Genomic DNA, 72,089 nt, shown 5'->3' with positions numbered 1-72,089 from the left:
CCGTTAGTGAATTAACGCAGATCGTGTGGTTGTTTGCTGACAACAGAAAAAAAACATCAAAGGAGAAAAGTTGCATCTAAGAACACGTTTTTTTCTTACTGATGCTCATTAGTGAAACACAAAGACATTAGACAAAAATGAAACTTTAGACCCTCTCTTCCCCCAACAGAAGTCAAAGGGATCTTCCAGGAATAGTGACACTATTTTCTGGAGAATTGATTGGTCAGTACGTCATGATTTCATACCTGCTGATCTCTAATCTGGAACCTAACCGGCACCAGCAGAGTAAAAGACACTTAACAGCTAAATTGAATCAAGCATAAAAACATTTTAGGCATCAAGACAAGTCATATTATCTGTGAATTTCCCTTTTTGTGATTAGTCAGATGCTGCCAACACCTCCCTTTCCTTGTGAAGGTGCATGAGAAACCCTGAATTAACTTTGCTAACCAGCGGTTATCCAGATCACGACTGTTAGTGTAAGTGAATCCAGATGATGGAAAGAAAACCTGGGCATGCTGAAATCACTTCGTAGTATGTGCCCCAGGGTTCAAAGGCCATCCAGTCGCACCATAACAAGAACATGGGAACACTAATGTTGTTTCTCCTTTTACAGTCATAATCTGCATTCATGAATGTTAAAAATGATTTTATTAGAAATGTATTTTGAAACAGAAGAGGTATTTCAGTTAAGATAACACAGAACCACTTCAGTGACAGTGGACGAGATCTTTCCACTGCTGTGCAGTGCAGATGTACAGCTCACAGACTGATGGCAACCTCTCAGAAAACACGAGTTACAGTAGTAGTGATAAACAGCGAGACAAAGATCCTCTGCTGAAGCAGAAAAGGTTTTATATATTTCCTATGTAACCTGCAGGGGTGATTCTCAAGTCTGTTGGAGCCCAGGCAAAAAGGGACAAGGACACCTGACAGCCCAGTGTGCCCAGCAGAGCTGACATGAGGGCTGTTTCAACTGAATCACACACTCTGCTTGCCAGAGGTGAGTGAGTGGAGTCATGTGGGGTTCCTTTAGGGAAGTCAGGTCCAGCGTACCGCCACTGCAGACTCTGCACATTATCGCTGCTGTAGACTCAGATTTGTGCAAACAGTGCATTGTGGGTTGTGTTGTATCCGAATCTGCTGGCAGGCATCTTTTTCTCAATCCTGCCAAACTCCGCCCCTTTCATGTAAGCGTGCAGGGAAGACCCTGTGTTAGAGAACTGATAACAAACTCTGTGTGACAGTTTATCCTGATTACAAACGTTAGGGTACGTGAATCCAGATGATGGAAAGATAGCCCGGGTCTGTTGATGAGTCTCCACTTAAACACTGACGTTGTTTGTGTTTCCTGGAGTCCCGTCAGTCCTGTAAACCAGCATCCCCAACCTTTTTTGTGCCACGGACCTACAATATTCTCAAGGACCGGCCTTTAAGGTGTCGAGGATAAATACAACAAAATAAAACCAGTACCGCTGCCAAAACAAGAAGAGTTATTCAAAACACATGGGAAAAGACCCAGGAAAACAGAGTTAATGATTAAAAAAGATTTTAAAAAATAACGCTAAAACCCCTGAAGAGCATCAGTTTCACACCCGAACCTCAACTCTCGCGGCCTGGTACCAAACGACAGTTGCTGGTCCGTGGCCCGGGGGTTGGGGACCGCTGCTGTGAATAAAAGGAATCTGTTTGAAGGCTGTGCAGAGCAGCGGGACCACACATTGTCACGTAACATTTTTCATCATATTAATATTTATTTGTAAAATAGTAAATTTTAGTTTTAATGTTCAGTATATAAAATTACATTATTGAATACTACGTGCTACGCAATAATAGTAATAATAGTACTTCTAATAGTCGTAATAGCAGTTGTTGTTGTTGTCATCATGCTGTTAATATCGTGACTTTTTACATTCAGTTTTTGATTAAAACATTTTAATTAATTAAAATAAAATATTAAATTTTTTTTAACTCTACCACCAAAAACCGAATACTAAAAAATAATAATAAATGATGATAACATGTATTTATTATGTTGCTCTTTGTTTGATTTCTCTTCTGTTTTTTTTCTCCATACAGGTGATCCAGGTGTTTTGTTTGTTTTTCTTTTTGTTCCTTCCCCCCTTTCTCATCATCTCTTCTCCCCTCTGTTTTTCTTTCTCTCCCTCTCTTTCTTTCATTCTTTCCTTCTCCCTGTCCTTTCCCCCAGTCATGTCTGTCCCGTCTGTAACAACTGATAATAAAATAAATTAAATACACAATTATAATAAAGGTCAATCAAATGGACCAACATGGCATCTTTCTTGGCCTTCAAACAATTCTGGGCCCTGTTTCAGGAAGCCGGTTTAGAAAACTCAGAGTGAAAAACGATACTCAGGGTTGAGTAACCCCGAACTGTCCAACTCGGAATATTCGGTTTCAGAAAGGCTGATAACAAGTAGTTCAATCAACGCGGAGTTGCATTAACCCCAAGTCAAGCGCGCGCACGAGGATACATAAAGCCCTGATCAGTGGAGCACAGATTACGCGAGTCACCATGGAGACGGAGGGAAAGAAGGTGCGGTCGACGTATTTCACAGCGCTTGAGGCCGAAACCCTGATGGCAGCATATGCCGACAGCATGCACATCTTGCAGAAAAAAAGTAACACAGCCGCAGCTGCAAAAGACAGGGAGCATGCATGGCAAAACATAGCCGACAGAGTCAATGCGTGAGTGTCAATTTAAACATTGATCTAGGGATTTCCACCCATTTAACACGTTATCTTAGTATATGTTATTTCATTTTTTATGTCATACAGCGCAGGTGCAACCCAACAGGCCCCAAACGTTCCTGGCAGCAAGTAAAAATGAAATATAAAAACATAGTCCAAACAGGTAAGGTGTAATTATAGTATGAGCCACAGTGCTTGGTCTGTTTGTCCCATGTAAACCAATTGCAGTTAGAGGCTACATTAATTTACCTCCTGTAAGCACTTATTGAAATTACCTGAGCACATTACAAGTACACATTTGTCTACTCTGTATGCTCAAATGTGTGCCGTCACAACCAACAGAAAAAAAGCGGAGGCCCGAAAAACAGGTGGGGGTCCTCCACCACCACCACTCACAGAGGCTGAGCAGTTGGCCCTCAGCCAAAACAGTGGGCGCCCTGTGGCTGAAGGCATCTCTGCGGGGACATCCTCTGAGTCAATAACCCCGCAAGACACAAGTGCCTACATAGGGGGTAAATTCAAAATAATACATGATGTGCATACATCCATTCTTCACAGTCACCTTGACCAAAATGAACTATGTCGTAGTGAAGTTATTGTCCTACTGTCAGAGATTTACAGTTATCAAACAGTTAGGTGAATAAACAACACTGAGACACTTGGAGACTGTTAACGTGCTGCACGGGTGAGGGCTCAGGGAGAGACCCACTCACACCGAGCTGCAGGTAGTTCGTCTTTATTTATAGCATAGCAGTGTCCTTTAATTTTGCATACATGTGTGTGTGTGTGTGTGTGTTAATCTCTCACAGGGTGAGCTTCCTGTTTCTAGAGACAGAGCGAGTAGTACATTTTGTTCTTTCCCCATTAAGTGTAACATATGAACATATACTCTAATGCAACATAAAACTCATAAAAGCATTTCCACCTTAACACCTACTGATTTTGCCTTCCCTCAGTGTCCGTTGTCTCTGAGAGCATACTGACAATGAGGTGTATGGTGATTGGTATGTCTGGTAGTTGCCAGTTGTGCCCACATAAGTCATGAGTGACCTGTATGAACCCCATATTCTGCCAGTTGATGGTGATGGTGTACTGCATCTGGTGCAGCCCCCTGTTGAGCCAGACCAACATGCAGTTGTGAGTACTCGTAATACTCCACAGACTACATGTGTCAACAGTAGAACAGCAATGTTGTTAAATGTCTCCACCACAGGCATATGATGACGAAACAGTGACAGCTGTTACAGAGGAGGACGCAACAGAGCCACACTATGAGGTATACAGTGTACAGTGGAAAATATAACAACTGACTACAATGTGGTACTATGATAACACCATGGACTTACTATGTCCCTGGCAGAGTGATGCTGGAAATGAAGAGGAAGAGGGTCTAGCCACTCCTACAACAAACCTTTCCACAGTAGGATTTTCAGCACTGATTTACAACCAACCTAAGTAGGCATGTACTATGGATGCCAATGCTATGTCCTGTGTTGCAATAGCTCCCTGTGAAGCAGCTGTACAAGACATATCTGGTCAGGAAAATACAGAAGTGCGACATGGAAATGGTACACCTCAAGCTGCAGATCCAAAAGTCCAAGTTGGAGATTGTACTGCTGGAACAACAGTTAAGGGTGGGTGGAGTGATCAGAGATGGACGAATCATGTCAGTGTTTGTACAACATACTAATATACGCATTTATATGACATACAGGGTGACCAATAAAGCCAGTTGACCACAGAATCTGTGTATTTGTCTTGTAACATGTTGGGTTGACGGGTCACAGGAAATGGTTGTGGCATATGGTGTCTCTGACTGCTCTTCCATCCTGTACGTTCGTGGGTGGGTCAGGATGTTCATCGTGTGGATCACTGCTGATGTCTGGTTCAGCTGGACAGTGTTCACCTCTAATCGTGGCAATGTTGTGAAGAATCACACATGCCACAATAATGTCACATGCCCTTTCTGGGGCGACCCTGAGTCTTTGAAGGCACTGGAACCGGGCCTTGAGCATTCCGATGGTCATTTCAACTCTGGCCCGTGTCCTGCAATGGGCCAGATTATAACGCTGCTGTGGGCCCGGTTCAGGGTCAGGGTAAGGGGTGAGCAAATAGGGTAGACATGGGTACCCCCTATCACCAAGCAGGTGGCCAGTGAACTCTCCTAGGACAGAAGAATACATGTCAGTGCAAACGTCCCTGTGGCAATTGGTCTCTGTATATTTCACAGTAACTTTGACCCACCATGTCCAAATTTGGTGCTCAGTGTACATTCCCGGAAGATTCGTGAGTCATGGACAGAGCCTGGCCACTTGGCTTCCACATTTGTGATGATGTTGGCAGCATCACATATGATCTACACAGTGCAGAGAACACAAATTAGCATCCATTACTATGATGCCATCACTTGTTAGTGTGAAATGCTACAGGGAACTATGTACCTGCACATTAATGCTGTGGAAAGACTTCCTGTTCACATAGTCTCCTTCATTTACTGAAGGAGCAATGATTGGAATGTGAGTGCCATCTGTACAGCCAATCACGCCTGGGAACCCTGGAAATTAATGTACCATTTAAGTAGTAGTCCAAGTATCACCACATCATGAATTAAGTTTTGGTCATCCTGATACCTGCAATTTTGTGGCATCCCTCTTTGATAAATCTTGTGGGTCTGTGACCGGGGAACACCACAAACGAGTACAGGAGACGTTTCAGTGCAACTGTAACATTCCTGACTGCCCGACAGACGGTAGCCTTGGAAACGTGCTCAGCGTCACCAATATTATACAGAAAGCTCCCGTTTGCAAAAAAACGGAGTGCAGTACAAAGAATATGTAATGAACTGAGAGCATGTCCGCGATGTGTCACATGCGTAATATATGGCCTGAGGATGTTATCCAAATAACTTATAGATTGTGCTGAGAAACGGTAACGTTCGCACAGAAAATCATCAGGTAATGATAAAATGTCCAAACGCGCTCTAATCACTCTCTCCCGGCGGAGAGCTCTGCGGAGAATTTGGGCTTCAACATCTACTGGCTCTTCGAGGTAGGGGCACGCCATGTCTGACACTTCCTACAGTCAGGTTTCTGACAAAGAGGCGGGGAAAGTCAGGGTTAGTTGAAGTAAACCTGCTGGGGAGCAGGTTAGCTTCACGGAGTGTGTCGTCATAGTAACTCACTCAGGATTAATCTGAACTCGCTTTGTGAAACCGAAAACCCAGAGTTTTCGTTAACTCAGGGTATACTTACTCAGTTTTTCCACTAAACCGGCTTCCTGAAATAGGGCCCTGATGACTAAAGATCCAAATGGGACAGGCAAAAAAATAAATAAATGATGATAACCATGTGCAGCTTCTCTCGTCTTCCATTTTTCCCTGATATGTTTCAGACACGTGTTAAAGTGTGTTGGCTGCATATTAAGTTCAAAATGCTGATGAATGCTGATGAGCTCTGATCCAGTTGACTGATATACTCTTCTCTACATCCTGCACTGAAATATGAGGATTGTTTGTTTATTAAAATAAAAAATCATCATGGAGTCATTGACAGAAGAGCATCAACGTTCAGCCTGTTAAATTAGATTTAGATATTTTTATTTCAGAAATGATTCCTAACAAAAATGGAGAATATAAAAACACAATCAAAGCAGTAAAGTCCATATTATGAAGTGTTTGCTGCATCAGACAATCATGTTTCCAGTCTGCTGCATCACAACAATTGAAATGCAAATATAAATGATTCACAACAATGAAAACAATATAGTGCAGATAAACATGGTGCTGTAATGAATCTGCTCTTAAACACAATAACAAAATACATTTTCCAAGAGAGATGATAATGATTCACATCAGCGTGAAGAACGAATACATTTACAACTGGTTTCTAACATTTCTTATAGATCGAACTGATCACTGATAGAAACAGAAGAATATTCAAAATGATACTCTGAGAGATACATGAATGAGATATGGATAAACATCAAATTACATAAAACAAAAAAGCACAAAATCACTATAACTGAAATAAAATATGAGCAGAAATATAGAAGAATTAAGTAAAAAGATAGAAAAAGGCAAAATGTTTAAAATATATAATCACATAAGAGACTGAACCGTCCAGTCAGGTCACAGATTCATATCTACAATAATATTTTTCTTTGTTTTTATTTTGATTTAATCACTTCTATGTATTATTATTATTATTATTATTATTATTATTATTATTATTATTATTATTATTATTATTATTATTATTATAAGCATATTAAGTGTGTGTCTGAGCTGAAAGCTGCTCTCCTCTCCTGGTTTTCTGTATCACACAGACCACAACAACACAAAGCATCACCTGCAGACCGCTGAGCAGTATCCACCTGACTCTGTAGAAGGTCGAGTAAACCCCAAAGGGCTCTCTGTAGATCAGAACAAATTTTTCTGCTGACACACACTCATCCTGTGACTTAAAACCTGTACACACATACTCTCCTGCATCTTCCAGTGAGACATTAGAGATTATCAGGCTGTCATCGGAACAAGTGATTCTATTGTCACTGCATAACTCGTCGTACACAATTTTGCCTTCTGTTTGGATCGACTTAATGAACATAAAGCCCGAAGTACTATTTTCCCAATCATCAGAGCATCTCATAGTGACTTCATCTCCCTCTGAGAAAACCTTTACTGCAGGTGGACCAAATTTAGGGCACACGAAAAGCCAGTACGCATGTGTTACTTTTTCACCTGAACAGCTGTAGATACCTGAATCATTTAACATTAGTGATGGAAGTACCAGCGAGAAGTTTTGACCAACTTCTTGATCAATATTGTAGGCAAATGCCTCCCTCCACCAAACTGGGGGCTGGTCATGAATGGGGTCCATGAAGGGACACTCCAGCACAGCTGTGTCTCCCTCTGAAGCATAACGTAGCTTTGTTTGTTTGGTCAAACGTACAGAGTAAGTGCTCACACACTGCTGTTGGTTCATCACCAGGCAGATGTAAGACGTTGGTTGTGTGTTGACATGAAGAAGTGGTGCGTTTGTCACCTCCAGGAAACTTTCTTGGACTTTATTCACGTTCATAATTGTGTCTTTATATAATAGTCCCCCTAAGTAAGATCTGATCCAACGCACCGTCAGATTCTCACCTGCTCCTTTACATTGTACGTCTACAGTAGAATCAGAAGCTATGATAGTTTCTCCCCACCTTACTGTCTTACACACAGTCAGGCTGATGTTTCTCTCATATGTCACGCTGCCCTGAGTCCAGCACACATCTTGGTACAGTCCAGAGTCTGAGTGGGTCAGGTTGTTGAGAGTAAATGAAGGAGAACCATGAAATGTCTCAGGAAATGAGAGTCGTCCTGTCAGGTCTTCATGTACTGTGAAGTTTCTGTTCCGGGGGTCAGAGATGTTCCACAGGACCAGAGTATCTTCACCAACACGTCTGGAGGTGATGCAGGAGCTGTTTTGATCTGGGAGCTTGAACTGTAAAGAGCCTCCTTCTTTTCTTATGGCGATAAATTCTTCTGCATGAATGTTGCTGATGAGAGTGAACAGCAGGGAGAAGCAGAGCTGTGCGACTGCAGCCATCCTGCTCAGAGGTCTCCTGGTGAGTGTCGTGCTTTCACTCTTCACAGGTCAAAGTGTGGACATGGGTTTTTTTATACTTCGTTGCATGGGTCCAGGGGTATCAAACATGTGGTCTGGAGCACAGAACCGGCCAGTCACAGTGTCCAATCTGAACCATTACAAGTGAGATAATGTCAGCTTTACCACACAGCCATGAATATTTCTAAAAATGTAAAAGTCCTTTCTAAACTATTTAAAACTTTTTGAATAGTTTTTTAGTTTCAAAAACAACTAAAAAAATGTTGTTTCCTATGTGATCCTTCATAAAACATCACATATTTTCCAACATAATTCAGGGTTTGGTTTGGTCTAAGTAAGCAGAGAAGACCAGGCATCCAGTTTCCATGCAGATGTTTACATGAAGCTCATCATCTGATGATGAAACTTACTTTGTACCCAAGCAGCCCAACCAGAAATTGAAAGTGTACATGCATCAAGGGACGGAGCGCATCCCGTCAATAGGTCCAAAGTGCAATCGAGGCTAATCCCATGATCTTCTTATTTTCTTGTAGACCGAAGTTGAAAATCTGGCAGTATTTATTTTTGTGATTTTTTTTCCACTCTCAGCCGTCCTTCTCCTGTATTTGGGCCTGTTTGTTAATTTATTTCAATCATGTAAACAATATACAGGTACATTTAGCAAAGAAAATTAGAGAAAAAAATACTATACAAAATAAAGTTAATACATTTCAATATTGCTTCTGTTCTGATTCATTTACATGTCGAAAGGGAGAGGGAAGAAGTACACACTTATTTATTTAAGTTATCCGTCAATATTTAGTCAGCTTCCTTACTGATAAGGAAGGACGATCGTGGCTCAAGAGTTGGGAGTTCGCCTTGTAATCGGAAGGTTGCCGGTTCGAGCCCCGGCTTGGACAGTCTCGGTCGTTGTGTCCTTGGGCGAGACACTTCACCCGTTGCCTACTGGTGGTGGTCAGAGGGCCCGGTGGCGCCAGTGTCCGGCAGCCTCGCCTCTGTCAGTGCGCCCCAGGGTGGCTGTGGCTACAATGTAGCTGCCATCACCAGTGTGTGAATGGGTGGATGACTGGATATGTAAAGCGCTTTGGGGTACTTAGGGACTAGTAAAGCGCTATATAAATACAGGCCATTTACCATATAATCTGTAATAAAAATAGTGAACAGATTTCTGATGTAATATATAATATTACACCATGAAATTTTCTAAATAGCGACATTCACTTAATTTCAACATTTTCCCTTTTCTTTATAGCTCAAGAAGATCATATCTTTATAACTCTTGTTGAACTGTTTTATGTTTGGATATTGCTTCAATTTCATATTCAAACTGTTCCACAGCTTCACTCCATGCACTGAAACACAAACGCTTTTTCCTGTTGCACGTACCTTCCCTGTTTTGAGTTACAAAACCCCTTAAATTATAACTTACTCCTTTAAAAAAAACATACTCTGAATATAATCTGGCAGTTCCTTATTTTTTGCTTTGAATATAATTTGTGCTGTTTGGAATTTCACTAGATCAGCAAATTTCAATATTTCAGACTGCAAAAATAGTGAGTTTGTATGTTTCCTATAACCTGCATTGTGGATGATTCGAACTGCTTTTTTGTTGAAGAGTAAAAAGTGAAAGTAATGTGGTTTAATAGTTGTTGCCCCAGACCTCTGCACAAAAGCTTAAGTATGGTGAAACCAGTGAACAGTAGAGAATATGAAGTGATGTCCCGTGTGATACCTGCTTTGCCTTGTTTAGTATTGCAATGCTTCGTGATACTTTGGAATGAATATATCTCACGTGAGCACTCCAGTTTTTCATCTATTATTACCCCCAGAAATTTATTTTCACTGACTCTTTCAATATCAACACCATCCATCCATCCATCTTCATCCGCTTTATCCGAGGCCGGGTCGCGGGGGCAGCAGCCTAAGCAGAAAGGCCCAGACCTCCCTCTCCCCAGCCACCTCCTCCAGCTTATCCGGGGGAACACCAAAGCGTTCCCAGGCCAGCCGAGAGATATAATCTCTCCAGTGTGTCCTGGGTCTGCCTGCTGGGCATTCCCAGTTATGTAAAAATAGAAAACAATGATCCACGCTGCAGTTTCACACCTTGCATTTCCATCCACTGGGACAAATTGGACCCTTTGCCATCCTACTTATGGGGCATTTTAATATTATTTAAATAAACTGCCAAACGTTTTTTGAATTTGCCCTAAAATAAAGTCATTAAAAAAATTTGAATGTCCACTTTAAAAAAAAAGTGGACATTAAACACCACATGTATAAAGATTAATTTGCACCATGAAGCCCTGCTGTCACAAACTTGCATAGATGTAACATTGTCTCTGAAGTTAGATTTAAGAAAGAAGCGCTTGAAGTTTTTACAACAGAACGTGACGTCATCAGGTTGGTGGGTTGGCTGCGGCTCATAGACTTACATTATATTAGAAAACCAGTGAACCTCAGTGGAAAACAAGATTAAAACTAACAAGTCTAAGGGGGTCACTTTGGTGCTCCCCCTGGCTACAGCAAAGAGTTTCATGTTAAGAAACCAAAGATGTACTGTCCACTTTCACTCTGTGTCTCCTAAACAGTCAGTGTTTCCTCGTTGTTTGGCTAGCTGTGAAACGGGAAAATCCACCTGTTGGCTGTAATGTTCATGCAGGTGGCAGCAGGGAAAGTGGATATTTGTTATTCAACATGCGTCTGAGCTTATATTGACACCATAGGAGGTAAACTCTGTCGTGGAAGTAGGTTTCCATCTAAGTTAATGCCAGCTGTGACAGTTCTAACAGTTGTCCTGCTTGTTGTAGATCAGAAATAAATATAAACAGCTTATATTAAGTTGTGCCCAGTAGCTCAGCAGATACTCTAAAGCTCACGATGTAATGAGGAAAAGAAAACAGGCTGATATCCAGATTGACGTTTTGGAAACTGATTTTGCTTCTGCAGCATCCTGTGTGCAATCCTGTTAGAATATGTCTGATCAGGGCGATGGTTGGATCCTGTTAAATACCCCAATTCTTTGATCTTTGGGCTGAAAGAAGAACAACACTTGGTGTTTAATGCTCAATCAACAATCTCTTTAGACCATACAACCCTTTAGGCATAAACGTCTGTATGGGAGATTTGCACAGGAGGTGGAGTTTTCCATTTACCCAGCTCCCCAAGTGTCCACCGCTGTGGTTGAGCCATACAACTCCATCCTGACCACCCACACCACCCTAGAGCACTCTGACTGTGCCTTCATGGTAGATAACGAGATGACATCTGCCGTAGGAACCTCGATATTGAGCGTCCTACCTACACCAACCTGAACAGGTTGATCAGCCAGATTGTGTCCTCCATCACTGCTTCGCTCCGCTTTGATGGCGCCCTCAATGTTGATCTGACAGAGTTCCAGACCAACTTGGTGCCCTACCCTCGTATCCATTTCCCCCTGGCCACCTACGCCCCCGTCATCTCTGCAGAGAAAGCTTATCACGAGCAGTTAACTGTATCAGAAATCACAAACGCTTGCTTCGAGCCAGCCAATCAGATGGTGAAATGTGACCCTCGCCACGGCAAGTACATGGCCTGCTGCCTTTTGTACCGTGGCGATGTGGTGCCCAAAGATGTCAACGCTGCCATTGCTGCCATTAAAACCAAGCGCACCATCCAGTTCGTGGACTGGTGCCCCACCGGTTTCAAGGTCGGCATCAACTACCAGCCACCCACTGTGGTTCCTGGTGGAGACCTGGCCAAGGTCCAGAGGGCTGTGTGTATGCTGAGCAACACCACCGCCATCGCTGAGGCCTGGGCACGACTTGACCACAAGTTTGACTTGATGTACGCCAAGCGTGCATTTGTTCACTGGTATGTGGGTGAGGGAATGGAGGAGGGTGAGTTTTCTGAGGCTAGAGAGGACATGGCAGCTCTAGAGAAGGATTATGAAGAGGTTGGAGTTGACTCTGTTGATGGGGAGGGAGATGAGGAAGGTGAGGAGTAGGTTCATTGCAATGAAATCATCAAAGTTATGCGAGTTCGCTCAGAAGCACTGTTACGTTGTTCTACCAAATCTTGTTACACATTCCTGTGTATATTTTTCAACTTTAAATAAATGTGTTTGAAAATGTGTTTTAATGCTATGTGAGAGTGTAACATGGAGACATGACCACTTTGTTTTGTAGTTCTGTTCTTTCAATATCAGCACTTTCTTTTATTAAGGTGCTGCTTAATAAAGAGTACATGAGCTGTTTAATCACTGGTGTGCTTAATTTTAACCCCCCAAAATCTAGAAAAGAAAGTTAACCGCCAGGTTAATTCTGAATAAAGTAAAATAACGTAAATAAATTACAAATATAATAATTTAACATTATAATAACTAAAAGCGACATTTTTAGTGAATCTATATCTTTCTTAACCCCCCTAGTTCACAAAGCCTTAAAGTTTACTCTTCGGGCGCCCCTCATCCCCCGTTTTTTTCCGCCAAAATTATGCACACCCACTGCCGCGCTATGCATTCTGGGATATGTTGGGCCACGAAGTCTACACCGCCACATCCTTAAAATTCAGGGAAATGAAGGACGCATTTGAGGGCCGGATTTCGAGCAGCCTTCGAAGTGGGACAGCCTTCGTCGCGTCGCTGTGACGTAATCGGCCTTAAAATGCGGCCTTTAAGGCTGCAGACCCTGAATTGGGAAACAGCCATAGCCTAACATATGAAACAGGAAAAGACGGCCGTGTAATCCCTTTATTTCCCTTGAGAGAGAAATGGATCTGAAACCACAGAAATCAGAGTGTTTGCAGAGTGCAGACACACAGATAATGAAGACATGCTGCTCGGAAATGTTAGATACAGATAAAAATGGAGTGTGTGTGTGTGTGTGTGTGTGTGTGTGTGTGTGTGTGTGTGTGTGTGTGTGTGTGTGTGTGTGTGTGTGTGTGTGTGTGTGTACTGAGCCAAGATTGCAAAACAGCCCAACTGCCTCAGTAATTATGGACCTTATAGTCCTTACAAACACTGTTTCACTAACTTCATTAAACATTTTACATACATATGTCAATGCTGTATAATTTACAGCAAACGCCGTGAACGCAGCGGTGCACGAGCCACTGCAGTGGAGCTCACGTACAGCTTTGTGGGCTCAAAATGTGGTTAGAAATGTTTTGTACTTGTACTTTTGTATGTGTAAAAATAATTTGTGTGTGTGTAAAAAAGATTTGTATGTGGACTTAGCCAAAAAAAAACCCCCGTGTGAATCTCTGCAAGTTACAAGTACGAATTTTGACCCTATTTTTCTTCCTTTCATCTGATTGGTCAATGTCATGTCAATCACAAATGTAACAATCCAATCAGAGAACAGATGGGTTTGGCTGTCGGAGGGGAGCTTTTTTGAACTGCGGGTTATTACTCTATAATATTACTTACTCTAATATTACTAATAATAATTATTAGTAATATTAATTATTAATTATCTAATAATATACTAATCCAATATTACTTACACCGCACTTTACAGTTATTTATTTGTAAAAAATGTTTTGATCGATTGATTGAATCTTTATTTTGAACATGTTGAAAAAGTACAACAAAATAGAATTAAAAGAGACAAATGAACAAAGCAAAACAAAAGGAAAACGAGCAACCACAACTCCAAAAAACTTTCATGTTCAAAAAGGAGCAGGAAGAAGCTTATTTAATCCCACCCCTTTTCCACTATCTAGTATCAATAGACTACAGAAATACCTCCTTGCAATTACATTATATGTCATGTGTATTTTTTTTAAAATATACATACATATATGTTTCTATCTATCCATACATACATATATACACATACGCACATATACACATTTTCAATAACCCCATTAACACCTCAAGGATACACAACCCATACCAACATACCCGTGCACGCGCACACACATGAAAATATTAGACAAGAACACCCTATCAAATCTCTACCTTTTCCCTGTACCCTGTAAAAACCATATCCTTAAACCGCTTTTTAAACTGCGCCATGCTTGGACATTGCTTCATATCTTTACTTAGTCTGTTCCACAGCTTCACTCCACACACAGAGATGCAAAAACTTTTTAATGTTGTACGGATACGAGGATGTTTTAAATTTAATTCCCCCCTCAAATTGTATCCCCGTTCCCTTTTAGAAAACATTTTTAGAATATTGTCAGGAAGCAGGTTATTTATTGCTTTATATATAATTTGTGCTGTGAGAAAATGAACCAGATCTGTGAATTTTAGAATTTTTGATTTTAAGAATAGTGGATATTTGGAATCATGTATGATTTTTGTTCCACTTCTCACATGTTTACCACTTTGTGTTGGTCTTTCACGTGAAATTCCAATAAAATTGATTCAAGTTTGCGGCTGTAATGTGACAAAATGTGGCAAAGTTTAAGGGGGCCGAAACACCTGGCATCAGGACATCCAGATGTTTTTCTTCTCTACAAAGGTGTATTAAAAAAAAGAACAGCAAATTATAATATTAAAGCGGATGTGTGACCTTAAAGGTTTCTGGCTGAAAAAAAGATCACTGATCAAACTGATTCTTGCTCACAAAAAACATTTTAATCAGATTCTCTGCAGGAAAATTTGAAAACATTTCCTCCTAACTTCTCAGTATTCACTTATCAGCATTCAGTCAAACGTTCATTTACGGGTGTAGTTAAAAAACTGCTAATAACTGACTTTCCACAGCAGTTGTTTGGTCGGACACAGTGAGAGATGTAATCTGTTACTCTTCATGTGAGAAAGAAGGTGTCTCTGAGATGTACTAATAGTGTGTTAGTTCCAAATAATAAATTAGTGAATATATTTCATGGCAGTTTGATTATTCTGGGACAAACAGTGCAGTCTTCCTCAAAGCATCACTGTGAATGTAATCATATAATGTTAAAAATATAATAACAGTCTTTTTATTATTGCTCAATGAAATAAATAAATCCTCTTTATTATCAGAGTGAAAACAGACTTCCACAAACGAACGTCAACTGATGACTCCATAAATATTCAGCCATTCAAAGGTGACTGACCTACTTCAACAGCCAAAATCACATATTTCTGGAAGGTCCACTCACTGGTTATTCAGCATGCCAGGCTGCAGTTACACCATGCAGACAAAAGAGCACTCGGAGCAAGTTAAAGGAAAGGTTATTCAAAAGTAGAAGTCTGGGAATGGAGACAGAGGAGTTCACTTAAATCTGTCATTATGAAACGGAAGCAATCAAATCTGCCTAAATCTGACACTCAAAGGTAAACTGGATACCTGGCTGACCATCACGTTCACGACCAGGTGAGGACGGATCAAAGATCAGGAGTCGATTTCAGGCTTGGGCTTGCTTTCATCATATTAGTCCAATCCAATCCAACTTTATTTATAGAGTACGTTAAAACCAACATGGTTGAATAAAGTGCTTTCCATCACAAAAACTGAGATAAAAGTAAAAAAAAAAAAACATAAACAGACAAAGAAAGTGAAATAACAATAAAATAAATACATAAATGAAAAAAAGATTTAAAAATTAAATGCTTAAATATATTAAATATTAAAACTAGTGCTGTCGGCGTTAATCTCATTAAAATGACGTTAACGCCACGCGGCAAATCTCCGTTAGTGAATTACAGTTTTTTACAGACGCTAGGACACGTCTCAATACTTAGGTCACGTTTGCAAAACTCCTCACACAGTGAGCACAACAGAAGTCTATGTGGGCTAAACTGAGGATCAGTTATCATTGTTTTGGCACAAAATGCATTCAATGACTACATCTCTCAAATTTCATGAATTATCTTCTCACTCAGACACAACAACTGCCAAAAACCTTTGTACGGACAGGACATTTTGCATGTGCTTACATACTGTTTTCAAAACTGTTAAACTCATGGTCAAAACAATAACACAATGCAAAACTTGAAAAGACAGCAAAATCCAACAGCAATATTTTATTGAAACATATTTTAAATCTAAAAATGCAGTTTAACCAGCCACAGCTGATTCTCATTGTAGATGAACATCTACACAGGTGTTACTCCTTCAATTTTTCAACTCCTTCAATTCTGGCAGCCAGGAGATTCTTTCCTAGGTGTGTTGCCCAAGATGACATAAGATGTGATGTGGATGAGAACCTGTGGCCAAATGGAGAAGACCGAGTAGATTAGCATTACTATTGTATGTGTATCAGTGGATGGCGTGTACACAAATTCTTGTATTTTGGGATTACTTAGTGCAAAAAAATAAAAATACATAAACAAATATTACCGACGTCTGCATGATGTCTGATTCATTCCAGTAACATATATTGAAATTATAAACAGAGATGTGTCCTTGTTTTACACAGGAAAACACTGTAATGCTACATGTTGTTAGTGTTTTTTAGGTCATTGTTTTGTGGGTGACAAAGTGTGTTTGTCGGCTGTCAACCTTTGCTAGTGTTCTGGAGGAATGTGTTTATTTGAGACCTGAATGAAGTGTTTTGGTAGTTGTAGTGCATTTTGAATGTGAAATGAACTGCTTTGCCAAGCTGACGGTCAGTTAGGAGGATTGTGTGAAGAGTTTTGCACAAGTGACCTAAGTATTGAGAAATGTGTCCTAGCGTCTGTAAAAAACTGTAACGCAGATCGTGTGGTTGTTTGCTGACAACAAAAAAACATCAAAGGAGAAAAGTTGCATCTAAGAACACGTTTTTTTCTTACTGATGCTCATTAGTGAAACACAAAGACATTAGACAAAAATGAAACTTTAGACCCTCTCCTCCCCCAACAGAAGTCAAAGGGATCTTCCAGGAATAGTGACACTATTTTCTGGAGGATTGATTGGTCAGTACGTCGTGATTTCATACCTGCTGATCTCTAATCTGGAACCTAACCGGCACCAGCAGAGTAAAAGACACTTAACAGCTAAATTGAATCAAGCATAAAAACATTTTAGGCATCAAGACAAGTCATATTATCTGTGAATTTCCCTTTTTTTGATTGGTCAGATGCTGCCAACGCCTCCCTTTCCTTGTGAAGGTGCATGAGAAAACCTGGATTAACATTGCTAACCAGCGGACAGCCCAGTGTGCCCAGCAGAGCCCTTCACACTCTGTTACAGAAAAACCATATGTTTTTTTTTGTGTTGTGTCAGGGATGGATATGTAGTTGTAACGTTTGTGTTCACTAACTTTACTTTCTGTTTCCTACCCTGCCTAGTCTGCCTTGGACTCAATGCTGACTCAGCCTATAGTCTCTCCTCCACCTCTGCCTCTGCTCTCTCACGCTCTTCTCTGGCTCTACTTTCTGCTAACATTCTGCTCTTCTCTCCTCTTCTGAGCCTGCTCCAGCCACAACTTAGCAACTGCTAACTGCAATTCCTTCCTCTGCTTCGCTTTACCTGTTTTACCTGCTACACTTACAGCTATTCTTTCTACCAGCATTTTACACTGAACTTCCACTAATGTCCCTTCAAATCCACATTTCTTACACCAACAACCTACATACTGCGTGCTGCCTGGTAAAAAATTCTGCATAAATTTTACATCTCCTTCTAAGGCAGACTTACACATTTTATTCTCCATTACAAGACAACAATCAGCCACACTCACGCAGACCACGTCTGGCCCGCACACACACACAACATAGGCCTATCGCTTGCGTCTGCACGCACAGCTAGCGCTCTCTGTTGAAAACTCTCAAACGCCCCAAATGGCGGAGATTCCGGACTCTGAACCTAGGTTATCTCCACGCCCCAAACGGCGGAGAAGCCTGCGTCTCTCTCACGCGGCTAGCGCGCTCCCGTACCTGCGGTCAACGCAGGGTCACGTAGCCGCTCTCTAAGGCCTTCTGTACTCACTGTTTGTTTACGTTCATGGGAATCTCTGGATCCCGTCAATCGTCATCCATCCCGAGGGGAGGTCAGGCGCAAACTTCCCGGCCTGGTGGCAAGCCAAAAACACCAGGGCTTTACGTCAATCATCCCAGACGTTGCGGTGGCGTCCTCTCCCTCTCCTCGGTGGATGCAATGTGTTAGGCTCCGGCTCCGAAGGACCAAATAAATGTTGGGTCTGTGTTTCCACAAACCCCGCTAATTCTAGAGACTTATTCATCATGAAGAAAACAAGACAGTCGATCGATCCATTACTTGCACAAGGGAGGCCTCGTCTGTGTCCAGCACGACAAAGAACGCCAAATGGTGGCCTCCTCTCGCTGCCTTTTATTGACAATCTTCAAACAATAGTTTACAAAGCACCTCCCCTTGCAACCCCCCTTTGGTTACATAGACAAGGTACTGTATGTAAGTGTGTGTGTGTGTGTTATGTGAGAATGTGTGTGTGTGTGTGTGTGTGTGTGTGTGTGTGTGTGTGTGTGTGTGTGTGTGTGTGTGTGTGTGTGTGTGTGTGTGTGTGTGTGTGTGTTATGTGAGAATGTGTGACCTCCTGCTGACCAAAGGGTCATAAACCCAGGAAGCCTACATCAAAAGAAACAGATCTTTCAGATAGGATGTATCTACAATAAAACCTCCCCCAGCACAGAGTGGCTGGAGAGGTGGTCAGAATCAAAGGAATGGCTTTGATCCTACTGCTTAAACTAAGACTATACAAATTTAAGAAACACAATGGCAACATTCAACAATTAGACTTAACATCAATCAAATGGACCAACATGGCATCTTTCTCGGCCTTCAAACAACAATTCTGATGGCTAAAGATCCAAATGGGACAGGCAAATAAATAAATAAATAAATGATGATAACCATGTGCAGCTTCTCTCGTCTTCCATTTTTCCCTGATGTGTTTCACTCAACATCAGACACGTGTTAAAGTGTGTTGGCTGCATATTAAGGTCAAAATGCTGATGAGCTCTGATCCAGTTGACTGATATACTCTGCTCTACATCCTGCACTGAAATATGAGGATTGTGTGTTTATTAAAATTAAAAATCATCGTGCAGTCATTGACAGAAGAGCATCAACATTCAGCCTGTTAAATTATATTTAGATATTTTTATTTCAGAAATGATTCCTAATAAAAATGGAGAATATAAAAACACAATCAAAGCAGTAAAGTCCATATTATGAAGTGTTTGCTGTATCAGACAATCATGTTTATTCACAACAATGAAAACAATATAGTGCAGATAAACATGGTGCTGTAATGAATCTGCTCTTAAACACAATAACAAAATACATTTTCCAAGAGAGATGATAATGATTCACATCAGAGTGAAGAACGAATACATTTACAACTGGTTTCTAACATTTCTTATAGATCGAACTGATCACTGATAGAAACAGAAGAATATTCAAAATGATACTCTGAGAGATACATGAATGAGATATGAATAAACATCAAATCACATAAAACAAAAAAGCACAAAATCACTATAACTGAAATAAAATGTGAGCAGAAATATAGAAGAATTAAGTCAAAAGATAAAAAAGGCAAAATGTTTAAAATATATAATCACATAAGAGACTGAACCGTCCAGTCAGGTCACAGATTCATATCTACAATAATATTTTTGTTTGTTTTTATTTTGATTTCATCACTTCTATGTATTATTATTATTATTATTATTATTATTATAAGCATATTAAGTGTGTGTCTGAGCTGAAAGCTGCTCTCCTCTCCTGGTTTTCTGTATCACACAGACCACAACAACACAAAGCATCACCTGCAGACCGCTGAGCAGTATCCACCTGACTCTGTAGAAGGTCGAGTAAACCCCAAAGGGCTCTCTGTGGATCAGAACAAATTTTTCTGCTGACACACACTCATTCAGTAACTTTGAATGTGTACACACATACTCTCCTGCATCTTCCAGTGAGACATTAGAGATTATCAGGCTGCCATCGGAACAAGTGATTCTATTGTCACTGCAGAACTCATCATCGTACACAATTTTGCCTTCTGTTTGGATCAACTTAATGAACATAAAGCCCGAAGTACTATTTTCCCAATCATCAGAGCATCTCATAGTGACTTCATCTCCCTCTGAGAAAACCTTTACTGCAGGTGGACCAAATTTAGGGCACACCAAAAGCCAGTACATATGCATTACTTTTTCACCTTCACAGTAGTAGATACCTGAATCATTTAACATTAGTGATGGAAGTACCAGTGAGAAGTTTCGACCAATTTCTTGATCAGTATCGTAACGTACTTCCTTCATCCAAACTGGGGGCTGGTCATGAATGGGGTCCATGAAGGGACACTCCAGCACAGCTGTGTCTCCCTCTGAAGCATAACGTAGCTTTGTTTGTTTGGTCAAACGTACAGAGTAAGTGCTCACACACTGCTGTTGGTTCATCACCAGGCAGATGTAAGACGTTGGTTGTGTGTTGAAGACGTGAAGAAGTGATGCGTTTGTCACCTGCAGGAAACTTTCTTGGACTTTATTCACCTTCAAAATTCTGTCTTCGAAACTACTCAGCCCGGCTTGTTGCCACTCCCCGTAATGTCTGATCCAACGCACCGTCAGATTCTCACCTGCTCCTTTACATCGCACGTCTTCAGTGGCATCAGGACTTATGATAGATTCTTCCCCCTTTACTGTCTTACACACAGTCAGGCTGATGTTTCTCTCATATGTCACGCTGCCCTGAGTCCAGCACACATCTTGGTACAGTCCAGAGTCTGAGTGGGCCAGGTTGTTGAGAGTAAATGAAGGAGAACCATGAAATGTCTCAGGAAATGAGAGTCGTCCTGTCAGGTCTTCATGTACTGTGAAGCTTCTGTTCCAGGGGTCAGAGATGTTCCACAGGACCAGAGTATCTTCACCAACACGTCTGGAGGTGATGCAGGAGCTGTTGTGATCTGGGAGCTTGAACTGTAAAAAGCCGCCTTCTTCAATTATGGCGATAAATTCTTCTGCATGAATGTTGCTGATGAGAGTGAACAGCAGGGAGAAGCAGAGCTGTGCGACTGCAGCCATCCTGCTCAGAGGTCTCGTGGTGAGTGTCGTACAAGCACTGACACTGCTCGCTTCATGAGCTTCCTGTTTGTGGTTGGAGGAGGAACGCCACTTCTTTATCACATCATCAAGGAACACTTTGAAGCATTTGGCTCGATATCACGCCGTATATCTGCTTTCACTCTTCACAGGCCAAAGTGTGGACACGGTTTTTTTTATACTTCATTGCATGGGTCCAGGTGTATCAAACATGTGGTCTGGAGCACAGAACCGGCCAGTCACAGTGTCCAATCTGAACAGTTACAAGTGAGATAATGTCAGCTTTACCACACAGCCATGAATATTTCTAAAAATGTAAAAGTCCTTTCTAAACTATTTAAAACTTTTTGAATAGTTTTTTAATTTCAAAAACAACTAAAAAAATGTTGTTTCCTATGTGATCCTTCATAAAACATCACATATTTTCCAACATAATTCAGGGTTTGGTTTGGCCTAAGTAAGCAGAGAAGTCCAGGCATCCAGTTTCCATGCAGATGTTTACATGAAGCTCATCATCTGATGATGAAACTTACTTTGCACCCAAGCAGCCCAACCAGAAATTGAAAGTGTACATGCATCAAGGGACGGAGCGCATCCCGTCAATAGGTCCAAAGTGCAATCGAGGCTAATCCCATGATCTTCTTATTTTCTTGTAGACCGAAGTTGAAAATCTGGCAGTATTTATTTTTGTGATTTTTTTTCCACTCTCAGCCGTCCTTCTCCTGTATTTGGGCCTGTTTGTTAATTTATTTCAATCATGTAAACAATATATAGGTGCATTTAGCAAAGAAAATTAGAGAAAAAAATACTATACAAAATAAAGTTAATACATTTCAATATTGCTTCTGTTCTGATTCAGTTACATGTCGAAAGGGAGAGGGAAGAAGTACACACTTATTTAATCGCACCCCTTTGCCATAAGTTATCCGTCAACATTTAGTCAGCTTCCTTACTCATAAGGAAGGACGATTGTGGCTCAAGAGTTGGGAGTTCGCCTTGTAATCAGAAGGTTGCCGGTTCGAGCCCCGGCTTGGACAGTCTCGGTCGTTGTGTCCTTGGGCGAGACACTTCACCCGTTGCCTACTGGTGGTGGTCAGAGGGCCCGGTGGCACCAGTGTCCGGCAGCCTCGCCTCTGTCAGTGCGCCCCAGGGTGGCTGTGGCTGCAATGTAGCTGCCATCACCAGTGTGTGAATGGGTGGATGACTGGATATGTAAAGCGCTTTGGGGTCCTTAGGGACTAGTAAAGCGCTATATAAATACAGGCCATTTACCATATAATCTGTAATAAAAATAGTGAACAGATTTCTGATGTAATATATAATATAATATTACACCATGAAATTTTCTAAATAGCGACATTCACTTAATTTCAACATTTTCCCTTTTCTTTATAGCTCAAGAAGATCATATCTTTATAACTCTTGTTGAACTGTTTTATGTTTGGATATTGCTTCAATTCCATATTCAAACTGTTCCACAGCTTCACTCCATGCACTGAAACACAAACGCTTTTTCCTGTTGCACGTACCTTCCCTGTTTTGAGTTACAAAAACCCTTAAATTATAACTTACTCCTTTAAAAAAAACATACTCTGAATATAATCTGGCAGTTCCTTATTTTTTGCTTTGAATATAATTTGTGCTGTTTGGAATTTCACTAGATCAGCAAATTTCAATATTTCAGACTGCAAAAATAGTGAGTTTGTATGTTTCCTATAACCTGCATTGTGGATGATTCGAACTGCTTTTTTGTTGAAGAGTAAAAAGTGAAAGTAATGTGGTTTAATAGTTGTTGCCCCAGACCTCTGCACAAAAGCTTAAGTATGGTGAAACCAGTGAACAGTAGAGAATATGAAGTGATGTCCCGTGTGATACCTGCTTTGCCTTGTTTAGTATTGCAATGCTTCGTGATACTTTGGAATGAATATATCTCACGTGAGCACTCCAGTTTTTCATCTATTATTACCCCCAGAAATTTATTTTCACTGACTCTTTCAATATCAACACCATCCATCCATCCATCTTCATCCGCTTTATCCGAGGCCGGGTCGCGGGGGCAGCAGCCTAAGCAGAAAGGCCCAGACCTCCCTCTCCCCAGCCACCTCCTCCAGCTTATCCGGGGGAACACCAAAGCGTTCCCAGGCCAGCCGAGAGATATAATCTCTCCAGTGTGTCCTGGGTCTGCCTGCTGGGCATTCCCAGTTATGTAAAAATAGAAAACAATGATCCACGCTGCAGTTTCACACCTTGCATTTCCATCCACTGGGACAAATTGGACCCTTTGCCATCCTACTTATGGGGCATTTTAATATTATTTAAATAAACTGCCAAACGTTTTTTGAATTTGCCCTAAAATAAAGTCATTAAAAAAATTTGAATGTCCACTTTAAAAAAAAAGTGGACATTAAACACCACATGTATAAAGATTAATTTGCACCATGAAGCCCTGCTGTCACAAACTTGCATAGATGTAACATTGTCTCTGAAGTTAGATTTAAGAAAGAAGCGCTTGAAGTTTTTACAACAGAACGTGACGTCATCAGGTTGGTGGGTTGGCTGCGGCTCATAGACTTACATTATATTAGAAAACCAGTGAACCTCAGTGGAAAACAAGATTAAAACTAACAAGTCTAAGGGGGTCACTTTGGTGCTCCCCCTGGCTACAGCAAAGAGTTTCATGTTAAGAAACCAAAGATGTACTGTCCACTTTCACTCTGTGTCTCCTAAACAGTCAGTGTTTCCTCGTTGTTTGGCTAGCTGTGAAACGGGAAAATCCACCTGTTGGCTGTAATGTTCATGCAGGTGGCAGCAGGGGAAGTGGATATTTGTTATTCAACATGCGTCTGAGCTTATATTGACACCATAGGAGGTAAACTCTGTCGTGGAAGTAGGTTTCCATCTAAGTTAATGTCAGCTGTGACAGTTCTAACAGTTGTGCTGCTTGTTGTAGATCAGAAATAAATATAAACAGCTTATATTAAGTTGTGCCCAGTAGCTCAGCAGATACTCTAAAGCTCATGATGTAATGAGGAAAAGAAAACAGGCTGATATCCAGATTGACGTTTTGGAAACTGATTTTGCTTCTGCAGCATCCTGTGTGCAATCCTGTTAGAATATGTCTGACCAGGGCGATGGTTGGATCCTGTTAAATACCCCAATTCTTTGATCTTTGGGCTGAAAGAAGAACAACACTTGGTGTTTAATGCTCAATCAACAATCTCTTTAGACCATACAACCCTTTAGGCATAAACGTCTGGATGGGAGATTTGCACAGGAGGTGGAGTTTTCCATCTACCCAGCTCCCCAAGTGTCCACCGCTGTGGTTGAGCCATACAACTCCATCCTGACCACCCACACCACCCTAGAGCACTCTGACTGTGCCTTCATGGTAGATAACGAGATGACATCTGCCGTAGGAACCTCGATATTGAGCGTCCTACCTACACCAACCTGAACAGGTTGATCAGCCAGATTGTGTCCTCCATCACTGCTTCGCTCCGCTTTGATGGCGCCCTCAATGTTGATCTGACAGAGTTCCAGACCAACTTGGTGCCCTACCCTCGTATCCATTTCCCCCTGGCCACCTACGCCCCCGTCATCTCTGCAGAGAAAGCTTATCACGAGCAGTTAACTGTATCAGAAATCACAAACGCTTGCTTCGAGCCAGCCAATCAGATGGTGAAATGTGACCCTCGCCACGGCAAGTACATGGCCTGCTGCCTTTTGTACCGTGGCGATGTGGTGCCCAAAGATGTCAACGCTGCCATTGCTGCCATTAAAACCAAGCGCACCATCCAGTTCGTGGACTGGTGCCCCACCGGTTTCAAGGTCGGCATCAACTACCAGCCACCCACTGTGGTTCCTGGTGGAGACCTGGCCAACGTCCAGAGGGCTGTGTGTATGCTGAGCAACACCACCGCCATCGCTGAGGCCTGGGCACGACTTGACCACAAGTTTGACTTGATGTACGCCAAGCGTGCATTTGTTCACTGGTATGTGGGTGAGGGAATGGAGGAGGGTGAGTTTTCTGAGGCTAGAGAGGACATGGCAGCTCTAGAGAAGGATTATGAAGAGGTTGGAGTTGACTCTGTTGATGGGGAGGGAGATGAGGAAGGTGAGGAGTAGGTTCATTGCAATGAAATCATCAAAGTTATGCGAGTTCGCTCAGAAGCACTGTTACGTTGTTCTACCAAATCTTGTTACACATTCCTGTGTATATTTTTCAACTTTAAATAAATGTGTTTGAAAATGTGTTTTAATGCTATGTGAGAGTGTAACATGGAGACATGACCACTTTGTTTTGTAGTTCTGTTCTTTCAATATCAGCACTTTCTTTTATTAAGGTGCTGCTTAATAAAGAGTACACGAGCTGTTTAATCACTGGTGTGCTTAATTTTAACCCCCCAAAATCTAGAAAAGAAAGTTAACCGCCAGGTTAATTCTGAATAAAGTAAAATAACGTAAATAAATTACAAATATAATAATTTAACATTATAATAACTAAAAGCGACATTTTTAGTGAATCTATATCTTTCTTAACCCCCCTAGTTCACAAAGCATTAAGTTTACTCTTCGGGCTCCCCTCATCCCCCGTTTTTTTCCGCCAAAATTATGCACACCCACTGCCGCGCTATGCATTCTGGGATATGTTGGGCCACAAAGTCTACACCGCCACATCCTTAAAATTCAGGGAAATGAAGGACGCATTTGAGGGCCGGATTTCGAGCAGCCTTCGAAGTGGGACAGCCTTCGTCGCGTCGCTGTGATGTAATCGGCCTTAAAATGCGGCCTTTAAGGCTGCAGACCCTGAATTGGGAAACAGCCATAGCCTAACATATGAAACAGGAAAAGACGGCCGTGTAATCCCTTTATTTCCCTTGAGAGAGAAATGGATCTGAAACCACAGAAATCAGAGTGTTTGCAGAGTGCAGACACACAGATAATGAAGACATGCTGCTCGGAAATGTTAGATACAGATAAAAATGGTGTGTGTGTGTGTGTGTGTGTGTGTGTGTGTGTGTGTGTGTGTGTGTGTGTGTGTGTGTGTGTGTGTGTGTGTGTGTGTGTGTGTGTGTGTGTGTGTCAGAGTAGATGGGTGCAGTTTTAATACCACTCCATTTGTCTGATGTGACAACATTTTAGATAAACTAACTTTGAGTCTGGACTCTGCACTTTCAGGTGGGGAACCTGAAGTTCCTGTGTAGGCACGAGGGAGGAGAGAGTTCGTTAAGAAAGAAATCACAAAATCATTTGCACTGTGAACCGGATATTTTTTCTTTAGGTAATAAAAGAAAAACAATTATTTTCTTTTGTTTCTACATTCATTCATTCTTTATTCCTGCATTCCTTCCTTTCTTCCTTTTCCGGGCCGTGATCAGCTGACCTGTGTTACTGCAGCTTCATGGCTCCGTGTGGATTTAGCAAACTGTGTGTGTGTACTGAGCCAAGATTGCAAAACAGCCCAACTGCCTCAGTAATTATGGACCTTATAGTCCTTACAAACACTGTTTCACTAACTTCAGTAAACATTTTACATACATATGTCAATGCTGTATAATTTACAGCAAACGCCGTGAACGCAGCGGTGCACGAGCTACTGCAGTGGAGCTCACGTACAGCTTTGTGGGCTCAAAATGTGGTTAGAAATATTTTGTACTTGTACTTTTGTATGTGTAAAAAGAATTTGTGTGTGTGTAAAAAAGATTTGTATGTGGACTTAGCCAAAAAAAACCCCGTGTGAATCTCTGCAAGTTACAAGTACGAATTTTGACCCTATTTTTCTTCCTTTCATCTGATTGGTCAATGTCATGTCAATCACAAATGTAACAATCCAATCAGAGAACAGATGGGTTTGGCTGTCGGAGGGGAGCTTTTTTGAACTGCGGGTTATTACTCTATAATATTACTTACTCTAATATTACTAATAATAATTATTAGTATTACTAATAATAATTATTAGTAATATTAATTATTAATTATCTAATAATATACTAATCTAATATTACTTACACCGCACTTTACAGTTATTTATTTGTAAAAAATGTTTGGAATCGTATGATTTTTGTTCCACTTCTCACATGTTTACCACTTTGTGTTGGTCTTTCACGTGGAATTCCAATAAAATTGATTCATGTTTGCGGCTGTAATGTGACAAAATGTGGAAGAGTTTAAGGGGGCCGAACACTTTTGCAAGCCACTGTAAAGAACTTGGAAAGAAAAGCATCTTGCATCAGGACATCCAGATGTTTTTCTTCTCTACAAAGGTGTATTAAAAAAAGAACAGCAAATTATAATATTAAAGCGGATGTGTGACCTTAAAGGTTTCTGGCTGAAAAAAGGTCACTGATCAAACTGATTCTTGCTCACAAAAAACATTTTAATCAGATTCTCTGCAGGAAAATTTGAAAACATTTCCTCCTAACTTCTCAGTATTCACTTATCAGCATTCAGTCAAACGTTCATTTACGGGTGTAGTTACTGCTAATAACTGACTTTCCACAGCAGTTGTTTGGTCGGACACAGTGAGAGATGTAATCTGTTACTCTTCATGTGAGAAAGAAGGTGTCTCTGAGATGTACTAATAGTGTGTTAGTTCCAAATAGTAAATTAGTGAATGTATTTCATGGCAGCTTGATTATTCTGGGACAAACAGTGCAGTCTTCCTCAAAGCATCACTGTGAATATAATCATATAATGTTAAAAATATAATAACAGTCTTTTTATTATTGGTCAATGAAATAAATATTCAGCCCTTCAAAGGTGACTGACCTACTTCAACAGCCAAAATCACATATTTCTGGAAGGTCCACTCACTGGTTATTCAGCATGCCAGGCTGCAGTTACACCATGCAGACAAAAGAGCACTCGGAGCAAGTTAAAGGAAAGTTTATTCAAAAGTAGAAGTCTGGGAATGGAGACAGAGGAGTTCACTTAAATCTGTCATTATGAAACGGAAGCAATCAAATCTGCCTAAATCTGACACTCAAAGGTAAACTGGATACCTGGCTGACCATCACGTTCACGACCAGGTGAGGACGGATCAAAGATCAGGAGTCGATTTCAGGCTTGGGCTTGCTTTCATCATATTAGTCCAATCCAACTTGAATCCAGATGATGGAAAGATAGCCCGGGTCTGTTGATGAGTCTCCACTTAAACACTGACGTTGTTTGTGTTTCCTGGAGTCCCGTCAGTCCTGTAAACCAGCGTCCCCAACCTTTTTTGTGCCACGGACCGGTTTATGACCGACAATATTCTCAAGGACCGACCTTTAAGGTGTCGAGGATAAATACAACAAAATAAAACCAGTACCGCTGCCAAAACAAGAAGAGTTATTCAAAACACATGGGAAAAGACCCAGGGAAACAGAGTTAATGATTAAAAAGATTTTAAAAAATAACGCTAAAACCCCTGAAGAGCATCAGTTTCACACCCAAACCTCAACTCTCGCGGCCTGGTACCAAACGACCGGTGCCGGTCCGTGGCCCGGGGGTTGGGGACCGCTGCTGTGAATAAAAGGAATCTGTTTGAAGGCTGTGCAGAGCAGCGGGACCACACATTGTCACGTAACATTTTTCATCATATTAATATTTATTTGTAAAATAGTAAATTTTAGTTTTAATGTTCAGTAAATAAAATTACATTATTGAATACTACGTGCTACGCAATAATAGTAATAATATTACTTCTAATAGTCGTAATAGCAGTTATTGTTTTTGTTGTCATCATGCTGTTAAAATTGTGACTTTTAAAATTTTAATTAATTAAAATAAAATATTTAAAAAAAAAATTTTTAACTCTACCACCAAAAACCGAATACTAAAAAATAATAATAAATGATGATAACATGTATTTATTATGTTGCTCTTTGTTTGATTTCTCTTCTGTTTTTTTTCTCCATACAGGTGATCCAGGTGTTTTGTTTGTTTTTCTTTTTGTTCCTTCCCCCCTTTCTCATCATCTCTTCTCCCCTCTGTTTTTCTTTCTCTCCCTCTTTCTTTCATTCTTTCCTTCTCCCTGTCCTATCCCCCAGTCATGTCTGTCCCGTCTGTAACAACTGATAATAAAATAAAATAAATACACAATTATAATAAAGGTCAATCAAATGGACCAACATGGCATCTTTCTCGGCCTTCAAACAACAATTCTGATGGCTAAAGATCCAAATGGGACAGGCAAATAAATAAATAAATAAATGATGATAACCATGTGCAGCTTCTCTCGTCTTCCATTTTTCCCTGATGTGTTTCACTCAACATCAGACACGTGTTAAAGTGTGTTGGCTGCATATTAAGGTCAAAATGCTGATGAGCTCTGATCCAGTTGACTGATATACTCTGCTCTACATCCTGCACTGAAATATGAGGATTGTGTGTTTATTAAAATTTAAAATCATCGTGCAGTCATTGACAGAAGAGCATCAACATTCAGCCTGTTAAATTATATTTAGATATTTTTATTTCAGAAATGATTCCTAATAAAAATGGAGAATATAAAAACACAAAGCAGTAAAGTCTATATTATGAAGTGTTTGCTGTATCAGACAATCATGTTTATTCACAACAATGAAAACAATATAGTGCAGATAAACATGGTGCTGTAATGAATCTGCTCTTAAACACAATAACAAAATACATTTTCCAAGAGAGATGATAATGATTCACATCAGAGTGAAGAACGAATACATTTACAACTGGTTTCTAACATTTCTTATAGATCGAACTGATCACTGATAGAAACAGAAGAATATTCAAAATGATACTCTGAGAGATACATGAATGAGATGTGGATAAACATCAAATCACATAAAACAAAAAAGCACAAAATCACTATAACTGAAATAAAATATGAGCAGAAATATAGAAGAATTAAGTCAAAAGATAGAAAAAGGCAAAATGTTTAAAATATATAATCACATAAGAGACTGAACCGTCCAGTCAGGTCACAGATTCATATCTACAATAATATTTTTCTTTGTTTTTGTTTTGATTTAATCACTTCTATGTATTATTATTATCATCATCATCAGCATATTAAGTGTGTGTCTGCGCTGAAAGCTGCTCTCCTCTCCTGGTTTTCTGTATCACACAGACCACAACAACACAAAGCATCACCTGCAGACCGCTGAGCAGTATCCACCTGACTCTGTAGAAGGTCGAGTAAACCCCAAAAGGCTCTCTGTGGATCAGAACAAATTTTTCTCTTGACACACACTCATACTGTGACATTGAACCTGCACACATATACTCTCCTGCATCTTCCAGTGAGACATTAGAGATTATCAGGCTGTCATGGGAACAAGTGATTCTTTTGTCACTGCAGAACTCATCACCGTACACAATTTTGCCTTCTGTTTGGATCGACTTCATGAGCCAAAAGCCCGAAGTACTATTTTCCCAATCATCAGAGCATCTCATAGTGACTTCATCTCCCTCTGAGAAAACCTTTACTGCAGGTGGACCAAATTTAGGGCACACCAAAAGCCAGTACGCGTGCATTACTTTTTCACCTTCACAGCTGTAGATATCTGAATCATTTAACATTAGTGATGGAAGTACCAGCGAGAAGTTTCGACCAATTTCTTGATTAAAACTGTAGGAAGCTGCTACCTTCATCCAAACCGGGGGCTGGTCATGAATGGGGTCCATGAAGGGACACTCCAGCACAGCTGTGTCTCCCTCTGAAGCATAACGTAGCTTTGTTTGTTTGGTCAAACGTACAGAGTAAGTGCTCACACACTGCTGTTGGTTCATCACCAGGCAGATGTAAGACGTTGGTTGGTTGTTGAAGACATGAAGAAGTGATGCGTTTGTCACCTCCAGGAAACTTTCTTGGACTTTATTCACCTTCAAAATTCTGTCTTTGAAACTCGTCATGAGTAGTTGTAGTAGTACTTCAACACTACTCAGCCCGGCTTGTTTCCACTCCCCGTAATGTCTGATCCAACGCACCGTCAGATTCTCACCTGCTCCTTTACATTGTACATCTACAGTAGAATCAGAAGCTGTGATACATTCTTCCCGCCTTACTGTCTTACACACAGTCAGGCTGATGTTTCTCTCATATGTCACGCTGCCCTGAGTCCAGCACACATCTTGGTACAGTCCAGAGTCTGAGTGGGTCAGGTTGTTGAGAGTAAATGAAGGAGAACCATGAAATGTCTCAGGAAATGAGAGTCGTCCTGTCAGGTCTTCATGTACTGTGAAGTTTCTGTTCCAGGGGTCAGAGATGTTCCACAGGACCAGAGTATCTTCACCAACACGTCTGGAGGTGATGCAGGAGCTGTTTTGATCTGGGAGCTTGAACTGTAAAGAGTCTCCTTCTTTTCTTATGGCGATAAATTCTTCTGCATGAATGTTGCTGATGAGAGTGAACAGCAGGGAGAAGCAGAGCTGTGCGACTGCAGCCATCCTGCTCAGAGGTCTCCTGGTGAGTGTCGTACAAGCACTGACACTGCTCGCTTCATGAGCTTCCTGTTTGTGGTTGGAGGAGGAACGCCACTTCTTTATCACATCATCAAGGAACACTTTGAAGCATTTAGCTCGATATCACGCCGTATATCTGCTTTCACTCTTCACAGGCCAAAGTGTGGACACGGTTTTTTTTATACTTCGTTGCATGGGTCCAGGGGTATCAAACATGTGGTCTGGAGCACAGAACCGGCCAGTCACAGTGTCCAATCTGAACAGTTACAAGTGAGATAATGTCAGCTTTACCACACAGCCATGAATATTTATGAAAATGTAAAAGTCCTTTCTAAACTATTTAAAACTTTTTGAATTGTTTTTTAGTTTCAAAAACAACTAAAAAATGTTGTTTCTTATGTGATCCTTCATAAAACATCACATATTTTCCAACATAATTCAGGGTTTGGTTTGGCCTAAGTAAGCAGAGAAGTCCAGGCATCCAGTTTCCATGCAGATGTTTACATGAAGCTCATCATCTGATGATGAAACTTACTTTGTACCCAAGCAGCCCAACCAGAAATTGAAAGTGTACATGCATCAAGGGACGGAGCGCATCCCGTCAATAGGTCCAAAGTGCAATCGAGGCTAATCCCATGATCTTCTTATTTTCTTGTAGACCGAAGTTGAAAATCTGGCAGTATTTATTTTTGTGATTTTTTTTCCACTCTCAGCCGTCCTTCTCCTGTATTTGGGCCTGTTTGTTAATTTATTTCAATCATGTAAACAATATACAGGTACATTTAGCAAAGAAAATTAGAGAAAAAAATACTATACAAAATAAAGTTAATACATTTCAATATTGCTTCTGTTCTGATTCAGTTACATGTCGAAAGGGAGAGGGAAGAAGTACACATTTATTTAATCCCACCCCTTTGCCATAAGTTATCCGTCAATATTTAGTCAGCTTCCTTACTGATAAGGAAGGACGATCGTGGCTCAAGAGTTGGGAGTTCGCCTTGTAATCAGAAGGTTGCCGGTTCGAGCCCCGGCTCGGACAGTCTCGGTCGTTGTGTCCTTGGGCGAGACACTTCACCCGTTGCCTACTGGTGGTGGTCAGAGGGCCCGGTGGCGCCAGTGTCCAGCAGCCTCGCCTCTGTCAGTGCGCCCCAGGGTGGCTGTGGCTACAATGTAGCTGCCATCACCAGTGTGTGAATGTGTGGATGACTGGATATGTAAAGCGCTTTGGGGTCCTTAGGGACTAGTAAAGCGCTATATAAATACAGGCCATTTACCATATAATCTGTAATAAAAATAGTGAACAGATTTCTGATATAATATATACTATAATATCACATCAGGAAATTTTCTAAATAGCGACATTCACTTAATTTCAACATTTTCCCTTTTCTTCATAGCTCAAGAAGATCATATCTTTATAACTGTCATGTTTCGGCTGTGTACAGGCAGGAGAAGGACCCAAACGCAAAACTCAAGACAATGAAATTAAACTCAAAAAGCTGCTTTATTGCAGAATGGCATGGAAAACTAAACTGGGACATGGATAACTAACACACAGGGAAACACAGCAATGAGGGAGACTACGACACTGACAAAGAGAAACACAGGGCTCAAATACACGAGGGAACAAGACACAGAAGGAGAGCACAGCTGGGAGTAATCAGGCTGGATGGGGCAAGGGAAGCAAAACTAGAAACACTGACATGAGACACGGACCTTCAAAGTAAAACAGGAAACACACTGACTGAACTCTAGACATGTAAACTTAACAGCAACTGGGGAGACAGAACATAGGAACCTGAAACATGGTACAAAAACGTCACAGTAGACACAACATGGAACACAGGGAAGCCATATTACAAAGCCAAAGAACTAAACCTATGATAACCATAACTGAGACCTAGGGAAACAAGAAACAGTACAACAAAGGACTCAAAACATAATCCATAATATAAAAACACGAGATCTCTTCAAAATAAAATAGGAAACATAATGAGACGCAGACATGACAACCAGAACTTGACAACGTAAGACACAGACATGAAACACATGAAGAGCAGGGGAGACTTAACATGGGTTGGAAACACAAGGGGGAACTAATAAGCAAATAAACATAGGAGACCTAATGACCTAAAATGTGTTTAGTTTTCATTGATGTGTGTGTGTCCTACAATAGTCAAGGGTGAAAATGAAGTTTAGTTTACAGATTTTTTTCTTGCTGTGTCTCATTATGCCAGCAGGTGGCAGTACGTTAGTCGAGTCGTCTGTGTTGCTGCTCCGTCCAGTTGCTGCAGAATCATGTCAGGAAAAGTCAGGAGAAAGCTCCAGAGTCCAATTTGGGATTACTATGAATATGACTGTGTTTTGGATAAAGCAAGTGTCTTGTAGTGGAAAGAGACAAATTATGAGGGACATTTCGAAAGGAAAAAAAAATCCCACAAACCTTAAAGTGCACTTGAAAAGCTCACACAAGAAGGCTAACCTAGCCTAGCCAAAACCAAGCGCACCATCCAGTTCGTGGACTGGTGCCCCACCGGTTTCAAGGTCGGCATCAACTACCAGCCACCCACTGTGGTTCCTGGTGGAGACCTGGCCAAGGTCCAGAGGGCTGTGTGTATGCTGAGCAACACCACCGCCATTGCTGAGGCCTGGGCACGACTTGACCACAAGTTTGACTTGATGTACGCCAAGCGTGCATTTGTTCACTGGTATGTGGGTGAGGGAATGGAGGAGGGTGAGTTTTCTGAGGCTAGAGAGGACATGGCAGCTCTAGAGAAGGATTATGAAGAGGTTGGAGTTGACTCTGTTGATGGGGAGGGAGATGAGGAAGGTGAGGAGTAGGTTCATTGCAATAAAATCATCAAAGTTATGCAAGTTCGCTCAGAAGCACTGTTACGTTGTTCTACCAAATCTTGTTACACATTCCTGTGTATATTTTTCAACTTTAAATAAATGTGTTTGAAAATGTGTTTTAATGCTATGTGAGAGTGTAACATGGAGACATGACCACTTTGTTTTGTAGTTCTGTTCTTTCAATATCAGCACTTTCTTTTATTAAGGTGCTGCTTAATAAAGAGTACATGAGCTGTTTAATCACTGGTGTGCTTAATTTTAACCCCCCAAAATCTAGAAAAGAAAGTTAACCGCCAGGTTAATTCTGAATAAAGTAAAATAACGTAAATAAATTAAAATATAATAATTTAACATTATAATAACTAAAAGCGACATTTTTAGTGAATCTATATCTTTCTTAACCCCCCTAGTTCACAAAGCCTTAAAGTTTACTCTTCGGGCGCCCCTCATCCGCCATTTTTTTCTGCCAAAATTATCCACACCCACTGACGCGCTATGCATTCTGGGATATGTTGGGCCACGAAGTCTACACCGCCACATCCTTAAAATTCAGGGAAATGAAGGACGCATTTGAGGGCCGGATTTCGAGCAGCCTTCGAAGTGGGACAGCCTTCGTCGCGTTGCTGTGACGTAATCGGCCTTAAAATGCGGCCTTTAAGGCTGCAGACCCTGAATTGGGAAACAGCCATAGCCTAACATATGAAACAGGAAAAGACGGCCGTGTAATCCCTTTATTTCCCTTGAGAGAGAAATGGATCTGAAACCACAGAAATCAGAGTGTTTGCAGAGTGCAGACACACAGATAATGAAGACATGCTGCTCGGAAATGTTAGATACAGATAAAAATGGTGTGTGTGTGTGTGTGTGTGTGTGTGTGTGTGTGTGTGTGTGTGTGTGTGTGTGTGTGTGTGTGTGTGTGTGTGTACTGAGCCCATGTGTGTGTGTGTGTGTGTGTACTGAGCCCAACTGCCTCAGTAATTATGGACCTTATAGTCCTTACAAACACTGTTTCACTAACTTCAGTAAACATTTTACATACATATGTCAATGCTGTGTAATTTACAGCAAACGCCGTGAACGCAGCGGTGCACGAGCCACTGCAGTGGAGCTCACGTACAGCTTTGTGGGCTCAAAATGTGGTTAGAAATATTTTGTACTTGTACTTTTGTATGTGTAAAAAGAATTTGTGTGTGTGTGTAAAAAAGATTTGTATGTGGACTTAGCCAAAAAAAAAACCCCGTGTGAATCTCTGCAAGTTACAAGTACGAATTTTGACCCTATTTTTCTTCCTTTCATCTGATTGGTCAATGTCATGTCAATCACAAATGTAACAATCCAATCAGAGAACAGATGGGTTTGGCTGTCGGAGGGGAGCTTTTTTGAACTGCAGGTTATTACTCTATAATATTACTTACTCTAATATTACTAATAATAATTATTAGTAATATTAATTATTAATTATCTAATAATATACTAATCTAATATTACTTACACCGCACTTTACAGTTATTTATTTGTAAAAAATGTTTTGATTGATTGAATCTTTATTTTGAACATGTTGAAAAAGTACAACAAAATAGAATTAAAAGAGACAAATGAACAAAGCAAAACAAAAGGAAAACGAGCAACCACAACTCATAATAAGCATAAGCTTATTTAATCCCACCCCTTTTCCACTATCTAGTATCAATAGACTACAGAAATACCTCCTTCCAATTACATTATATGTCATGTGTATTTATTTATTTTTTTAATATATATACATATATGTTTCTATCTATCCATACATATGTATACACACATACGCACATATACACATTTTCAATAACCCCATTAACACCTCAAGGATACACAACCTACAATTATATATACCCATACCAACATACCCGTGCACCTGCACACACATGAAAATATTAGACAAGAACACCCTATCAAATCTCTACCTTTTCCCTGTACCCTGTAAAAACCATATCCTTAAACCGCTTTTTAAACTGCGCCATGCTTGGACATTGCTTCATATCTTTACTTAGTCTGTTCCACAGCTTCACTCCACACACAGAGATGCAAAAACTTTTTAATGTTGTACGGATACGAGGATGTTTTAAATTTAATTCCCCCCTCAAATTGTATCCCCGTTCCCTTTTAGAAAACATTTTTAGAATATTGTCAGGAAGCAGGTTATTTATTGCTTTATATATAATTTGTGCAGTGAGAAAATGAACCAGATCTGTGAATTTTAGAATTTTTGATTTTAATCTTTAATTTTAGTGGATGTTTGGAATCATGTATGATTTTTGTTCCACTTCTCACATGTTTACCACTTTGTGTTGGTCTTTCACGTGAAATTCCAATAAAATTGATTCATGTTTGCGGCTGTAATGTGACAAAATGTGGAAGAGTTTAAGGGGGCCGAAACACTTTTGCAAGCCACTGTAAGGAGCTTGGAAAGAAAAGCATCTTGCATCAGGACATCCAGATGTTTTTCTTCTCTACAAAGGTGTATTAAAAAAAAGAACAGCAAATTATAATATTACAGCGGATGTGTGACCTTAAAGGTTTCTGGCTGAAAAAAGGTCACTGATCAAACTGATTCTTGCTCACAAAAAACATTTTAATCAGATTCTCTGGAGGAAAATTTGAAAACATTTCCTCCTAACTTCTCAGTATTCACTTATCAGCATTCAGTCAAACGTTCATTTACGGGTGTAGTTAAAAAACTGCTAATAACTGACTTTCCACAGCAGTTGTTTGGTCGGACACAGTGAGAGATGTAATCTGTTACTCTTCATGTGAGAAAGAAGGTGTCTCTGAGATGTACTAATAGTGTGTTAGTTCCAAATAGTAAATTAGTGAATGTATTTCATGGCAGTTTGATTATTCTGGGACAAACAGTGCAGTCTTCCTCAAAGCATCACTGTGAATATAATCATATAATGTTAAAAATATAATAACAGTCTTTTTATTATTGCTCAATGAAATAAATATTCAGCCCTTCAAAGGTGACTGACCTACTTCAACAGCCAAAATCACATATTTCTGGAAGGTCCACTCACTGGTTATTCAGCATGCCAGGCTGCAGTTACACCATGCAGACAAAAGAGCACTCGGAGCAAGTTAAAGGAAAGTTTATTCAAAAGTAGAAGTCTGGGAATGGAGACAGAGGAGTTCACTTAAATCTGTCATTATGAAACGGAAGCAATCAAATCTGCCTAAATCTGACACTCAAAGGTAGAGTTGGATGTCTCGAGACCGGTCTCAAGACCACTTTTACGTGGTCTTGGTCTCGTCTTGGTCTCGACGGACTTTTGTCTTGGTCTCGGTCTTGGTCTCGACGGACTTTGGTCTTGGTCTTGTCTTGGTCTCGCTGTTTCGGTCCTGCGTTCTCAAATCGACATAGTGTTCGGGAGATTTGGAGTCAACCATCAGCGGAGCGGGGGGGTGGCTTACTGGGCTTAAGCCCGGGTCATTTTTTCAGAAGCATGGGGTCTTTTGGAGTGTAATTTGTTAGTTAGATGCCTGACTGACAACTGTATAAAACAAGAACAACACACGAAGCACAGAGCGCACCGTCGTAAATTCCCCCTAATTTTGGTATGATCCGAGCTCAGGCACTAGGCGACTGAGCACAGCACCCATGTGAGCGAGGGGGGAGAAGCTGCTGCCTGCGAGTTTGCTGCAGACAGAGGAGAGCTTAAGTTTGACCAGGTACCAAAGCAAATCATTCGTACTGAACTAATAATGTAAATATGACGGTGTATCACAAAAGATTGATATCAAACTGATCACTTGGTTGCGTTACTTGCTCTTCGAGTGAATCAACAAATGGATAAATAAAAAGCCGAACAGCAATGCTGATTTTTTAGAGAGTCTTAGCTTACATTTCATATTTTCAGTTGTTTCCCTCCACGGCTAAACAAACTCTCTAAATCGGTTTCAGTTGTGTACTGATGTACACAACAATGGACATAAGGAGCTTCTTTCAAAGAAAAAACTCAGGTAGATGTTATTTTATATATTATGCTTTGGATGTTGTTCAGTATATCTATGCAAAACAGGAGGAATTTCAATACACAGCAGGATATTCACAGTTGAAACCAGATATTTACATACACTTTATGGAGAAAACATAAAAACTTTTTTTTACTGTTAAACATCAATTTAGAGTAAACTTTTGTTTTAGATAAATAAATGTTGAAATATCTTTTGAATTAGTGAAATGTCGGAATAAAAAGAGGGAGCTGTCTATTTTAATCACTTTCATCAAATGTAGGAGTACATGTACACTAAGTTTATTGTTAATTAATAAGAAACTCCAGACGATTCCATTCTGAGCTGAAGAAGCTTCTGATAGGTTAGTAGAGTCCATGTGAGTAAATTGGTGGCACACCTGTGGATGCATATAAGGCAAAACACAGAGCCTGTTTCTGTGACATGGGAAAATCAAGAGATGTCAACCAAAACACCAGGAAAAGAATTGTGGAGCTCCATAAGTGTGGCTCAGTTTGAATACAATTTGGTGCCATTTGCAATTAAGAAATACAGATAGTTTCTCTCTTTACTCTTAAAGTTAACAAATATGTTTTTTATATTTAGCAATCTAAAAAAATAAACATTTAGTCTGATTTGATGTTACAATTAAAAAGTGTTTGTGTTTTTATCTGAAGAGTACATAAATATCTGGTTTCAACTGTATAGTTGATGATGTTGGTGTTTAGCTTGTCAGCACAAAGAGGGAGAGAGAGAGGAGCAGAGAGGGAGAGAGAGGAATAGAGAGGGAGAGAGAGGAACAGAGAGGGAGAGAGAGAGGAGCAGAGAGGGAGAGAGAGAGAGGAGCAGAGAGGGAGAGAGAGGAGCAGAGAGGGAGAGAGAGGAATAGAGAGGGAGAGAGAGGAACAGAGAGGGAGAGAGAGGAACAGAGAGGGAGAGAGAGAGGAGCAGAGAGGGAGAGAGAGAGAGGAGCAGAGAGGGAGAGAGAGAGAGAGAGGAGCAGAGAGGGAGAGAGAGAGGAGCAGAGAGGGAGAGAGAGAGAGGAGCGGAGAGGAGCAGAGAGGGAGAGAGAGAATGACGACAGAACAGAGATGAACAAGAGCAGGTGAGACACACATGTTAGTCAAATGGTTGTTTGCCAAAACTCATCAGAACATGTAGCTAGTGTTTCTTTTTAGATACCATTTGTTACTTTTCAAATTCTATATTTATTAAGTTATGCAGGCTTGTTTGCACAACAAGGCTAAATAATTATATAAACTTTTCTCAATCTAAATATTGTACTTTGGTAGAATTAAAAAATAAGTGTAGTGCAGGTCTATGATGATTTTTAGTGCTACTATCATCTAGTTCTGATTCTGGTTCTGTCTTGGTTACTGTTGTAGTCCTGTTTTAATTCCGGATCAGTTCTGAGTCTGGTTGAATTGGGGTTTAGTCCCTGTGTCTTGATACAGGCCCGACTTTGTTCTGCCTTGCTGCTTAATTAAAAAACTAGTTTAAGGTGTCCTGCATATGTATATAGAATAGCATCTGGCTGCAGTTTAAAGACTTTTTTTGTCTCGGTCTCGGTCTTGGTCTTGTCTTGGTCTCGGATTAGGCGGTCTTGACTACAAGTCTACTCAAAGGTAAACTGGATACCTGGCTGACCATCACGTTCACGACCAGGTGAGGACGGATCAAAGATCAGGAGTCGATTTCAGGCTTGGGCTTGCTTTCATCATATTAGTCCAATCCAATCCAACTTTATTTATAGAGTACGTTAAAACCAAAATGGTTGAATAAAGTGCTTTCCATCACAAAAACTGAGATAATAGTAAAAAAAAAAAACCATAAACAGACAAAGAAAGTGAAATAACAATAAAATAAATACATAAATGAAAAAAAGATTTAAAAATTAAATGCTTAAATATATTAAATATTAAAACTAGTGCTGTCAGTGTTAATCTCATTAAAATGACGTTAACGCCACGCGGCAAATCTCCGTTAGTGAATTAACGCAGATCGTGTGGTTGTTTGCTGACAACAGAAAAAAAACATCAAAGGAGAAAAGTTGCATCTAAGAACACGTTTTTTTCTTACTGATGCTCATTAGTGAAACACAAAGACATTAGACAAAAATGAAACTTTAGACCCTCTCTTCCCCCAACAGAAGTCAAAGGGATCTTCCAGGAATAGTGACACTATTTTCTGGAGAATTGATTGGTCAGTACGTCGTGATTTCATACCTGCTGATCTCTAATCTGGAACCTAACCGGCACCAGCAGAGTAAAAGACACTTAACAGCTAAATTGAATCAAGCATAAAAACATTTTAGGCATCAAGACAAGTCATATTATCTGTGAATTTCCTTTTTGTGATTAGTCAGATGCTGCCAACACCTCCCTTTCCTTGTGAAGGTGCATGAGAAACCCTGAATTAACTTTGCTAACCAGCGGTTATCCAGATCACGACTGTTAGTGTAAGTGAATCCAGATGATGGAAAGAAAACCTGGGCATGCTGAAATCACTTCGTAGTATATGCCCCAGGGTTCAAAGGCCATCCAGTCGCACCATAACAAGAACATGGGAACACTAATGTTGTTTCTCCTTTTACAGTCATAATCTGCATTCATGAATGTTAAAAATGATTTTATTAGAAATGTATTTTGAAACAGAAGAGGTGTTTCAGTTAAGATAACACAGAACCACTTCAGTGATAGTGGACAAGATCTTTCCACTGCTGTGCAGTCCAGATGTACAGCTCACAGACTGATGGCAACCTCTCAGAAAACACGAGTTACAGTAGTAGTGATAAACAGCGAGACAAAGATCCTCTGCTGAAGCAGAAAAGGTTTTATATATTTCCTATGTAACCTGCAGGGGTGATTCTCAAGTCTGTTGGAGCCCAGGCAAAAAGGGACAGGGACACCTGACAGCCCAGTGTGCCCAGCAGAGCTGACATGATGGCTGTTTCAACTGAATCACACACTCTGCTTGCCAGAGGTGAGTGAGTGGAGTCATGTGGGGTTCCTTTAGGGAAGTCAGGTCCAGCGTACCGCCACTGCAGACTCTGCACATTATCGCTGCTGTAGACTCAAATTGTGCTAACAGTGCATTGTGGGTTGTGTTGTATCCGAATCTGCTGGCTGGCATCTTTTTCTCAATCCTGCCAAACTCCGCCCCTTTCATGTAAGCGTGCAGGGAAGACCCTGGGTTAGAGAACTGATAACAAACTCTGTGTGACAGTTTATCCTGATTACAAACGTTAGGGTACGTGAATCCAGATGATGGAAAGATAGCCCGGGTCTGTTGATGAGTCTCCACTTAAACACTGACTTTGTTTGTGTTTCCTGGAGTCCCGTCAGTCCTGTAAACCAGCGTCCCCAACCTTTTTTGTGCCACAGACCTACAATATTCTCAAGGACCGGCCTTTAAGGTGTCGAGGATAAATACAACAAAATAAAACCAGTACCGCTGCCAAAAAAAGAAGAGTTATTCAAAACACATGAGAAAAGACCCAGGGAAACAGAGTTAATGATTAAAAAAGATTTTAAAAAATAATGCTTAAAAATTCAAAGTTTTTCATTAAAATATTTTAATTAAAATAAAATATTTAAAAAAAAAATTTAAGCTCTACCACCAAAAATCAAAAAATAAAAATAATAATAAATGATGATAACATGTATTTATTATGTTGCTCTTTGTTTGATTTCTCTTCTGTTTTTTTTCTCCATACAGGTGATCCAGGTGTTTTGTTTGTTTTTCTTTTTGTTCCTTCCCCCCTTTCTCATCATCTCTTCTCCCCTCTGTTTTTCTTTCTCTCCCTCTTTCTTTCATTCTTTCCTTCTCCCTGTCCTTTCCCCCAGTCATGTCTGTCCCGTCTGTAACAACTGATAATAAAATAAAATAAATACACAATTATAATAAAGGTCAATCAAATGGACCAACATGGCATCTTTCTCGGCCTTCAAACAACAATTCTGATAGCTAAAGATCCAAATGGGACAGGCAAATAAATAAATAAATAAATGATGATAACCATGTGCAGCTTCTCTCGTCTTCCATTTTTCCCTGATATGTTTCAGACACGTGTTAAAGTGTGTTGGCTGCATATTAAGTTCAAAATGCTGATGAGCTCTGATCCAGTTGACTGATATACTCTGCTCTACATCCTGCACTGAAATATGAGGATTGTGTGTTTATTAAAATTTAAAATCATCATGGAGTCATTGACAGAAGAGCATCAATGTTCAGCCTGTTAGATTAGATTTAGATATTTTTATTTCAGAAATGATTCCTAATAAAAATGGAGAATATAAAAACACAATCAAAGCAGTAAAGTCCATATTATGAAGTGTTTGCTGTATCAGACAATCATGTTTATTCACAACAATGAAAACAATATAGTGCAGATAAACATGGCGCTGCAATGAATCTGCTCTTAAACACAATAACAAAATGCATTTTCCAAGAGAGATGATAATGATTCACATCAGAGTGAAGAACGAATACATTTACAACTGGTTTCTAACATTTCTTATAGATCGAACTGATCACTGATAGAAACAGAAGAATATTCAAAATGATACTCTGAGAGATACATGAATGAGATGTGGATAAACATCAAATCACATAAAACAAAAAGCACAAAATCACTATAACTGAAATAAAATATGAGCAGAAATATAGAAGAATTAAGTCAAAAGATAGAAAAAGGCAAAATGTTTAAAATATATAATCACATAAGAGACTGAACCGTCCAGTCAGGTCACAGATTCATATCTACAATAATATTTTTGTTTGGATTTAATCACTTCTATGTATTATTATTATTATTATTATTATTATTATTATTATTATTATTATTATAAGCATATTAAGTGTGTGTCTGAGCTGAAAGCTGCTCTCCTCTCCTGGTTTTCTGTATCACACAGACCACAACAACACAAAGCATCACCTGCAGACCGCTGAGCAGTATCCACCTGACTCTGTAGAAGGTCGAGTAAACCCCAAAGGGCTCTCTGTAGATCAGAACAAATGTTTCTGCTGACACACACTCATACTCTGACTTAAAACCTGCACACACATACTCTCCTGCATCTTCCAGTGAGACATTAGAGATTATCAGGCTGTCACGGGAACAAGTGATTCTATTGTCACTGCAGAACTCAATATCGTACACAATTTTGCCTTCTGTTTGGATCGACTTCATGAACATAAAGCCCGAAGTACTAGTTTTCCAATCATCAGAGCATCTCATAGTGACTTCATCTCCCTCTGAGAAAACCTTTACTGCAGGTGGACCAAATTTAGGGCACACCAAAAGCCCGTACGAATGTATTACTTTTTCACCTACACAGCTGTAGATACCTGAATCATTTAACATTAGTGATGGAAGTACCAGCGAGAAGTTTTGACCAATAATATTGTAGGAAGCTGCCTCCCTCCACCAAACTGGGGGCTGGTCATGAATGGGGTCCATGAAGGGACACTCCAGCACATCTGTGTCTCCCTCTGAAGCATAACGTAGCTTTGTTTGTTTGGTCAAACGTACAGAGTAAGTGCTCACACACTGCTGTTGGTTCATCAACAGGCAGATGTAAGACGTTGGTTGTGTGTTGACATGAAGAAGTGATGCGTTTGTCACCTGCAGGAAACTTTCTTGGACTTTATTCACCTTCAAAATTCTGTCTTCGAAACTCGTCCTGAGTAGTTGTAGTAGTACTTCAAAACTACTCAGCCCGGCTTGTTGTTGCCACTCCCCGTAATGTCTGATCCAACGCACCGTCAGATTCTCACCTGCTCCTTTACATTGTACGTCTACACTAGAATCAGAAGCTAAGATAGATTCTTCCCCCTTTACTGTCTTACACACAGTTAGGCTGATGTTTCTCTCATATGTCACGCTGCCCTGAGTCCAGCACACATCTCGGTACAGTCCAGAGTCTGAGTGGGTCAGGTTGTTGAGAGTAAATGAAGGAGAACCATGAAATGTCTCAGGAAATGAGAGTCGTCCTGTCAGGTCTTCATGTACTGTGAAGTTTCTGTTCCAGGGGTCAGAGATTTTCCACAGGACCAGAGTATCTTCACCAACACGTCTGGAGGTGATGCAGGAGCTGTTTTGATCTGGGAGCTTGAACTGTAAAGAGCCTCCTTCTTTTCTTATGGCGATAAATTCTTCTGCATGAATGTTGCTGATGAGAGTGAACAGCAGGGAGAAGCAGAGCTGTGCGACTGCAGCCATCCTGCTCAGAGGTCTCCTGGTGAGTGTCGTACAAGCACTGACTCTGCTCGCTTCATGAGCTTCCTGTTTGTGGTTGGAGGAGGAACGCCACTTCTTTATCACATCATCAAGGAACACTTTGAAGCATTTGGCTCGATATCACGCCGTATATCTGCTTTCACTCTTCACAGGTCAAAGTGTGGACACAGTTTTTTTTTATACTTCGTTGCATGGGTCCAGGGGTATCAAACATGTGGTCTGGAGCACAGAACTGGCCAGTCACAGTGTCCAATCTGAACCATTACAAGTGAGATAATGTCAGCTTTACCACACAGCCATGAATATTTATAAAAATGTAAAAGTCCTTTTTAAACTACAGGGAGTGCAGAATTATTAGGCAAATGAGTATTTTGTCCACATCATCCTCTTCATGCATGTTGTCTTACTCCAAGCTGTATAGGCTCGAAAGCCTACTACCAATTAACTCATTCACTGCCATTGACGTCTATAGACGTCAATTGAAAAACTTACGTTGACTGCCATTGACGTCTATAGACGTCAATTACGTTTTTCAATGGGAGGGGCCAGAATACAACCTCGGGCAGCTTGTCAGTGAATTTTATTTTTTCATATATTTGTAAATAAATTGTTTTGATAAAACATAACCTTTCTCAGTGTTATTTCTGTTTTATAGAAGTGAAAAACTATTTTATATGTTAGAGGTGTCACAAAGCAAGAAATATTAGTGTCAAAGGCACTTTTCTGCTTGAAATGTATTTTTCACAAAAAGCTCGTTTTCTCCCTTTTTTTGGTCAAAACAGGCATTTTTGGTGGAACCCACCTCTCTTCTACAGCTGATTACTAAAGAATGGAAAATGGTAGAAACAAGCTTTTTTTTTTGGATGAAAGAAGAGAGTCTGTTCTTCATTTTGGTAGGTTCAGCGTTTATATGATCATAACACACAGTTTTCTGTGGCTCTTCAAAAATGAGTAAAAATGCTCAAAAACCCTGGCAGTGGGGAGTTACCTGATTTGAAAATGGCTGGCAGTGAATGAGTTAAGCATATTAGGTGATGTGCATCTCTGTAATGAGAAGGGGTGTGGTCTAATGACATCAACACCCTATATCAGGTGTGCATAATTGTTAGGCAAAGTCCTTTCCTTTGGCAAAATGGGTCAAAAGAAGGACTTGACAGGCTCAGAAAAGTCAAAAATTGTGAGATTGTCAGGTTAAGGCTGTGTGCAGGTAGGAGTGGAAGTAGAAGGACCCAAAGTGCAGACACTCGGAGGCGGAAAGTGGCTCAAAACTCAGCTGTTATTGCTTGATGGCAAAAAGTGGCAAAATGTAACAGAAATCCAAAATCCAAATAAACTTACATGACCAGGCAAACGGACCACACAGCATAAATGAGAGTAGATCACGACACAGACACAAAGAAACACGGGGCTTAAATACACAGAGGGAGCAATCAGGGAATGGGTAACAGGAGGGAAACACAGCTGGGGCAAATCAGGCCTAACGAGACAAGGGGAAGCCAAACCAGACACATTAACATCAGACATGGACTTTCAAAGTAAAACAGGAAACATAATACAGACTCACAGGCAGGCACTATAACAAAGGGAACAAAGACGTGGGACCAGGGCAGACATAGACACTGACTGGATGTGGGGATACAGCAGACAGGAGAGACAGCAACTATGGAACACAGACAGAAAACCAGAACACTAAAACTCTAAACAAACCCCACCCAGAGAACCTAAACTAAGAATGATCCTAAAACCCATAAAGCAAAGCTAGAATATAATGAAATAACAAAATCAAAGAACCAAAAACACAAAACACTGGGTCAACGACCCAGGGACCCTAACAGTACCCCCCCCCCCCCCTTAAGGGCTGGCTTCCAGACAGCCCAAATCAGAACACCAAAAACAAAAAACAACCCAACCAGGGCGGGCGGTGGGGGAAACAGGACGGAGGGCACGAAACAAATGATACACATCGAGCCATAAACCAAAACACAGGGAACAAAGTCCAAAACAACAGCACTAAGGCCTAGGAACAGTCCAAAAGCAAACAAACAAAAGAGCCCATGAAAGGCGCAGAGGCCCAGGCAACAGTCTCGAAAAAGTTCAGGGGGGCGGCCCGGAGGCTGATGGCACAACAGTCCAAATCCGGGATGGTCAGGGGGGCGGCCCGGAGGCTGACGGTCCAAGAGCCCAGAAAACAGTTCAGGAGGCCGGGCAGGCGGGAGGCACCGGCGGAGCAGATCAGGAGGCCGGCCGGGCGGGAGGCACCGGCGGCGACCGAGCAGATCAGGAGGCCGGGCGGGCGGGAGGCACCAGCGGCGACCGAGCAGATCAGGAGGCCGGCCGGGCGAGAGGCACCGGCGGCGACGTAGTTCAGGGGGCTGTCCATGACGGCGGCGTAGTTCAGGGAGCCGGCCATGATGGCAACGACGTCCAGTCATCGGCCGGACCGGACGTACAGGACGAGCAGGCCGGACGGGACGGAAGGAACGTGCAGGCCGAGCAGGCCGGACGGGACGTGCAGGATGAGCAGGCCGGACGGGACGTGCAGGACCAGACAGCATGGGGACCTCAGGCGCAGACGAAGCGAGACCGAGCGAGGCTGGACCAGGAAACGCAGAGGCTGAGGCTGGACTAGGCGGAGCTGCAGAGGCTGGACCAGGCGGGGCTGAAGACTCGGAGGCTGGACCAGGCGGAGCTGCAGAGGCTGAGGCTGGACCAGGCGGAGCTGCAGAGGCTGGACCAGGCGGAGCTGAAGACTCGGAGGCTGGACCAGGCGGAGCTGCAGAGGCTGGACCAGGCGAGGCGGAAGCAGATGCTGCGGGCGGTGTGGATGTTGAGGTTGCAGGCAGTGGAGCCGGTGGTGGCTGAATGGCCTCGCCAGAACCGTCAACAGACACTGGGATGTGCTGGCTGGGTCCTCCCGGACACCCAGCTGAAGAGGCAAGAGGCTGAACGGGCCCCTCGGACCCTCCAGCGGAGACAGGAGGCTGAATGGGCCCCTCGGACCCCCCAGCGGAGACAGGAGGCTGAACGGGCCCTCGGACCCTCCAACGGAGACAGGAGGCTGAACGGGCCCCTCGGACCCTCCAGCGGGAACAGACGGCTGAAGCGGTCCCACGGACCCTCCAGCGGGAACAGACGGCTGAAGTGGTCCCTCGGACCCTCCAGCGGAGGCAGGTTGCTGAACGGATGACCGAGGAGAGGAGTGACGGTGGCGTCGCTTCCTTCTAGACGAGGGAACAGGAACCGGTGGAGAAATGGAGACCTCATCCTCTGACCACATGGCCGCCAGGAAAAAGGCAGGCGAATGGACAGGCGAACAAGGTCCCGGCTGGTGTGAGGAAGGAGAGGCAGTCTGAGGTAGCGACGAGGCAGGTGGTGAGTGTGCGTTGTCCTGGGGTGGCGGTAAAGAAGTGGAGGTGGAGGTAGAGAGAGCAAGCTCGCCAGCCCTGACTTGCTCCCTCCAGGCAGCTATGGAGCTGCCCAGCACAGTGTCCATAGAAAGCTGAGTAAGCCGAGGGTTGCTCCGAATGATGGCATCTACAGCGCTTAGCCCAACGGCCATGGTCCTCAAATCATTGGCCTGAGCAATGCGGTCAAGGAGCTTAATCATCCGCTCCATCTCAGCGTTGAATCCAAAAGCTGAAAAGTCTGCGGGGTCCATGTTCTGGTCGTGATCTTCTGTCAGGTTAAGGCTGTGTGCAGGTAGGAGTGGAAGTAGAAGGACCCAAAGTGCAGACACTCGGAGGCGGAAAGTGGCTCAAAACTCAGCTGTTATTGCTAGATGGCAAAAAAGTGGCAAAATGTAACAGAAATCCAAAATCCAAATAAACTTACATGACCAGGCAAACGGACCACACAGCATAAATGAGAGTAGATCACGACACAGACACAAAGAAACACGCGGCTTAAATACACAGAGGGAGCAATCAGGGAATGGGTAACAGGAGGGAAACACAGCTGGGGCAAATCAGGCCTAACGAGACAAGGGGAAGCAAAACCAGACACATTAACATCAGACATGGACTTTCAAAACCAGAACACTAAAACTCTAACCAAACCCCACCCAGAGAACCTAAACTAAGAATGATCCTAAAACCCATAAAGCAAAGCTAGAATATAATGAAATAACAAAATCAAAGAACCAAAAACACAAAACACTGGGTCAACGACCCAGGGACCCTAACAGAGAGATCTTGCAGAGGGATGCAGCAGTCTCAAAATTGCAAAGCTTCTGAAGCGTGATCATCGAACAATCAAGTGTTTCATTCAAAATAGTCAACAGGGTCTCAAGAAGCGTGTGGAAAAACCAAGGCGCAAAATAACTGCCCATGAACTGAGAAAAGTCAAGCGTGCAGCTGCCAAGATGCCACTTGCCACCAGTTTGGCCATATTTCAGAGCTGCAACATCACTGGAGTGCCCAAAAGCACAAGGTGTGCAATACTCAGAGACATGGCCAAGGTAAGAAAGGCTGAAAGACGACCACCACTGAACAAGACACACAAGCTGAAACGTCAAGACTGGGCCAAGAAATATCTCACGACTGATTTTTCTAAGGTTTTATGGACTGATGAAATGAGAGTGAGTCTTGATGGGCCAGATGGATGGGCCCGTGGCTGGATTGGTAAAGGGCAGAGAGCTCCAGTCCGACTCAGACGCCAGCAAGGTGGAGGTGGAGTACTGGTTTGGGCTGGTATCATCAAAGATGAGCTTGTGGGGCCTTTTCGGGTTGAGGATGGAGTCAAGCTCAACTCCCAGTCCTACTGCCAGTTTCTGGAAGACATCTTCTTCAAGCAGTGGTACAGGAAGAAGTCTGCATCCTTCAAGAACAACATGATTTTCATGCAGGACAATGCTCCATCACACGCGTCCAAGTACTCCACAGCGTGGCTGGCAAGAAAGGGTATAAAAGAAGACAAACTAATGACATGGCCTCCTTGTTCACCTGATCTGAACCCCATTGAGAACCTGTGGTCCATCATCAAATGTGAGATTTACAAGGAGGGAAAACAGTACACCTCTCTGAACAGTGTCTGGGAGGCTGTGGTTGCTGCTGCACGCAATGTTGATGGTGAACAGATCAAAACACTGACAGAATCCATGGATGGCAGGCTTTTGAGTGTCCTTGCAAAGAAAGGTGGCTATATTGGTCGCTGATTTGTTTTTGTTTTGTTTTTGAATGTCAGAAATGTATATTTGTGAATGTGGAGATGTTATATTGGTTTCACTGGTAAAAATAAATAATTGAAATGGGTATATATTTGTTTTTTGTTGAGTTGCCTAATAATTATGTACAGTAATAGTCACCTGCACACACAGATATCCCCCTAAAATGTTATATTGGTTTCACTGTGTGATGGCATGCCACACATGGTAAGCTCCACACCTCATCACCCGTTGATTCACTTTAGTTTAATTTACAGTCACTACTTTAAAATATTCTATTTATTGTTCAATATCGTTTCTTTATTAAATGTATTCATTTTTCCATCACACCTTCCAATGTTTATATGGCGTGCACACATATTAACCTTGCAAGGTCAAAGTTCTGTTTTATGTTATATTAATACATCTTTCTTTGTTTGAGTTACCTGGGGGTTGGTGTCTCCTCCTGTCTGGCAAAGGGCTGGGAGACCTGAAGTACTACTGACAGCCTAATTGGATTGCACCACATGCTTCATTGCCTGGGGGGTGTTTCATGTTTGTTTAAATGTTTTGTATTAGTTGGTTATATGGCAGCCATCTTGTTTTCCCCCGTGTGTCATTTGGTTTAGCTAAACCAGTATTTAAGTCCCCCTGTGTGTCATTTCAGCAGGTCAGTTTGTCATATGTTTGTTTGAGGTTTTGTTAATTATTATCTTGAGTTTAGTCTATTGAGTTGACCTCTTTTATTGGTCTGCCTGTTTAAGTTTTGGCTTTGTTAAATATGTTTTCATATTTTTGGGTCAATAAAACCCATTTTTTGAATTAAAACCACCTGTGTCCTTTATGCTTTACTGCTTGGTCCCTGACAATTGGTGGAAGCAGTGGGATCATCCAGTATTGGACACAGGTCTTTTTTCTTTTTCTTTTTTTTCTTTCTTCTGTTTTTCCCCATGAGGAGGAAGAATGCATCGTGGTGGCAAGAATGAAAAGAAAAAGGGATCTGCTCAGCAAACCTGCGAAGAGGAGGAAAATGGAGCCTCAGGAGTCACTGAAGTTGTGGAGAGAGTTGAAAAGGAGCCTACTTTGTCTGATCTAGTCAATATGCTACATGCTCACATGGAACAACAGGACATCCGGGATGCAAAACAGAGTGAGTTAAATGCACGACAAGAACAGCGATTTAAAGCCTTTCAACATCAGTTTAGACTTTTGCAGTCAGGAATCCAAGTCAGAACATCACCATCAGATTCTGCAGAAGCTCGCTCTGACTCATTAGAGTTTGATATTCATCCTTCTTCCTCTGTTCAGCAGGCCCAGGCTGAACCAGTTATGACTAATTCCAATCCAGCCATTTCACCAGCATTTCAGTTTCCCCTACAAATAGAGGGCAGATTGGAAAGATTAACTGAAGCTGATGATATTGAACATTTCCTGATCACATTTGAACGTATGGCTACAGCTTATCGACGGCAGAAGTCAGATTGGGTTTTTCATTTGATACCCTTGCTTACTGGTAAAGCTAGAGGTGCCTATGTTCACATGGACATTGATGATTCATTAGACTATGATAAAGTGAAATCAGCTATTCTGTCAAAATATGACATTAACCCTGAAACATATAGGCAAAGATTCAGATCCCTGGACGTTCAACCAGATGAAAGCCCTCGGGAGCTATATGCGAGACTGAAGGAGCTTTATGGGAAATGGATCCAGCCGAAGGGTAAAACTATTCATGACATTGGTGAAACTATAATCTTGGAGCAGTTTCTCAGAATGTTATCTCCTGAGCTTCAGGTTTGGATCAGAGAACACAACCCTGGTTCAGCAATGGAAGCGGCTCGGTTAGCTGATGTTTTTGTTGCTGCCAGAAAGAAGGGGCAAGCATGGAGCCATAATGCATGGAAGGTATCGAGGGACACCCGGAAGATACCTCAGCAAAACCATCTGGATTCAGCAAATACAAGCACCAGTAAGAGCTCTCAGTCTACCACTAGACCACCAAAGGCCTCTGGTAAGAAGCTCATTTGTTATCTTTGTGGATTAGAGGGCCATACAAAACCTATGTGCCCAAGAAATTCTGCTAAAATGGTGCAAATGTGTTTTGCTCCTCGTTCTAATGCTGATCCTGAGCAGGAGAGTGCCAAATCCATCAAAATGAGCCAGATTGAAGTGAATGGGGTTCTACTCAATGCCCTTCTTGACTCTGGCAGTTCTCGGTCTCTTATTCACTCAGATTTTGCCCCACCTAATATTGTTCGCACCAGTGATACAATTTCAATCTGTTGTGTCCATGGAGATGAGAAAAGATATCTGACAGCTGACATCTACATTAAAGTTCAGGACCAGATGTATCTGCTGAATGTGGGTGTTGTGAACAGTTTGCCTTACTCTGCCGTGTTAGGGCGTGACCTTCCTGTGCTTTTTGATTTGTTGGAGTCTGAGCAGACTGAGGAGTGCAATGTAGCTGTTACCAGAGCTCAGGCTAAGCAAGTCAGTACCCACTCTGAGACCCTGAGTGCCCTGCCCTTTTTTAATGAGGAGTTTGAGACAACTGTGGTGAAGCCACGGAAGACCCGCAGACAAAGAAGGCAGGAGAAATTCAAATTTTCACCTGTGGATACACTAACAGACGCTGAGCCAACACCGTCACCCCTAGGGTTTAATATTCCAACTGAAATTGCTGAACTCCAAAAATCTGATCAATCTTTAATATCTCTTTTCCGGAAGGCCAAAGAAAAGGAACCTGGAGTGGAGCAGGTTAACAGTGAGTACATCTTGCAAAATGACATTCTCTATCGTCAGCAGGGGTCGGTGCTGCAGCTGGTGGTTCCCCAGAAGGTTAGAAACGCCATTCTCACCTTAGGGCATTCTATTCCGTGGGCTGGCCACCTTGGTAAACACAAGACCACAGCTCGCATCAAACATCATTTCTACTGGCCTGGTCTTAGCAAAGATGTGGCTCAGTTTTGTAAAAGTTGCCCACAGTGTCAGATAACATCTGCTAAAATCCCCCATAGAGCTCCACTCCAACCTCTCCCTGTCATCGGCACTCCTTTTGAGCGTCTTGGAATGGATATTGTAGGGCCTGTTGAGAGGAGCAAAGCAGGAAATCGTTACATGCTTGTTGTAACAGATTATGCCACAAAATATCCGGAGGTGTTCCCTTTAAAATCTATAAAGGCCAAGCCCATTGCATTTTGTTTAGTGCAGTTCTTTGCAAGAGTTGGGTTTCCACGAGAAATACTAACTGATCAAGGCACTAACTTCATGTCTACTTTGTTAAAGCAAGTTTATCAGTTGTTGGGTATCCGGGGTCTGAGAACTTCACCATACCACCCTCAAACTGATGGGCTGACAGAACGGTTTAACCAGACATTGAAACAGATGCTCAGGAAGTTTGTCAACGACAGTGGTAACGATTGGGATCAATGGCTGCCATATCTACTCTTTGCTTATAGAGAAGTCCCCCAAGCCTCCACAGGTTTTTCACCTTTTGAGCTGTTGTATGGTTATGAGGTTCGCGGCCCTCTAACTCTGTTAAAGGAGACCTGGGAGGGAGACAAGGTGGAGGAGGGACCCAAGAACATTTTGTCTTATGTCATTCAGATGAGAGAACGGTTAGAGAAAATGAGTGAACTTGCTCAATCACATATGGTGGAGGCCCAGCAGCAGCAGAAATCTTGGTATGATAAATCTGCTCGTCAGCGTGCGTTTGAGCCAGGACAAAAGGTGCTCGTGCTCCTCCCCAGTGACAACAACAAATTGTTGGCAAAGTGGCAGGGGCCATTTGAAGTCATGAGGAAGCTGGGACCCACCACATATGAGGTGTCCACCCCAGGGCAGTTGCGCTCCAGCAAGGTCTTGCATATAAACCTTCTGAAGGAGTGGGTGGAGCGTATTGAACACAAGGCAGATGCAATGCTCATACGGCGAGTGCCTGAAGAAGATGAAGCAGATGAGCAATATTTACCACCTGCTGGCTCTCTGGATTATGATCTCAGCCATCTCCCAGAGGACAAGCAGCAGCAGGTGAGAGAAATGTGTAAATCAGCAGTCTTTCAAGAGAATCCAGGGAGAACTGACATTGTCGAACATGATATTGTGGTACGAGAAGGTGCCTCTGTGAGACGATTAAGTTACAGGATCCCGGAACGTCTGCTGCCTTCATTGAAGAAGGAAATTGATTTGATGTTATCCCTAGGGATCATCGAAAGATCTAAGAGTGAATGGTGCAACCCTGTGGTCTTGGTACCCAAAAAGGATGAGAGTATGTGGTTCTGCATTGATTTCAGGTACCTGAACTCCATATCCATGTTTGACTCCTACCCGACACCAAGAATTGATGATCTACTTGAACGTCTGGGAAAAGCAAGGTACCTGACCACAATAGATCTGTGTAAGGGTTACTGGCAGGTCCCACTCACTCAACGGTCCAGAGAGTTCACAGCATTCAGAACACCATGGGGGCTTTTCCAATTTACAGTCTTGCCATTTGGACTACATGGAGCTCCAGCAACTTTCCAACGGCTGATGGATCAGGTATTACATGACTGCTCTGACTTTGCTGCTGCTTACTTGGATGATATTGTTATCCACAGCAACACCTGGGAGGAGCATGTGGAACACCTGCGAACTGTTCTGGACCACCTGCACTCAGCTGGGTTGACGGTGAATCCGTCAAAGTGTGTTTTCGCCGCTGCTGAGACAGAATACCTGGGCCATGTCATCGGCAAGGGGGTTATCAGGCCACAAGTCAGCAAAATCGAGGCCATGGAATCATCCCCCCTGCCCCAAACAAGGAAGCAGCTGAGATCCTTTTTGGGCATGGCAGGTTTCTACCGTCGTTTCATCCCTCAGTTCTCCAACAGGGCAGCTCTGCTCACAGACCTGACGGGATCACGTTCCCCCAATTACATCCAGTGGACAGAGGAGGCAGTGGCAGCGTTTCATGACATACAACAGTCACTAAGTAAGCAACCGGTTTTGTACAGTCCCAACTTTGATGAACCATTCATATTACAGACTGATGCTTCAGATCGGGGCCTGGGAGCTGTCCTCCTTCAGGAAACCATGGAAGGCCGCCATCCAGTGGCTTACATCAGCCGGAAACTGTTTCCACGGGAAGTTCGGTATTCCACAGTAGAGAAGGAGACCTTAGCGATCAAGTAGGCCCTGGACTCCTTCCGCTACTATCTACTGGGAAGAGACTTCACCTTGGAAACTGATCACAAAGCACTACAGTGGCTTGAGCAGATGAAGGACACAAATGGGCGAATTACCCGCTGGTACCTGGCCTTACAGCCATTCCGATTCACTGTCCACCACGTACCAGGCAAGGAGAACCTTACTGCTGACTATCTCTCTCGCTGTTCCAGCGAGAGCTCTGAAGAGGGGAGGTGTGTGATGGCATGCCACACATGGTAAGCTCCACACCTCATCACCCGTTGATTCACTTTAGTTTAATTTACAGTCACTACTTTAAAATATTCTATTTATTGTTCAATATCGTTTCTTTATTAAATGTATTCATTTTTCCATCACACCTTCCAATGTTTATATGGCGTGCACACATATTAACCTTGCAAGGTCAAAGTTCTGTTTTATGTTATATTAATACATCTTTCTTTGTTTGAGTTACCTGGGGGTTGGTGTCTCCTCCTGTCTGGCAAAGGGCTGGGAGACCTGAAGTACTACTGACAGCCTAATTGGATTGCACCACATGCTTCATTGCCTGGGGGGTGTTTCATGTTTGTTTAAATGTTTTGTATTAGTTGGTTATATGGCAGCCATCTTGTTTTCCCCCGTGTGTCATTTGGTTTAGCTAAACCAGTATTTAAGTCCCCCTGTGTGTCATTTCAGCAGGTCAGTTTGTCATATGTTTGTTTGAGGTTTTGTTAATTATTATCTTGAGTTTAGTCTATTGAGTTGACCTCTTTTATTGGTCTGCCTGTTTAAGTTTTGGCTTTGTTAAATATGTTTTCATATTTTTGGGTCAATAAAACCCATTTTTTGAATTAAAACCACCTGTGTCCTTTATGCTTTACTGCTTGGTCCCTGACACACTGGTAAAAATAAATAATTGAAATGGGTATATATTTGTTTTTTGTTGAGTTGCCTAATAATTATGCACAGTAATAGTCACCTGCACACACAGATATCCCCCTAAAATAGCTAAAACTAAAAACAAACTAAAAACTACTTCCAAAAACATTCAGCTTTGATATTAATGAGTTTTTTGGGTTCATTGAGAACATGGTTGTTGTTCAATAATAAAATTATTCCTCAAAAATACAACTTGCCTAATAATTCTGCACTCCCTGTAATTAAAACTTTTTGAATAGTTTTTTAGTTTCAAAAACAAATAAAAAATGTTGTTTCCTATGTGATCCTTCATAAAACATCACATATTTTCCAACATAAATCAGGGTTTGGTTTGGCCTAAGTAAGCAGAGAAGTCCAGGCATCCAGTTTCCATGCATATGTTTACATGAAGCTCATCATCTGATGATGAAACTTACTTTGCACCCAAGCAGCCCAACCAGAAATTGAAAGTGTACATGCATCAAGGGACGGAGCGCATCCCGTCAATAGTTCCAAAGTGCAATCGAGGCTAATCCCATGATCTTCTTATTTTCTTGTAGACCGAAGTTGAAAATCTGGCAGTATTTATTTTTGTGATTTTTTTTTTCCACTCTCAGCCGTCCTTCTCCTGTATTTGGGTCTGTTTGTTAATTTATTTCAATCATGTAAACAATATACAGGTACATTTAGCAAAGAAAATTAGAGAAAAAAATACTATACAAAATAAAGTTAATACATTTCAATATTGCTTCTGTTCTGATTCATTTATATGTCGAAAGGGAGAGGGAAGAAGTACACACTTATTTAATCCCACCCCTTTGCCATAAGTTATCCGTCAACATTTAGTCAGCTTCCTTACTGATATAATCTGTAATAAAAATAGTGAACAGATTTCTGATATAATATAATTTATTTTCATTCAGAAATTTATTTTCACTGACTCTTTCAATATCAACACCATTTAGTTTAATCTTAGCATTGTATTTAAAGTACTATTTCCAAATAACATAATTTTAGTTTTATTCAAATTTAATGATAATTTGTTTTTATCAAGCCTATAGTTTATGAAATGGTGTTTGTTGCCAGATTTGTATAGAGGTATAACTTTTGCTATTTTCATTCTGCCTGGAAATCGACCAGTTTGAAATGATAAATTACAGATGTACGTAAACGGTTTTATAACAGCCTTACTATATCTTTTAACCACTCTCATATCAATATCAATTGGGTTCCGGCTTGAGTGAACGCTGGCGCGCCTGGCTACCGCTACTCACTGGTACATTTTCGATTATTTGGATTCAGATTTGAATGAACAGGGACATTCACACTCAGGACCAGATCGATCTCTGCCAGGGATTGATTTGCAACGCTTGTCCTCAACATCTGCTATTTCAGCTGAATGTGCTCTTACGTCGTCTTCTCAGTGAGCTGCACTAGCTTAACTGTTTGAGCTATTTTAGCCTACCTGTTCGTCGCTCCGGCTGGCTCGGCTCCTTTTCCTCCACATAATCGACTCTTGGTGGCGCTGTCACTTGGTGTTCGCTCGCTCTGCGGTAGAGTATCACTCCCTGTTCCTGCTCAAACACAGTGGTGTTTCTGAGTAGCTTATTTGCTTAGCAATTTAATTAACAACTTTTAAATACATTCTTTTTCATAGTATAATCTTCACGTGCTTCATCCGAAGCACACTTTCTGTGTACTCACTACCTAATTTATAGCCAAAGTATTCACTCACTGTCTCTGTACTGTTTCGCTAGCTTAGCTTAGCTCGTAGCCGACTCGTTAGCACCATGGCTACTTCACCTGTCCCTCCTGCACTTTCTTGCTCATTGTGTCAGATGTTTAGTTACTCCTCGGCCTCCTTTAGCAATAATGATATCTGTAACAAATGTAGCATATTTGCAGCGCTGGAGGCCAGGATTACTGAATTGGAGACTCTGCTTCGCACCCTTCATTCACCCATAGCTATCCAGGCCCCTGAAGCTGGTGCAGCCGAAGATAGCGTAGGCCCCGCTAGCTGTTCCCCGGCAGACCCCAAGCAGCTGGGGAAAGAGGGCGGCTGGGTGACAGTGAGGAGGAAGCATAGTCCTAAACAGAAGCCCCAGGTACACCACCAACCCGTTCATGTGTCTAACCGTTTTTCCCCACTCGGAGACACACCCGCCGGGGGTCAAACTCTGGTAATTGGTGATTCTGTTCTCAGACATGTGAAGCTAGAGACACCGGCAACCATAGTCAATTGTCTTCCAGGGGCCAGAGCAGGCGACATTGAAGGAAATTTAAAACTGCTGGCTAAGGGTAAACGTAAATTCAGTAAGATCATAATTCACGTCGGCAGTAATGACAGCCGGTTACGCCAATCGGAGGTCACTAAAATCAATATTGAATCGGTGTGCAACTTTTCCAAAACAATGTCGGACTCTGTAGTTTTCTCTGGTCCCCTCCCCAATCAGACCAGGAGTGACATGTTTAGCCGCATGTTCTCCTTAAATTGCTGGCTGTCTGAGTGGTGTCCCAGAAACGATGTGGGCTTCATAGATAATTGGCAAACCTTCTGGAGGAAACCTGGTCTTGTTAGGAGAGACGGCATCCATCCCACTTTGGATGGAGCAGCTCTCATTTCTAGAAATATGGACAAATTTATTAAACCCCCCCAAAATATGACTATCCAGAGTTGGGACCAGGAAGCAGAGTTGCAGTCTTACATGCCTCTCTGCAGCTTCTCTCCTCCTGCTACCCCCCCAAAAACCCATCTCCATAGAGACTGTGTCAGCTTCCAAAAAGACAAAAAACAAACTAAAATCCAGCAACAAACAACTTAAACATAAACAATTACAAAGAAAGAACAATACAGTATCCACATCTGAACTAAAGAGTAAAACAGTGAAATGTGGATTATTAAATATTAGGTCTCTCTCCTCCAAGTCTCTGTTAGTACATGACTTAATAATTGATCAACAAATCGATTTACTCTGCCTTACAGAAACCTGGTTGCAGCAGGATGATTATGTTAGTTTAAATGAATCAACACCCCCGAATCATTCTAACTACCAGAAATCTCGAAGCACAAGCCGAGGGGGCGGTGTGGCAGCAATTTTTCACACCAGCCTATTAATCAACCAAAGACCAAGACAGACTTTTAATTCATTTGAAAGCCTGATGCTTAGCCTCGTCCACCCCAGCTGTAAAACTCAGAAACCAGTCTTACTTGTTATCATCTATCGTCCACCTGGGCCTTACACAGAGTTTCTGTCTGATTTCTCAGACTTTTTACCTAATTTAGTTCTGAGCTCAGATAAAATAATTATTGTGGGTAATTTTAACATCCATGTAGACGCTAAAAATGACAGCCTCAACATGGCATTTAATCTGTTATTAGACTCAATTGGCTTCTCTCAAAATGTAAAAGAACCCACCCACCACTTTAATCACACTCTAGATCTTGTTTTTAACATATGGCATAGAAACTGAACATTTTACAGTGTTTCCTGAAAACCCTCTCCTGTCTGATCATTTCCTGATAACATTTACATTTACAATAATTGATTACACAGCGGTGGAGAGTAGACTTTATCAAAGTAGATGTTGTTCTGAAAGCGCTGTAACTAAGTTTAAGAATATAATCCACCCACTGTTATCATCTTCAATGCCCTGTACCAACACAGAGCAGAGCAGCTATCTGAACGCTACCCCAACAGAGGTCGATTATCTTGTTAATAATTTCACCTCCTCACTACGTACGACTCTGGATACTGTAGCTCCTGTGAAAACTAAGGTCTCTAATCAGAAGTACCTGACTCCGTGGTATAATTCTCAAACACGTAGCCTAAAGCAGATGACTCGTAATCTGGAGAGGAAATGGCGTGTCACAAATTTAGAGGATCATCATTTAGCCTGGAGAAATAGTTTGCTGCTTTATAAGAAAGCCCTCGGCAAAGCCAGAACATCTTACTATTCATCACTGATTGAAGAAAATAAGAACAACCCCAGGTTTCTCTTCAGCACTGTAGCCAGGCTGACAAAAAGTCAGAGCTCTTTTGAGCCAACCATCCCTTTAACGTTAACTAGTAATGACTTCATGAACTTCTTCACAAATAAAATTTTTATCATTAGAGAAAAAATTACCAACAATCATCCCACAGATGTAATATTATCTACAGCTACTCTTAGTACCACTGATGTTAAGTTAGACTCTTTTTCTCCAATTGATCTTTCTGAGTTAACTTCAATAATTACTTCCTCCAAACCATCAACGTGTCTTTTAGACCCCATTCCTACAAAACTGCTCAAAGAAGTCCTTCCATTAATTAATTCTTCAATCAACCTATCTCTAATGATCGGCTATGTACCACAGGCCTTCAAGCTGGCTGTAGTTAAACCTTTACTCAAAAAGCCATCTCTAGACCCAGCAGTCTTAGCTAATTATAGGCCAATCTCCAACCTTCCTTTCATATCAAAAATCCTTGAAAGAGTAGTTGTCAAACAGCTAACAGATCATCTGCAGAGGAATGGTTTATTTGAAGAGTTTCAGTCAGGTTTCAGAGCTCATCACAGCACAGAAACAGCTTTAGTGAAGGTTACAAATGATCTTCTTATGGCCTCTGACAGTGGACTCATCTCTGTGCTTGTCCTGCTAGACCTTAGTGCAGCATTCGATACTGTCGACCATAATATCCTATTAGAGCGATTAGAACATGCTGTAGGTATTACAGGTACTGTGCTGCAGTGGTTTGTATCATATCTATCTAATAGACTCCAATTTGTGCATGTAAATGGAGAGTCCTCTTCACACACTGAGGTTAATTATGGAGTTCCACAGGGTTCAGTGCTAGGACCAATTCTGTTTACACTATACATGCTTCCCTTAGGCAGCATCATTAGAAGACATAGCATACATTTACACATGCAGATGACACCCAGCTCTATCTGTCCATGAAGCCAGATAACACACACCAATTAGTTAAACTGCAGGAATGTCTTAAAGACATAAAGATCTGGATGGCCGCTAACTTTCTGCTTCTTAATTCAGATAAAACTGAGGTTATTGTACTCGGCCCTGAAAATCGTAGAAATATGGTCTCTAACCAGATTCTTACTCTGGATGGCATTACCTTGGCCTCCAGTAACGCTGTGAGGAACCTTGGAGTCATTTTTGACCAGGACATGTCCTTCAACGCACATATTAAACAAATATGTAAGACTGCTTTATTCCATTTGCGCAACATCTCTAAAGTTAGAAATATCCTGTCTCAGAGTGACGCTGAAAAACTAGTTCACGCATTTATTACTTCCAGGCTGTAATTCATTATTATCAGGATGTCCTAAAAACAGTTTATCCCGATTACAAACGTTAGGGTAAGTGAATCCAGATGATGGAAAGATAGCCCGGGTCTGCTGATGAGCACTGTCTGCTCTAACACTGACTTTGTTTGTGTTTCCTGGAGTCCCGTCAGTCCTGTAAATCAGCGTCCCCAACCTTTTTTGTGCAATGGACCGGTTTATGTATGCAATATTCTCATGGACCAGCCTTTAAGGTGTCGAGGATAAATACAACAAAATAAAACCAGTACTGCTGCCAAAAAAAGAAGAGTTATTCAAACCCCTGAAAAACATCAATTTCACACCCGACCTCAACTCTCGCGGTCTGGTTCCAAATGATTTACGGACCGGTGCCAGTCCATGGCCTAGGGGTTGGGGACCGTTGTTGTAAATAAAAGAAACCCCTGCTTGGACGCTGTGCAGAGCAGCTGGACCACACATTGTCACTTAATGTTTCTCATCATATTAATATTTATTTGTAAAATTGTAACTTTTAGTTTTAATGTTCATCAAATAAAATTACATTATTGAATACTACGTGCTACGCAATAATAGTAATAATATTAACTGTAATAATCGTAATGGCAGTTGTTGTCATCATCATGCTGTTAATATCATGACTTTTAAATTCATAGTTTTTCATTAAAACATTTTTAATTCATCAAAATGAAATATTAAAAAAAAAAACCTAAACTTTAAACTCTGCCACAAACAAAAATAGAATAAAAATAATAAATGATAACCATGTGCAGCTTCTCTCGTCTTCCATTTTTCCATAATATGTTTCACTCTACATGTTAAAGTGTGTTGGCTGCATGTTAAGTTCAAAACGCTGATTATTCATTTGAAGTCAAAGTTTAGGAGCTCTGATCCAGTTGACTGATATACTCTGCTCTACATCCTGCACTGAAATATGTGGATTGTGTGTTTATTAAAATTAAAAATCATCGTGGAGTCATTGACAGAAGAGCATCAACATTCAGCCTGTTAAATTATATTTAGATATTTTTATTTCAGAAATGTTTCCTGACATAAATGGAGAATATAAAAACACAATCAAAGCAGTCAAGTCCATATTATGAAGTGTTTGCTGTATCAGACAATCATGTTTATTCACAACAATGAAAACAATATAGTGCAGATAAACATGGCGCTGCAATGAATCTGCTCTTAAACACAATAACAAAATACATTTTCCAAGAGAGATGATAATGATTCACATCAGAGTGAAGAACGAATACATTTACTGGTTTCTAACATTTCTTATAGATCGAACTGATCACTGATAGAAACAGAAGAATATTCAAAATGATACTCTGAGAGATACATGAATGATAATAATAAATGCTGATGAGCATATTAAGTGTGTGTCTGAGCTGAAAGCTGCTCTCCTCTCCTGGTTTTCTGTATCACACAGACCACAACAACACAAAGCATCACCTGCAGACCGCTGAGCAGTATCCACCTGACTTTGTAGAAGGTCGAGTAAACCCCAAAGGGCTCTCTGTAGATCAGAACTGTTTTTTCTCCTGACACACACTCACCCTCTGACTTAAAACGTGTACACATATACTCTCCTGCATCTTCCAGTGAGACATTAGAGATTATCAGGCTGTCATGGGAACAAGTGATTCTGTTGTAATTGCAGAACTCATCATCGTACACAATTTTACCTTCTGTTTGAATCGACTTAATGAACCAAACGGATAGAAATCCAGCTTTACATCTCATAGTGACTTCATCTCCCTCTGAGAAAACCTTTACTACAGGTGGACCAAATTTAGGGCACACGAAAAGCCAGTACGCATGTTCTACTGTTTCACCTTCACAGCTGTAGATACCTGAATCATTTAACATTAGTGATGGAAGTACCAGCGAGAAGTTTCGACCAACTTCTTGAACAGTATCCAGGGAAATTGCTACCTTCATCCAAACTGGGGGCTGGTCATGAATGGGGTCCATGAAGGGACACTCCAGCACAGCTGTGTCTCCCTCTGAAGCATAACGTAGCTTTGTTTGTTTGGTCAAACGTACAGAGTAAGTGCTCACACACTGCTGTTGGTTCATCACCAGGCAGATGTAAAACGTTGGTCGTGTGTTGACATGAAGAAGAGATGCGTTTTTTGCCTCCAGGAAACTTTCTTGGACTTTATTCACCTTCAAAATTGTTCTGTCTTCAAAACTACTCGGCTCGGCTTGTTGCCACTTACTGTCATGTCTGATCCAACGCACCGTCAGATTCTCACCTGCTCCTTTACATTGTACGTCTACAGTGTCTTCAAGACTTGCGATAGATTCTTCCCCCCTTACTGTCTTACACACAGTCAGGCTGATGTTTCTCTCATATGTCATGTTGCCCTGAGTCCAGCACACATCTTGGTACAGTCCAGAGTCTGAGTGGGTCAGGTTGTTGAGAGTAAATGAAGGAGAACCATGAAATGTCTCAGGAAATGAGAGTCGTCCTGTCAGGTCTTCATGTACTGTGAAGTTTCTGTTCCAGGGGTCAGAGATGTTCCACAGGACCAGAGTATCTTCACCAACACGTCTGGAGGTGATGCAGGAGCTGTTTTGATCTGGGAGCTTGAACTGTAAAGAGCCTCCTTCTTTTCTTATGGCGATAAATTCTTCTGCATGAATGTTGCTGATGAGAGTGAACAGCAGGGAGAAGCAGAGCTGTGCGACTGCAGCCATCCTGCTCAGAGGTCTCCTGGTGAGTGTCGTACAAGCACTGACTCTGCTCGCTTCATGAGCTTCCTGTTTGTGGTTGGAGGAGGAACGCCACTTCTTTATCACATCATCAAGGAACACTTTGAAGCATTTGGGTCGATATCACGCCGTATATCTGCTTTCACTCTTCACAGGCCAAAGGAGTGAACACATAGTTTTTTTTATACTTCGTTGCATGGGTCCAGGGGTATCAAACATGTGGTCTGGAGCACAGAACCGGCCAGTCACAGTGTCCAATCTGAACCATTACAAGTGAGATTATGTCAGCTTTACCAAACAGCATTGAATATTTATGAATATGTAAAAGTCCTTTCTAAACTATTAATAGTTTTTTTCACAAAAAAGACAGAAATATGGCGGGGCGCTAGGTCGCAGCAGCCACACAGTGTCCTGTCGTGTCTACTATATCCCGACCATAACTTGAACCTGGTATTTAATACCTACTGCACAATCCACTTCGTATTGTCTCTGTCCTGTGTACAGTAGTCCCTCGCTATAATGCGGTTTACCTTTCGCTGATTTTTTTGTGTGCAGTTTTGCATGTTTTTTTTTTTTTTGGGAGGGGGGTTAACAACGCATTGTGTTCTGTATCCTGATTGGCTGTAGACCATTGTCAAATCAATCTGGTGCCGTGTCTCCTGTACAGTACAAAATTCGTTCAGCTTGTCAATTTTACATAAATCTTTGATCACTAGCAGTGTGACTCTGAAGTGCTGTACAGTATGTTTGTAAGTCTTCTCCCCAACAAACACAAAAATATAGACGAAACGTTTTGCACCGTCAAAAGGCAGCAGCGGGTGTTTTTGGTTTCATTCTATAAGATAAGATAAGATAAGATAAGATAACCTTTATTAGTCCCACACGTGGGAAATTTGTTTTGTCACAGCAGGAAGTGGACAGTGCAAAAGTTATGACGCAAAAATTAGAATACAATAAGAATAAATACAGTACACAGCTGTACAGAATAGAATAAAATAATATACTATATACAGTAGAATAAAATAGAATAAAAATATACAATAAGATAAAAATAGAATACGAATGCTATATACAACTGAGTAAAAATACAACGATGCCAGAAAAGATTATTGCACTTAGTGTTATTGCACATGTGTGGATGTGTGTGTTTGTTCAGTTAAAGTCTTTGTTGTGGAGTCTGACAGCAGTGGGGAGGAAAGACCTGCGAAATCTCTCCGTCCCACACCGTGGGTGCCGCAGTCTCCCACTGAAGGAGCTGCTCAGTGCTGTCACAGTCTGCTGCATGGGGTGGGAGACGTTGTCCAACAGGGATGACAGCTTAGCCGCCATTCTCCTGTCACTCACCACCTCCACTGGGTCCAGAGGGCATCCTAGAACAGAGCTGGCCCTTCGGATCACCCTGTTCAGTCTCTTCCTGTCCCCAGCAGAGATGCTGCCGCCCCAGCAGACCACACCATAAAAGATAGCAGAAGCCACCACAGAGTCATAGAAGGTCTTCAGGAGTGGGCCCTCCACCCCAAACGACCTGAGTCTCCGCAGCAGGTACAACCTGCTCTGCCCTTTCCTGTAGAGGGCGTCTGAGTTATGAGTCCAGTCCAGTCTGTTGTTCAGATGAACACCAAGGTACCTGTAGCTGTCCACAGCCTCAATGTCCATACCCTGGATGTTCAGTGGTTGCAGTGGAGAATGCTTGTGCCTGCGGAAGTCTACCACCAGCTCCTTGGTTTTACTGGCGTTGATCTGGAGGTAGTTCAGCTGGCACCAGTCCACAAAGTCTTGAGTCAGTCCTCTGTACTCCTTGTCGTCCCCATCAGTGATGAGGCCGACTATTGCAGAGTCATCAGAGAACTTCTGCAGGAAGCACTGGGTGGAATTGTGGGAGAAGTCTGCAGTGTAGATGGTGAAGAGGAACGGAGCCAGAACCGTTCCCTGTGGGGCCCCCGTACTGCAGACGACCCTGTCCGACACACAGCCCTGAGTCCTCACATACTGTGGTCGGTCGGTGAGGTAGTCCAGGATCCAGGTAGTGAGGTGATGGTCCACTCCAGAGTTCACCAGCTTGTCCTTTAGAACCGAGGGAAGAATGGTGTTGAAGGCACTGGAGAAATCAAAGAACATGATTCTCACAGTGCTTCCAGCGGTCTCCAGGTGAGCGAGGGAACGATGTAGGAGGTGAATGACGGCATCATCCGCTCCAATGCCAGGCTGGTAGGCAAACTGAAGTGGGTCCAGTGATGAGCTTGTTAGGCGCCGAAGCTGAGCCAGGACCAACCGCTCCAGGGTCTTCATCAGGTGGGATGTCAGAGCCACCGGCCTGTAGCTGTTGAGGTCCTTGGGGCGTGAAGTCTTTGGCACTGGTACAACACAGGAGGTTTTCCAGAGCTGTGGGACTCTTCCCAACCTCAGGCTCAGGTTGAAGAGGTGCTCCATCACCCCACACAGTTGGTCCGCGCAGGACCTGACGACCCTCGAGCTGATGCCATCTGGGCCCGCTGCCTTCTTGCCATTAATCCTCCTCAGTTCCCTCCTAACCTGGGTGGTTGAGAGAGACAGGCTGGAGCCTTGTGTTGAGTGTGTATTGGATGCTGTTGTTGGGGGTGGGGGGGAGTGAGCAGGGTGAATAGAGGAGGTGAATAATACTGGACTCATTTTCTCTATGGAGGACCACAAGAGCCATGTGCATCAAAATAAAGAATTCTGTTCTTAAATAATGAATTGTGGAATATATATATATATATATATATATATATATATATATGTGTGTGTGTGTGTGTGTGTGTGTGTGTGTGTGTATGTATGTATGTATGTATGTATGTATGTATGTATGTATGTATGTATGTATGTATGTGTGTGTGTGTATATATGTACACACACACACACTGTCACGGCGAGTGAGGTGAGCCGTGTGGAGGAAATGAAGGAGGATCCAAATGCAGGCAGTCGTGAAGGTGTGAAGGTGGTTTATTGAACATGAAAGTAAATACAAACGGCAAAATGGAGCTAGAACTAAACTATACTGGGATAAACTAAACTACAGAGCACAAACCTTAACGAGAACGACCAGAGGAGAATGATGATGGACAGCAGGGAGAACACACGGGTGAGACATGGTAGATACACAGATCAGGCAGGGTGGAATACACAGACGGACCAGCAACAACAATGACGGAAGACATGACTTAAATACACAGAGAACCACAGGGGAATTACACACAGGTGGTGGACACAGCTGGGAATAATCAACAAGACGAGACAAAGGTAAAACTGAACACACTCACATGAGACCCAGACCTTCACAATAAAACAGGAAATGAGAACACCACACCAAGACGCAGACCTGACACTGAGAGACAGACAGGAAATGACATATGAAACTAAACTCACATCGTAAACCCAGATAAACAGAAACATGGAACTCTAATAATAGAAATCATAATCATCACCATAACACGACAAGAGAACAAGAACACAATCCCTGATGAAAACTTAAATCAAAACACAATAAACTCAAAATACTGGGTCCAACGGACCCAGAACCGTGACATATATGTGTGTGTGTGTGTGTGTGTATATATATATGTGTGTGTATATATATATATATATATACACACACACACACACACACCCACACGAATGAATCCTTTAGCTTCAGGAGCATTTCTATTCATCTTATGAATTCCAGTCTAATGTCAATTCACTGTTTGAGTTTGGTCTTAAACTCCAGAGAATACCACCTGGTTCAACAATCTTTTTATCTTATTATTTGCAAAACGCTTTTCTTCTGAGAGATGCTCCTGAGGCTGAAATTGAGCCCAGAGAAACAACAACAAAGTTTGTCTGTGAAGGCTCTCAGTCATCCAGGTCATCTTAGTCAAAGAAGCCTGCAAAGAAAAGCGTCTGGACTTCTTTAAGTTGCTTGAAGACGTTTCACCTCTCATCCGAGAAGCTTCTTCAGTTCTAAGGTCAAATGGTGGAGAGTCCCAGATTTAAACCTAGTGGGAGTTTCCCCCCACAGAGGGACAAAAGGACCTCCTGATGATCCTCTAATCGCCTGAGCCAAGGTGTGAAACTGGGTGTGGGTCCCAATCAGCCAGAGTTTCGGGTGAGCTCGTTGTGAAACCTGGCCCCACCTTATCATGCGAATTCCTGAGGTCAGATGGCCCAGGATGTGAGTGGGCGTTAAGGTGTCTGGGGAGGGATCTCAAAACTGGATTATAGATGGCAGACAGTTGGTGTCGTAAACCACCGCTTCTGTTCAAAGATGGTCGCTCACAGTGGACATAGATGGCTTCTTTCACTCCTCTTTCAAACCATCTGTCCTCTCTGTCCAAAATGTGAACATTTGCATCCTCAAAAGAGTGTCCTTTATCCTTAAGATGCGGATGGACTGCTGAGTCTTGTCCTGTGGAGGTGGCTCTTCTATGTTGTGCCATGCGCTTGTGAAGTGGCTGTTTGGTCATTGGAGATACCAAACAGCCACTTCACAAGGGCATATATATACATATATATATGTATGTATGTATAACTGTTTAACTTTCACTGAACCAGAAAATTATGACTCTAGAGATAAAATCTCTTTTGCAAGAGTCTTGACCCCAGCATGCTGCTACATGCTTTTTACCCTTTCAGGAAAAAGGCTAAAATGTTAAAATGTTTTTTAGTATGTGTAGGGATTTATACCAAATCTACACAAAATTAAGGTCATTTGTTGCAGAGAAATGATTGATGGACAGATGTGGAGGATATGTGGGAGGAAACGGACATCAAACCACTGAAGTAAACATGTTTTCAGAGATAATAAAGAACTGCGTGTGGGAAAGTGTACGAAACAGATAAAAGCCACGTGTGTGTGAGAGAGAGTATCAGATTATAAAGTCAAAGAAAAAACAACTTTAACATGAAAACAGATTGCAGAGCATCCACACTTCTCAAATCAGTAGTAAATGGCCTGTATTTGTGTAGCGCTTTACTAGTCCCTAAGGACACAAAGCGTTTTACACATTCAGTCATCCACACACTGGTGATGGCTGCCGGATACTGGCGCCACCAGGCCCTCTGACCAACACCAGCAGGCAACCTGTGAAGTGTCTTGCCCAAGGACATAACAACCAAGCCTGTCGGAGCCAGGGCCCTGTTTCAGGAAGCCGGTTTAGAAAACTCAGAGTGAAAAACGATACGCAGGGTTGAGTAACCCCGAACTGTCCAACTCGGAATATTCGGTTTCAGAAAGGCTGATAACAATTAGTTCAATCAACACGGAGTTGCATCAACCCCAAGTGAAGCGCACGGACGAGGATACATAAAGCCCTGATAAGCGGAGCACAGATTAAGCGAGTCACCATGGAGACGGAGGGAAAGAAGGCGCGGTCAATGTATTTCACAGCGCTTGAGGCCGAAATTCTGATGGCAGCATATGCCGATAACATGCAAATTCCGCGGAAAAAAGTAACACAGCCACAGCTGCAAAAGAAAGGGAGCATGCATGGCAAAACATAGCCGACAGAGTCAATGCGTGAGTGTTAATTTAAACATTGATCTAGGGATTTCCACCCATTCAACACGTTATTTTATTATATTTATTTTATTTGTTATTTTATACATTTTATTTTGTGACGTGATGTGAGCGCAGGTGCAACCCAACAGGCCCCAAACGTTCCTGGCAGCAAGTAAAAATGAAATATAAAAATATAGTCCAAACAGGTAAGGTGTAATTGTATTATGAGCCATAGTGCTTGGTCTGTTTGTCCGATGTAAATCAATTGCAGTTAGAGGCTACATTAATTTTCTTTCTGTAAGCACTTATTGAAATTATCTGAGCACATTACAAGTACATATTTGCTTACTCTGTGTGCTCAAATGTGACCCGTTATAGCCAACAGAAAAAAAGCGGAGGCCCGAAAAACAGGTGGGGGTCCTCCACCACCACCACTCACAGAGGCTGAGCAGTTGGCCCTCAGCCAAAACAGTGGGCGCCCTGTGGCCGAAGGCATCTCTGCGGGGACATCCTCTGAGTCAATAACCCCGCAAGACACAAGTGCCTACATAGGGGGTAAATTCTAAATAATACATGATGTGCATACATCCATTCTTCACAGTCACCTTTGCAGTGCTGCTCATTCATTTGATAAACTCTTTACCATAATGGATTATTTTGTAGTGAAGTTATTTTCCTACTGATTTTGCCTTCCCTCAGTCTTGGTTGTCTTTGAGAGCATAATGACAATGAAGTGTAAGGTGAGTGCTATATGTTTGTTAATTGCCATTTGGTCCCTTGTAAGTTATAAGTGACCTGTGTAAACCTCATATTCTATCAGTTGATGGTGGTGGTGTACTGCATCTGGTGCAGCCTCCTGTTGAGCCAGACCAACATGCAGTTGTGAGTAATACTCCACAGATTATATGAGTTTACAGTAGAACAGCAATGTTGTTTATTTCTTTACTACAGGAAAATAATGAAGAAACATTGACAGCTGTTACAGAGGAGGAAGCAACAGAGACACTTTATGAGGTTTACATCTTTTAATACTTTGTGTACAGGAAATACAGGCGACCAATAAAGCCAGTTGAACAAAAAATCTGTTTATTCTTCTTTCAACATGTTGAGGTGATGGGTCAAAAGAAATGATTGTGGCATATGGTGTCTCTGACTGCGCTTCCATCTTGTATGTCCGTGGGAGGGTCAGGATGTTCATGGTTTGGATCACTGCTGATGTCTGGTTCAGAAGGACAGTGTTCTCCTCTAATTGTGGCAATGTTGTGAAGAATCACACATGCCACAATAATGTCACATGCCCTTTCTGGGGTGACCCTGAGTCTTTGCAGGCACTGGAACCGGGCCTTAAGCATTCCGATAGTCATTTCAATTCTGGCTCTTGTCCTGCAATGAGCCAGATTATATCGCTGCTGTGGGCCCGGTTCAGGGTCAGGGTAAGGGGTAAGCAAATAGGGTAAACATGGATACCCCCTATCACCAAGCAAGTAGCCAGTGAACTCTCCTAAGACAGAAGGATACACTTCAGTTCAAATGTCCCTGAAGCAATTGGTCTTTATATATTTTACAGTATTCTCAACTCACCATGTCCAAATTTTGTGCTCAGTGTACATTCACAGAATATTTGTGAGTCATGGACAGAGCCTGGCCACTTGGCTTCCACATTTGTGATAATGTTGGCAGCATCACATATGATCTTCACAGTGCAGAGAACACAAATTAGCATCCATTACTATAATGAAATAATTTGTTAGTTTGAAATGCTACAGGGAACTATGTACCTGTACATTAATGCTGTGGAAAGACTTCCTGTTCACATAGTCTCCTTCATTTACTGGAGGAGCAATGATTGGAATGTGAGTGCCATCTGTACAGCCAATCACGCCTGGGAACCGTGAAAATAAATGTGAAATTTAAGTAGTAGTCCAAGTATCACCACATCATGAATTGAGTTTTGTTCATCCTGATACCTGCAATTTTGTGGCATCCCTCTTTGATAAATCTTGTGGGTCTGTGACCGGGGAACACCACAAACGAGTACAGGAGACGTTTCAGTGCAACTGTAACATTCCTGACTGCCCGACAGACGGTAGCCTTGGAAACGTGCTCAGCGTCACCAATATTATACAGAAAGCTCCCGTTTGCAAAAAACCGAAGTGCAATACAAATAATATGTACAGAACTGAGAGCATGTCCGCGATGTGTCACATGCGTAATATATGGCCTGAGGATGTTATCCAAATAAATTATAGATTGTGCTGAGAAACGGTGACGTTCACACAGAAAATCATCAGGTAATGATAAAATGTCCAAACGCGCTCTGATCACTCTCTCCCGGCGGAGAGCTCTGCGGAGAATTTGGGCTTCACGATCTACTGGCTCTTCAAGGACGGGGCACGCCATGTCCGACACTTCCTACTGTCAGGTTTCCGACAAAGGGGCGGAGACAGTCAGGGTTAGTTGTAGTAAACCTGCTAGGGGGCAGGTTAGCTTCACGGAGTGTGTCGTCATAGTGACTCACTGAGGCTTCATCTGAACTCGCTTTGTGAAACCGAAAACCCAGAGTTTTCGTTAACTCAGGGTATACTTACTCAGTTTTTCCACTAAAC

At 41.8% G+C, this 72,089-nt stretch overlaps 1 long non-coding RNA gene and 2 pseudogenes across 3 annotated transcripts; all 3 read left to right on the top strand.

The window, feature by feature from the left end:
- Positions 1–8,244: 8,244 nt before the first annotated feature.
- Positions 8,245–12,552, top strand: LOC308401034 (tubulin alpha chain-like; annotated as a pseudogene). Its single transcript has 2 exons — positions 8,245–8,319; positions 11,402–12,552. The product of its transcript is annotated as a tubulin alpha chain-like (transcript).
- An 8,614-nt stretch (positions 12,553–21,166) lies between these two features.
- Positions 21,167–25,393, top strand: LOC308401033 (tubulin alpha chain-like; annotated as a pseudogene). The gene is made up of 2 exons: positions 21,167–21,241; positions 24,467–25,393. The product of its transcript is annotated as a tubulin alpha chain-like (transcript).
- A 14,704-nt stretch (positions 25,394–40,097) lies between these two features.
- Positions 40,098–42,429, top strand: LOC308400971. The gene is made up of 3 exons (XR_013972457.1): positions 40,098–40,167; positions 41,362–41,484; positions 42,220–42,429. It is a non-coding gene; the product is annotated as an uncharacterized lncRNA (long non-coding RNA).
- Positions 42,430–72,089: the final 29,660 nt, after the last annotated feature.

Source organism: Rhamphochromis sp. 'chilingali' (genome assembly GCF_963969265.1).
Source record: "Rhamphochromis sp. 'chilingali' genome assembly, chromosome: 8".
In the NCBI taxonomy this organism is placed as follows: Eukaryota; Metazoa; Chordata; class Actinopteri; order Cichliformes; family Cichlidae; genus Rhamphochromis; species Rhamphochromis sp. 'chilingali'.
The sequence above is the reverse complement of the archived record's forward strand: the minus strand, read 5'-3'. Positions and strand labels throughout refer to the sequence as shown.